The sequence below is a fragment of the Equus asinus genome, chromosome X (assembly GCF_041296235.1).
Source record: "Equus asinus isolate D_3611 breed Donkey chromosome X, EquAss-T2T_v2, whole genome shotgun sequence".
Taxonomy (NCBI): Eukaryota; Metazoa; Chordata; class Mammalia; order Perissodactyla; family Equidae; genus Equus; species Equus asinus.
Genome location: NC_091820.1, coordinates 64007848 through 64079936, shown reverse-complemented (window position 1 = coordinate 64079936; position 72089 = coordinate 64007848). Strand labels below are relative to the sequence as shown.

General features: G+C 38.5%; 1 long non-coding RNA gene across 1 annotated transcript; it reads left to right on the top strand.

The window, feature by feature from the left end:
- The first annotated feature begins 23695 nt into the window (after window positions 1-23695).
- On the top strand, window positions 23696-53782 carry LOC123282607 (uncharacterized). Its single transcript, XR_011499793.1, has 3 exons — window positions 23696-24115; window positions 45704-45826; window positions 52046-53782. It is a non-coding gene; the product is annotated as an uncharacterized lncRNA (long non-coding RNA).
- The last annotated feature ends 18307 nt before the right edge of the window (window positions 53783-72089 follow it).

The following is a 72089-nucleotide window of genomic DNA, read 5'->3' as shown; positions in this document are numbered from 1 at the left end:
GACTTAAGAAGTGATTCTTTCTGGGGAAGCTTCTCTTAAAACACACCCCATTAACAAGGCTGAAATATAGGCCTACTGGTGGCATGAGTGCAGAAGGTTCTGCACTTTGGGAACAGCAGGACCTGGGCTGGTGCTCTGCCCTTCACTTTATCTATCGTCTTAGACAAGTCACGACTGTGCTGAATCTCAGTTCCTTTATTTGAGAAACTGACATCTCTGCAGGGCTGCTGTAGAGACTGGGGGTGATGTACCCAGCACAGAGCATGGTCTCATGTAGTTGCTGAATAAATGATAGCCATGATCATGCCAACTGATAATTAATTAGTTACTATTTTAATTTACGTTGGGATTTAATTAATAATGGTGATTAATGAGTTCATTACCACTCCAAAAACAACATATTTCTAGGCTAAAAGTAATTCCTAGGAAAACCACAGTATTGACACTTCTCTATTTGCTTACTTCTTCTTGTTCCACTAATACAATGCAAGAGTCAACATTAATTGATTGCTCACTATGTGTGAAGTATTTTACAAATATTAACTTGTAATCCTCACAGCTACCTCATGAGGTAAGGACAATTATTATCCCATTATTACTGATAAGGAAATTGAGGCAGATTAAGAAACTTGACTAAAGGTACATGGCTAGTAAGTGGTAGACATATACCTTCATGCTTCACATAATGACATTTTGGTCAATGATGGACCGCATATATAACAGTGGTCCCATAAGATTAGTACCATATCGCCTAGGTGTGCAGTAAGCTATACCATCTGGGTTTGTGTAAGTACACTCTACGATGTTTACACAATGACAAAATCGCCTGATGCATTTTTCTGAACATATCCCATTTGTTAAGTGACACATGACTGTAACTATTAAGTAAGAAGAATATTGTTTTAAATGCCAGGATTTATACCTCTAAACAAAATGGCTGCATTCTGTACAAGGACTGGTGCGTGGTAGGCTTTCCCTCTGCTGTGACTTTTTCTCCTGGGAATTGTGTTCAGAATCACTTATGACTCATATTTGGATCTCTTATCTTCGTTGTCACTGGTTGATAGACCCAAAGAGTATCATACAACTTAACAACAGCATTGTTCATTGTAAATTTACACAACTTATGAATAATTTTTTCAAAAATCTAATGTAGCCACAAAGTCCAAAGATTTACTACTGTTGATTATCTAAGGGAATTACTAAAGGTCTTAGGATATCATGCTAAGTCGTATTCCAAATGCATTTTGCTTCTCAATATAAGATCTCTGGAATAAGTGCAGTTGGGATAGGACTTGCTTGGCAATGGGCCACACAGATGGATTTTAGCACAAGAACTTATTTATGTCAATGACTCCTTTTTTGTAGTCATACCACATATTTAGGAATTTGAACTTTCTCTGATTCAGTAGACTGCATTCTGCCACCTGAGGAAAATGCAAACCACTGTCATCCTTGCCTGAAAAGAGCTTCTTTCAGATCCCTAGTGCCAAGCACACCAAATACAGTATAGTGCGGGGTTTGGAGCAAAAAACTGATTTGAGATGTGGGCCTCTTTGACTTTATCTCAACAACTTGACCTTTCTACACCTCAGTTTCTTTGTCAAATGAAACATTGCTCCACCTGAGAGAGGACTTATGAGGATTCTGTGCAGTATGAGTGTCAGCAGGGGGGCTGGTACAGGGTCTGGCATATTTTAAACAAGTATGTTAACTTTTCCCCCTCTGTATCCTATTCTGTCTGTGATCCCATCAAGCAGGCACAGGTTGGTAGCTTACATTTGATGGTGCTACCCTTGCCAAGCAATTGTTCTCGATTGTCCTATCCAGTAACTGTACTTTCATTGAAGTTGTTCTTAGGATTGTCCTCCTGCACAAGTATCCCCAGCAGTCCATGTAAAAGACTTTCTCAAACAGCATGTGGGTAACAAGGCAGAGACAGCAACCCCTCAGGCATTGGTTTGCATCTCTTGTATGTAATTTTTACAACTCTTCTGGGCCTTTTCCCCTCTGTTCTCCACACCCCTTAGGAGGAAGTCACACACTGTGAAAAGTGTACATCTCACCTTGGGTACAGCTCTTGTGTTAGACTGAAAACTTGGACCGGGATGAGCAGCCTGGATACCTCACTGAGGAAGGCTGCTGCTCACAGTGTTTTCTCAGGAGCAGTTTCCTTGGAGTTGCTGTCAAATTTCATGCTATTTCAAAGAATTCACACATAGTGGTTTATTTATGGTAGCTAGGTATTGAAATGAAGACCATCTTTCTAAACTTTCACTAGAAAACAAACAAACAAACAAACAAAAAGCTCTAATGTGTGTTTGGGCAGATAAGTATAGGGTGGTTTGTAAAAGGTTTCAAAGTAATTATAAGCGGTGGATTTATAACAGGAGGTAAAATGCGAGATGATGAGTCTGGAGCCAGACCTGAATGCCAGAACTTCCCCAGACATCCTGCTCAGGCCAGAATCAGAACACATCTGATGCCTCACTCTGGTCTCAGGAGCAATATCTGTACATACCAACACAGTCAGAATACCCACATTCTGTCTCCAGTTCCCACACCATCCAGAAGCATACGATGATATCCATGGTAAGCCCTCTCTGAATCGGAACCAAGCTCATTTCTGCGTGCCCCATTGGTTCTAGTAATGTGCTCTGCTCACTTTCTGAATACTAGAATTCCACTTACATTGCCCTAGATCTTTCACTGGATAGGCATAATAGAGTAGACATTCCAAGCCTGAACTCTGCAACCAGATGCCTGCTTTGGATCCTGAACTTGACACAGTTGTGTAATTTGGAACAAGTGGGTCAACTTTCTCTGCCTCTGCTGATCCATCTGTAAAATGAGGGTAATTATCTACTTCATGATGAGGGTTACTTCATTCATGAGGGTTACTTTATGAATAATTGAGTTAATACATAGGAACTATAAGAATGCCCGGAACTTGATATTTGTTAGTAAGAGTTAGCCATCACCATTGTTCCATTGTTATGATCATCATCATCCACATCCTCATCATCAACAGCAGGAGATTACTGGGTATTTAAAGGGCAAAGCAATATTTGATGCTTTCTGGGGTATATAGTGATAGGCTAGTCATGGCTCCTTTCTTCAGGAAACTTAATCTCCATTCGGAGAAAATAATAATAATTAATAACAGAAAGCATAAAAGTCATTATTATAGAGTTCATGTAGCACAAAGTACCATAAAAACTCCAAGAACAAAGAGTATTCCTGGGGAGCAGTACTGTATAGACAGAACTTGAGCAGCCATGATAATCCTGGCATCTTGCCAGATAAAAGCTCAGATGATCAAGTAAGATTCAGAGTGAGTTCTGTGTGACCCCAAGTGTATGAGAGCATAATGAGCAAACATCAACCCACCATCTACATGTAGTGAACTGGATATTGCGCTATATGGGGGATGTTTGTGGTTGGCTCATTATTTTAACACCACGAGGACAAGGGAACCGGTGCTTCTGGACCCAAATGATTTCAGTCTTATTTGCAGATGCATGGCATGAAAACAGCTGTTTTAGAATTCAAAAATAACATTTTGTGATATATACAGCTTTGCATTTCAAAATGTTTTCCAAACATTGCTTCATTTGACCATCATGACATTCATGTTAGATAAACATGGCAAAAATTGTTTCTCTGTTTGACAAATGGGGAAGCTGAGTCACAAGAAGACACCTGATCATGGTCAGTCGAGGAGGGGAGAGTGAATCCTGTAACCCCACTGGGTCTTCTGGCTTCTGAGGCAGTTCATGGTCTACGGGAATGAGAGGTGCCTGTTGTAGGTGAGTGTCTGCTGATTTATAGACCAATGGAGTAATTGCTACTGGATTCTATCAGGACTATGAGATGATTTGCAAAACATAGGAAGTGAATGAGTTGTGCAAATTTTGACCAATTAATTGTATTTCTGAAATTAAAAACAGCTAAAGTTCCCCAAAGAATTGAAACCAGGGACTCAGATACTTGTATGCCAATGTTCATTGCAGCATTATTTACAATAGCCAAAAGGTGGAAACAACCCAAGTGTCAATCAATTGATGAGTGCATAAATAAAGCATGGTATATACATAAAGTGGGATATTACTGAGCCATAAAAAAGGAATCAATTTCTGATACAATCTACAACACGGCTAAACCTTGAAAAAATTATACTAAGTGAAATAAGCCAGACAGAAAGGAAAATATTACATGATTCCACTTATATGAAATACCTAGAATAGGCAAATTCATAGAAAGAGAAAGTAGTTAAAGGTTACCAGGGAATATGTGACTGGAAATAGGGACATATTGCTTAATGGTTATACAGTTTGTTTGGAGAGAATGAGAAAGTTTTGGATATAGATAGTAGTGATGGTTGCACAACATTATGAATGTACTCACTGAGACTGGATTATACACTTAAAATGGCAAATTATGTACATATATATGTGTGTGTGTATATATATCTCCATAATTTAAAAAAACACAGCTATGGCAACTTTCTGTGAGAAAATGTTTAAAAGTAGTGAGGAGATGGCAACATAAGGAATATTATAAATTATGAGAAGCAAGATAGGTTCTTATCTTTTCCCTGAAAGAAAGTATTGATACCACAATGCAGAGGTGATCTTAGTTTAATTTTAAGACTGGTTATTACTGCTGTGCATTTATAAAGTATATGCAGAACAATCATGTGTTTAGAATATATAAAATACAGAATCTGTAAAGAGAAAGAAAACTGATATATTTTTCATTCTGACAAAATGGTGATAAGAAAGATGAGGGGACTGCTTTCATATACTGATTTATCCTTACATTCTCAAGAACCATTTGTCATCTGTTTTTCCCTGTCATACTGAAATATACCTCTAAGAAAATATAGCTAATTCCTCAATATCATTTTTTAAAATTTCCCTTACAAAAGAGTAAATTCCACTTTTTTTTTGTTTTTTTATTGAGTTCATAAAAGTTTACATCATTGCAAAATTTCAGTTGTACATTGTCTGTCACTACATAAGTGCTCCCCTTCTCCCCCTGTGCGCACCCCCCAACCTCTTCCACTGGTAACCACTGAACTGTTTTTTTTGTCCATGTGTTTGTTTATATTCCACATAAAAGTGAAATCATCTGGTGTTTGTCTTTCTCAGTCTGGCTTATTTTGCTTAGCATAATACCCTCCAGGTCCACCCATGTTGCTGCAAATGGGATGATTTTGTCTTTTTTATGGCTGAGTAGTATTCCATTGTATATATATACACCACATCTTCTTTATCCAATCATCGGTCGATGGGCACTTGGATTGCTTCCATGTCTTGGCTATTGTGAATATTGTTGCAATGAACATAGGGGTACATATGCTACTTTGGATTGTTGATTTCAAGTTGGTTGGGTAGATACCCAGTAGTGGGATAGCTGGGTCATATCTTATTTCTATTTTCAGTTTTTTGAGGAATCTCCATGCTGTTTTCCATAGTGGCTGCACCAGTTTGCATTCCCACCAGCAGTGTATGAGGGTTTGCTTTTCTCCACGTCCTCTCCACCATTTGTTATTTTTAGTCTTAGTGATTATAGCCATTTTAGCAGGTGTAAGGTAGTATCTTAGTGTAATTTTGATTTGCATTTCCCTGATGATTAGTGATGTTGAACATCTTTTCATGTGTTTATTGGCCATCTGTCTATCCTCTTTGGAAAAATATCTGTTCGTATCCTCTGCCCATTTCTTGATTGGGCTGTTTGTTTTTTTGTTGTTCAGTTGTGTGAGTTCCTTACATATTATGGAGATTAATCCCTGGTCAGATATATGATTCGCAAATATTTTCTCTCAGTTGGTGGGTTGTCTCTTTGTTTTGATCCTAGTTTCTTTTGCCTTGCAGAAGCTCTTTAGTCTGTTGAACTCCCACTTCTTTATTTTTTCTTTTGTTTCCCTTGTCTGATAAGATATGGTATTGGAGAAGATCCTTTTAAGTTCGATGTCAAAGAGTGTACTACCTATATTATCTTCTAGTAGTTTTATGGTTTTAGGATTATCTTCAAGTCTTTGATCCATTTTGAGTTTATTTTTGTGTATGGCGTGAGATAATGGTCTACTTTTATTCTTTTGCATGTGGATGTCCAGTTTTCCGAGCACCATTTATTGAAGAGACTATCTTTTCTCCATCGTATGTTCCTGGCACCTTTGTCAAAGATTAGCTGTCTGTAGATGTGTGGTTTTATTTCTGGGCTTTAAGCTCTGTTCCATTGATCTGTGTGTCTGTTTTTGTACCAGTGCCATGCTGTTTTGATTTCTATGGCTTTGTAGTACATTTTGAAGTCAGGTATTGTGATGCCTCCAACTTTGTTCTTTTTTCTCAGGATTGCTTTAGCAATTCTGGATCTTTGGTTACCCAATACGAATTTTAGGATACTTTGTTCTATTTCTGGGAAGAATGTCATTGGGATTCTTATTGGGATTGCATTGAATCTATAGATTGCTTTGGGTAGTATGGACATTTTAACTGCATTTATTCTTCCGATCCATGTGCATGAAATCTCTTTCTGTCTCTTTTTTTTTGTGTGTGTGGAAGATTAGCACTGAGCTAACTACTGCCAATCCTCCTCTTTTTGCTGAGGAAGACTGGCCCTGAGCTAACATCCATGCCCATCTTCCTCTACTTTATATGTGGGATGCCTACCACAGCATGGCTTTTGCCAAGTGGTGCCATGTCCACACCAGAGATCTGAACTGGCGAACCCCAGGCCACCGAGAAGCGGAATGTGCAAACTTAACTGCTGCACCACGGGCTGGCCCTCTTTGTGTCTCTTTATGATATGATCTATTTCTTTCAGTAATGTCTTACTGTTTTCATTGTATAAGTCCTTCACTTCCTTGGTTAAATTTATTCCCAGATAATTTCTTCTTTTTGTTGCAATTGTAAATGGACTTGTATTCTTGAGTTCTCTTTCTTTAAGTTCATTCCTAGATTATAGAAATGCAACGATTTTTTTAAGTTGATTTTGTACCCTGAAACTTTACTGTAGTTGTTAATTATTTCTAAAAGTTTTCTGATGGATTATTTAGAGTTTTCTATGTATAAGATCATGTTGTCTGCAAACAGCAAGAGTTTCACTTCTTCACTCCATGTTTGGATTCCTTTTATTCCATTCTCTTGCCTAATTGCTCTGGTCAAAACCTCCAGTACTATGTTGAATAGCGATGGTGATAGTAGGCATACTCGTCTTGTTCCTGTTCTCAGAGGGATGGCATTCAGTTTTTCTCCATTGAGTATGATGTTTGCTGTGGATTTGTCATATACCATCTTTATTATGTTGAGGTAATTTCCTTCTATCCTCATTTTGTTAAGAGTTTTTATCATAAATGGTTCTTGGATTTTGTCATAGGCTTTCTCTGCATCTATTGAGATGATCGTGTAGTTTTTATTCCTCATTTTGTTAATGTGGTGTATCACATTGATTTGTGGTTGTTGAACCATCCCTGTGTCCCTGGTATAAATCCCACTTGATTGTGATGTATGATCTTTTTGATGTATTGCTGTATTCAGGTTGCCAATATTTTGTTGAGGATTTTTGCATCTATGTTCATCAGCAATATTAGCCTGTAGCTTTCCTTTTTTGTGTTGTCCTTTTCAGGCTTTGGTATCAGAGTGATGTTGGCCTCGTAGAATGTGCTAGGAAGCATTGTATCTTCCCTAATTTTTCGGAATAGCTTGAACAGGATAGGTATTACATCTTCTCTGAAAGTTTGGTAGAATTCTCCACGGAAGCTATGTGGTCCTGGGCTTTTATTTTTTGGGATACTTTTGATTACTGTTTCAATCTCTTTACTAGTGATTGGTCTATTCAGATTATCTATTTGTTCTTGATTTAGCTTTGGGAGGTTGTAATAATCTAAGAATTTGTCCATTTCTTCTAGATTGTCCATTTTCTTGGCATATAGCTTTTTGTAGTATTCTCTTATAATACTTTGTATTTCTGTGCTATCTGTTGTTATTTCTCCTCTTCCATTTATAATTTTATTTATCTGAGCTTTCTCTCTTTTTTTCTTTGTAAGTCTGGCTAGGGGTTTGTCAGTTTTGCTTATCTTATCAAAGAACCAGTTCTTTGTTTCATTGATCCTTTATACTGCCTTTTTTGTTTCAATTGCATTTATTTCTGCTCTGGTTTTTATTTCTCTCTCTTCTGCTGACATTGGGCTTTGTTTGTTCTTATTTTTCTAATTGAGTTAGGTGTAGTTTAAGATTGCTTATTTGTGATTTTTCTTGCTTTTTAGGGTGAGCCTGTATTGCAATGAATTTCCCTGTTGGTACTGCTTTTCCTGCATCCCATATGAGTTGGTATGTTATGCTTTCATTTTCCTTTGTCTCCAGATATTTTTGATTTCTCTTTTAATTTATTCAATGATCCATTGGTTGTTCAATAGTATGTTGTTTAGTCTCCATATCTTTGTCCCTTTCTCAGCTTTTTTCTTGTAATTAACTTCTAGCTTCATAACATTGTGATTTTAAAAGATGCTTGTTATTATTTCAATCTTCTTAAATTGATTGAGGCTTGCCTTGTTTCCCAACATATGGTCTATGCTTGAGAATGTCCCGTGCTCACTTGAGAAGAATGTGTATTCTGCTGTTTCTGGATGGAGTGTTCTATATATGTCTATTAAGTCCAACTGGTCTAGCTTTTCATTTAATTCCACTGTTTCCTTGTTGATATCCTGTCTGGATGATCTATCCATTGATGTGAGTGGAGCATTGAGGTCCCCTACTATTATTGTGTTGTTATTAATATCTCTGTTTAGGTTTGTTAATAGTTACTTTATGTACTTTGGTGCTCCTGTGTTGGGTGCATAGGTATATATAAGTATTATGTCTTCTTGGTGGAGTGTCCCTTTATCATTACATACTGCCCCTCTTTGTCTCTCTTTATCTGTCTTGTCTTGAAGTCTACTTTGTCTAAGTATTGTGACACCTGCTTTCTTTTGTTTGCCATTACCTTGAAGTAGCATTTTCCATCCCTTCACTCTGAGCCTGTGTTTGTAGTTTGAGCTGAGACATGTTTCCTGGCGGGCGAATTGTACTGGGTCATGTTCTTTAATCCATCTCACCACTCTGTGTCTTTTTATTGGAGAATTCAATCCCTTTACATTTAGCATGATTGCCAATATATGAAGGCTTAATACTGACATTTATCACTTGTTTTCTGGGTCTCCTGCTTTTCCTTTGTTTCTCATCCCATGTGTTTCGGTCTACCAATTGAGTTATGTAGTTTTTTTATGTTGTGTTTCTTTCTTTTCTCCTTATTTATCATTTGTGTCTCTGTTTTGCTGTTTTTTTTTTTTTAAGATTGGCACCTGAGCTAACAACTGTTGCCAATCTTTTTTTTTTCCTGCTTTATCTCCCCAAATACCCCCAGTACATCATTGTATATCTTAGTTGCAGGTCCTTCTAGTTGTGGCATGTGGGACGCCACCTCATTGTGCCCTGATGAGCAGTGCCATGTCCGCGCCCAGGGTCTGAACGAGCAAAACCCTGGGCCGCTGTAGTGGAGCACGCAAACTTAATTACTCTGCCACTTGGCCAGCCTTGCTGTTTTGTTTAGTTGTTACCATGAGGTTTATATTCAAAATCTCATAGATAATATAGTCCATTTTCTGATGGCCTCTTATTTCCTTAGACTAAACCAATTCAGTCCCTTTCCTCTTCCCCTCTTAAGTTCTTTTCCTCACATCTTATTCCATCTTGTGTTGTGAGTTTACAGTTAAAATGACAAGATTATCTTTGCTTTTGGTGTATTCCTTCCCTTTATCTTTAAGGTTATACTTGAGTATTTGTTAACCTGTTCTAACGTAGGTACAATTTTCTGATTTTGTCTACCTATTACCTCCTTACTCCATGCTCTGTAACCCTTCTTGTCCCCCTTTTTTTGCAGTTATGAGGGCCTTCTTGAGGATGTCTTCTAGGGGGTGTCTTGTGGCCATGAACTCCCTTAGCTTTTTTTTTTTTTTTATCTGGGATAGTTTTTACTTCTCCATCATATCTGAAGGATATTTTCACTGGATGGAGTATTCTTGGCTCAAAGTTTTTGTTCTTCAAAGATTTGAACATATCATTCCAGTCTCTCCTAGCCTGTAAGGTTTCTGCAGAGAAATCTGCTGAAAGCCTGATAGGTGTTCCTTTGTAGGTTATTTTTTTCTGCCTTTCTGCCCTTAGTATTTTTTCTTTGTCATTCACTTTTGCCAGTTTCACTACTATATGCCTTGCAGTAGGTCTTTTTACATTGATGTATTTAGGAGATCTGATAGCCTCTTCCACATGGATTTCCATCCCCTTCCTGAGGTTTGGGAAGTTCTCTGCTATTATTTCTTTGAACAAGCTTTCTGCTCCATTCTCCTTAGTAAGTTCCATGTGGTCCCAGTACAGTGCCAGAGAATAGTATGAATGAAAGGTGAAAATAAGTGACGTGTTTATAATGTTAATAATACCTTGTTCTGGCCCTTCAAGAGAATTAATTTGTGTTGCTGTAGCCAAATTTATCCAAACAAAATGGATCAGATATTAATTGGTCAATATATTCTTTCAGTTCTATTCTGATGCAAAATTTAATTTTTTTGTTTTATCCATCCCTACTATTTTACTTAAGGCAGTTCTTAGTTCTTGCTTGCACTACTCCAAAAATTTCCTAAACTTGTATCTCTGTTTCAGTTCATTTTCCACACTCCAAAAAGAGACTTTTCCAAATGGCACATCTGCTCATGACATGTTGTTGCCTAAATTTTTTCGGTTGTCTGCAGGGTAGAGTTTGTACCCTTAATGGACAAGATCCTTTGTAATCTGAGCCTTCTCTGCTCCTTGTCGCCTCATGCACACTGCACTCTGCCATGTTAAAGTCCTTACAACCCCTCAAAAGAAGTTTCTTGTGCATTAATACCCTTCATTTGTACATGATGTCCCACTTGCCAGTCTTTTCTCCACTAGTCCACCTGGCCCCCTACTATTCCAATGTGACTTCTTATAAAAGTCTTTATGGAATCACAAGTCCATGACTTTACCTCTGTACACAGTTGCCTAATGTTCATCTGGAGATATTCTTTGCCTTTATTTGTCCACCTCATCACAAGACTGGGAGTCCTTCAAAGCCAGGGACTGTGTTTTTTTGTATCTGTGTTTCCCCAGTGTCTAAATAGGACCTGATATAGAGTAGATGCTCAATAAGTGTCTGAGAATTAAATGAGAGCCAAAAAATAGGTGAGCAATCAGGCATCCAAAAATAATATTTTGTTTTTGAGTCGAGTCAAAACGCTTAGCAAGTGGAAAAATAATATTAGGCTTGGGAAGCTGAACTAATTTGCAGTCATTCCCCCCTCCACCTCCCAAAAGAAATCCTGTGTGAATTCTATCTGACCCAAAAATCAAAGGATCATTGAGGTAGAGACTAACCTTGGGATCCTTAAGTAGTAGCATATTGGGACCTTTTATTTGCTTATCACTGCCACCAAACCTTAAGTTAGAAACCAATTTGGGATTGAAAAGACCTCCAAGTTTGCATAAATTCCAAAATACAGGCCAGAGCTGATTTAGTTTGGTCCTTTCGACTACAAAAATAAAAGTTAAATTCAATTATCTCTGTGTAAAACAAAGTATTGTAGGGGTAGGGATACAACCCCTCCTCTCCAGAAATGGGAACTTGGAAGTTGTCCAGAACCAAGACCACTCCAGAGTCCAGCTACTCATCCCTCATCTCTCCCAGACATAAGGCCTTGCTTCCTTCTTTTTTCTGCCAACTATTTTCCACGTGTGTTCATACTTTTATTCTTTCTAACTCTATGTTGCACTAGCCATCCTAGCAGCTTCATTGTAGCTGCTTTGATACAGCTTGGACTCTATCTTCTGTTTTCCAGCTTCAATTTGACCACTAACTCCTAGTAGACTCTTGATTTTTCTGTGATCAAGTTCATGAAGGGAAGAATCAAATTGGCCTGACTCACCTCTTCATGTGGGATTTATGGCTATAGATTGGCTGACCTTGGGTTAGGCCACAGACCCTGGTCCAATCATGGATGACATTGTAGTCTTGCCTTATCCTAAGAGGGATACCCAAAGGGGGATTCTCATCCAAAATGAAGCTAATGATGGATGTTTAGGTATTCTCTATTAGAATATAAGCTCTCCGGAGAAGGAAAACATATATCACCCTTAACACTTCAGTATCAGTGAGTGTATTGACTCCATTCCTTTCAGAGGTACAGCAAAAATCTATATATCACAAGACTGTACTTCATCTGAAGGATGAGGAGGGTTTCTGAAACCTGATGAGGAGAGAAAAGGAAGAAGATAGTCCTGAATCTAAAAACTTATCCTGAATTTCTTCATGTCAGTCCTTCTTGTAGGGTATGTTTGTAACTGTGATTCTTTGACAGATTCTCAATACTAAGTTAATGTAAAGATATGGGTTGTCTTATGTCTTATGTCAAATATCTGTTAATAGTTTTATGAATGATACCAACCACAAAGGATAAAAACCTAATCATGATTGTGAAGTCTTGATGAAGAAGATATTTTAAAATTGAATCCTTTCAGGTCTCCTACAAATTTTACCATATTGATTGTGTTCTTTTCTGCCCATCGGATGGGTTTTGAGAATCATTCATCATTTTGTAGGTTTCAATCTTGCATCCTTTCTGAGATGTGGCCCAAACTAGGCTAATTTCCTGGTGTACTATGTCCAGCACATTCTTTGCCAGGATTCGTCTGAGTGTCTTTGTAAGAGACACAAATAATTATGAGTACTAATTCATTTCAAGTGTGCTTTTCTTCTATCACGTGAAGACTCTTTGGGTGATTTAGCATAGTGGCATATTTTGTAAATGGATATGATGAAAATAGGAAGTTACTGAGGGTTGGAGCCTAAGGCTTCTTAAGGAGTTGGATTTGGTGTTAGCTTCTGAAAGCTTCCTGGAGAAGCTAAGGGTTAAGAGCATTCTAAGAAAGGGAGAGAAATATTTTGGAATAAAAGGAAATCATAGGTCCATGGACAGGCACAATTTCTCTTTTGACTTCTTATAGAACTTAGAGCAGCAGCTTTCTAGTATTTCACAAGTGACCTCATATCACCAAAGTTTCAAAAAATAATAATACCCTTACTAAGAACTCTATCCACTTTTATTTTATATTTTATTCTATCCTCTCTCTTTTTATTATGGTTGACACAATAAGTGATAGAATAAGTTAACTTTGTAATATAAATCTTGGTTTTTAAAAATTATCTTAGGAGGGTAGTTGTGTTCATTTGGGTGTTTTGTGTTCCCACCGAGGAGTTATCTCTTCTGCTTCTTGTGAGGGCTGAGGGAGATTCTGACTTCCTCCTCAATATTTCATCTATCACTTCATATAGATTTTCCGTCTTCATTATTATTTCCTACACTGGGCTCTAATTCTTAAGGACTTTCACTTAGTTCTAATTATCAGGAAAAGAGACTCTTAAAAAAGACGTAGTATGGCACATACAACCTTTTACGCCTGTCTGATGCATTAATGATATATATCTTCCTCCTGTGTTTCATCTTTGATTTCTAAGATGTAAGAAGTTTTCTTTCCCTTAGGGGTCACTTTTCCTCCCTTTTCATCCTTCCTCCTTTGAAAGGTGGTCATCTGCAGTGAGGGACTTGATGGTTCTGATGTGTTTGAAGCTGCAGAGTCCTTTGTTCCAATGATATGCAGCTTTTGTCAAGGAGGGACAAGTGGAATTGCCCTGACTGGATGCTGAAAATAGAGGTGGGGGTGACGAAGGAGACTCAAGTTCTAGGAAAGCATCTTCTCCTAACCCTGTCATCTTGGCAACATGCAAGAGGATCCCTCTAGTACAATTTAAAAACATCTGGCTGGGTCATTCCATCCTACAGTCCCTTCTTTGGACTTTGTTCCATCTTCCAAGGGCAGTTTATATACATATTTTCTAGTTCATGTTTCCATCTCTCAGTTATTCATAAATTGTGACCATACTACCCTTGAAGGATCTGTGAGGAACTCTGTAGGTGTGATTCCATATGAATTTCTTTGCTGATAATGAGTTGCCTAAAATGAATGATCTGGTTCTGACCTCTGTTAGTGCATTATGTGAAGAGAGAGTCTTGTCCTCTTGATTTCAATCAAGGTGAGACTTAAGTTTCCAAAGTTCTCTCCCTAACAGATTCATTGTTCTGTTGGTTTTTTATGTGCTAAGCACTGGAGATACAAAGCAGAATAAGACATGCCCTTAAGAAGATCCCAATCTAGCAATGAGAAGAACCATTTATTGAGTCCCTACTGTGTGTCCATTGTTTTACAGAGTTTGTCTAATTTAATTCTGACACCATTCTACAGTCCATCTACTGTTGTGTCCATTTAACAGCTGAAACCTGGACTCAGTAGTTTACACATAGCCAGCAAGTGAATAGACCCGGGATTTGCAAATACGAAATTATTCTGTCCTTAACGACTATTCTTTTAACTGATGTGCACCACTTCATCTTGCTTAGGACCTGCCCTGGAGAAACCCAAAATGGGGCTAGGAAGCTGCATGGGAAAGTGGGCAGTGATGCTGTGATGTAACAAGGACTTCACACAAACATGGACATAAAAAGTGTGTTGGGAGAACAATGAGGCAAGGGATCAAGTCTATGGGGAGGTAGGAGGTGGTATTCACACCGGGTGTTGAAGAATGAGCTCACCAGAGAAAATACCAACTGTCTTAGATTGCCTTTGTTTATATGTATCTCTAATTTTAAGTGGCCCCTTTGAATCTCACTTGCACTTTGTTTACACTTATTCCAAAGCCAAATCAAATGTGTTTTGCAAAGTTGTATAACAGAGATTTCATTGATCCTTCTCTGAGAATTTTCTGCATGGATCTGCTTATTAATTTATTTAATATTGAAAATGAAACATGAGAACTTAAATGTTTGGGAGGACATTTTACATAAAACACATTCTCCTATGTGGGTATGAAAAGCCTTCCCAACCCCAAACACCCAGGCTCAGGCCAGAAGGAAGGGAGGTGAGCAAAGCTTCTGGGAAACCAGAGAGGATGTGAAACCTTTCTCTCTCCACACATAAATATATGTAGACACACACACACGTTGGTTCTGTTTCTCTAGAGAAGCCTGTTTATCAGCATATTCAGGTGGTCATGACTATTTCAAGGGAGACTGGGAATGTGTTCTTTATTCACAGCATTCTATTATTAGGAAGAAACAAGAGAATGGATACTGAGGGACAGCCAGCAGTTTCTATACAGAAGTTATGTGCCTGTGCCCTCACTGCACATTAATATTCTTATTTTCTCTTACAAATAAAGAAAGAATTTGAAAATGAAAGAAACCGCAAATCAATGGGGTGTGATCATCTACCCTTTTTCCATCTGTAGTTCAAGAGACTTACCAATGATGCTCTTAGCCAAAGAATAACTATTACGTCCATTGCTCTAGCAAATGGTGATTGAAGCATCGGATGTGTGAGCAGTCAGGCTAGCTGGCCTTTACGAAGCTCCATATCAGCCATTCCCTCACTATTCACACCAACCTGCAAGGCATATCTATGGTCCATGCAGCTCTTCTGATTGATACTCCCAAGAGGAAACTCTTCTGTCTCAAAGCCTGGAGGGTGGCGAGACTTTGGGCCCCATTAACTCTGCTAGCTATGATTCAAAGCGTGGGTAAAATGGACCCAGTTGTTCATCCTTGATTGTTGAGTCCTGTTCAGTTCTATGTCCTCATTTCTAAAACTCTTCACTTTTCTACCTGCCTCAACTAACTGTGGTTCTTCTTTGAGACATTATGTTAAACGAGAACTATTTCATCAAATTTAGAGTAGTGGACACAAAGAAGCAAGTTACACAAGCTGAGGCAGAGAACCGATCCAGGCTTCATAGCAATTCTGATGCCATGAGGACATCCTGCTCCCTAGGTGAGGTTCACCAGCCAATAGAGGGCTTACAGGCCATTTAGGAAACAGCTTCTTGGTGCTACCTGTTCTTCTTCCTGGACCCTTTCCTCTTTCTTCTTCCAAGACCTTCCCCCTCAAAGTGCTGCTTCTGTGTTTGGGCTGTCCATTAGTCTCATCAAGGTGTTAATTGATCACACAGACTCTTGCAGTTTCTAGGGATATCAGCACTTAAGTATGGGCTCTCAAGATAAATCCAAAACCAAAACCAAAGCTAACCAAACAACCCTCCAAAAGCAAAGGCCCTCTGTTGGAGGTTAAGACTTTTGGATAAAACATTAGAGGTGACTGTGGATATGTAGTGGTCAACATGCGGTGGAAACCTGGGCTTCAGTTCAGGAAACTTATAACGTTTTCCTTCCCCTTGGCAATTTTCAGTGTTTGTCTACATATATAATTTTTTTTTCATCTTGCTTCTTTGGATCCTGGCTTGACTCTCAAGGGAATCTTACCTTGCTACTCATCCTCATTTTTTTTTTTTTTTTAGGAAGATTAGCCCTGAGCTAACTACTGCCAGCCCTCCTCTTTTTCGCTGAGGAAGCCTGACCCTGAGCTAACATCCGTGCCCATCTTCCTCTACTTTATATGTGGGATGCCTACCACAGCATGGCTTGCCAAGCAGTGCCATGTCCACACCCGGGATCTTAACCAGTGAACCCCAGGCCAGCGAGAAGCAGAACCTGCGAACTTAACCGCTGCGCCACCAGGCTGGCCCCACCCATCCTCTTTGATTTTCAGGGAATTGTAAGTTAGAAGTAGCTTACCTTGCAGATGGTAAGTAAATGCTAGACAATTGAAAATCTTCATCGATCCTAATCTAAAGACATTTTGAGTTCTCCCTTACAGCAACAAACAAGCAAGCATGCCTGTTTCTTCTAGGTGATTTTTCTGTCCACACATAGTAGGTGCTTGATAAAGACTTTCCGATGGAGCGATTCTTGAAGCAAAGTTGTTTTAGCTGATTGGCTACTCAGGGTAAGGTGAGTGAAAATTAGAGAAATAGCATCAAGCTTCAGAGGGATCCAGGTGTGCACATCTGCAAACAAACCTAATTAGCTGAGTCTGTGCCAGCTTCCCTAGTTAGACACACCTGCAGGGGAGAGGAAAAGGTCAAGGATAAATCAGTGTGGCCACACAAACAAGCCTCTATCCAGGTGCACCTGCAAAAGACTGATTGTGCCTCAGGTACATTCAGTGAGGCTGATTGAAGGTATCTGAGAGATTTCTAATAAAACTGGGCAACATGGTGGCACAGCAGTTAAGTGCGCACGTTCCACTTTGGCGGCCCAGGGTTCGCCGGTTCAGATCCCGGGTGCAGACATGGCACTGCTTGGAAAGCCATGCTGTGGTAGGCAACCCACATATAAAGTAGAGGAAGATGGGCATGGATGTTAGCTCAGGGCCAGTCTTACTCATCAAAAAGAGAATGATTGGCAGCAGATCTTAGCTCAGGGCTAATCTTCCTCAAAAAAAAAATAATAAAATTAAAAAACTGGACAACAGTGTCAGTGGGAATGGGAAGTGAATAAAAAGGCAAGACAAGCAGCTAGTAGCATCCTTGCTGGCAAGCAGGCCTGCTCTGTGCTCTGTCAGGTTCCGGCTGCCCATGCCCCGGCCAGCAGTGAAGAGCTGTCTTGGCTGAGAATCAGGTACTGGCGTAGTCCATGCTCAGTGTGTTTCAGCTCTCTGAAAGTACTCAGCTGCAGAATGAAGGTACCTCCACTCATAGACACCTTTCTCAGCCCCCTTTTCAGGAGGAGCACTCACCTGGGAAAGGCTGAGATGCTATTTGGAAGCACCTGTGCTCCATCAAATGAGATCCTTCTGAGACACAAAAGGGAGGGTTTCCCCCTGAGTAAGACCCTAGCAAGATCCTTTTAGCTGCCAATTGTTTAGCAGAAACTGGTGTAGTCAGGAGCTTTACACTTGTTTGGAGAATTTAGGGAAGGAGCTCCTTCCTGTCCAAGCACTTGGCAAGTGTTTGAAGAGACATAGTAAGTATGTGCATGTGTGTGCTTGCATGTGTATGTATGTTTTTCCGCCCCTTGCCCAGCTTGGTGAGCAGTGTGGGTAGATTGCCGAGAGACTGAAGACAAGACCCAGAGATGGTGATGAGACATATGGTTTTATTTGGGAATTACTTACAAGGAAGGCTCAGTGGCAGCTGGCTGGACATAGATCTGCATACCGCTATCACCCCCTAAGAGAAGCTTTCTTAGGTAGGCAGAGGAACAAAGGCTGTGTGCTTGCCAAGGGGATCATCCCTGTATGACCTGCATTCTAAGGACAAGAGCCCCTCCACCTCCTGAGGGCCTCAAACTAATACAGTGTTCCCTCAGACTACAGTGGTCTTTGTGCTAACTTTCCCATGAGAAAACAGCTGGCTTAGCCAAGCCCAGGAATGTTATCATCATGAGTGCTGGTGCGTAGCCCAGACAAGGAGCCTCAAGGACACATGGTTTAAAGGGCATGTAGGCTAGTGCACCTACACAAGTGTTTGTGTGTGCATGTGTGTGGCATGTTGCAAGGGTTTTGATCAAGCAGAACTGGATCTGAACACAAACTTTGCCATTTACTACTGACTATATGACTTTGGAAGAGTTTCTTAATCATTTCAAACATCAGTTTTCTCATAAGTAAAATGGGGATTAATAATAAGTGTTATGGGCTGAATTGTGTCCCCCTCAAATTCATATGTGGAAGTCCTGAACCCCAGTACCTCAAAACATGCCTGTATTTGGAGATAGGTCATTAAAGAGGTAATTAAGGTAAAGTGAGGTCATTAGGGTGATCCTTAATCTAATCTGACTGATGTTCTTATAAGAAGATGAGGTTAGGACACAGGTGCACACAGAGGAATGACCAGGTGAGGACACAGTGAGAAGACAGTCATCTACAAGCCAGAGCTGGAGGCCTCAGAAGGAACCAATGCCATGAACTTATATTTCTAGCTTCTGAAATGGTGGAGAAACAAATTTCTGTTGTGTAAGTCACCCAGTCTATGGTACCTTGTTGTGACAGGCCTAGCAAACTAATACAATATATATCTAAGAGATTTTTTGAATTGATGTCATAATAGTTTATGATATTGTGAAAGTTCAGTCGTATATTATTATTTGTCAGTCACCATATACATGTACCCCTTTACCCCTTATGCCCACCCTCCAACCACCTTCTCCTCTGGTAACCACTAATCTGTTCTCTTTATCCATGTATTTGTTTATCTTTCATATATGCATGAAATCATAAAGTATTTGTTTTTCTCTGGCTTATCTCACTTAAAATAGTACCCTCAAGTTCCATCCATGTTGTTGCAGATGGGGAAAATTTGTCTTTGTTATGGCTGAGTAGTATTCCATTGTATATATGTACCACAGCTTCTATATCCATTCATCAGTCAATGGGCACTCAGGTTGCTTCCACATCATGGCTATTGTGAATAATATTGCAATGAACGTAGGGGTGCATAAGTCTCTTTGAATTGTTGATTTCAATTTCTTTGGACAAATACTCAGTAGTGGAATAGCTGGGTTGTATGGTGTGGTATCTGTTATAATCTGTTAAACTTCTTTCATTCCTAATTTTATTTATTTGAGCCTTCTCTCTTTTTTTCTTAGTGAGCCTGGCTAAGGGTTTATCAATTTTGCTTATCTTCTCAAAGAACAAAATGAGATTGGGTTCAATTTCAATTAAAATGAAACTGGATTCAATTTCATTTATTACTGCTCTAATTTTTGTTATTTCCCCCCTTCTGCTGACTTTGGGTTTGTTTGGTTTTTTCTAGTTCTGTTATGCTCAAAGATTGCTTATTTGAGACTTTTCACCTACCTTCACCACCTCCCTGAGGGTAGTCCATCTACCTTCAGATGTATAGCTGTGTGGGTCTCTCATATGTCCTGTTGTGCTGTGTGGGTGTCCTCCACTGACCAATGAATGTCCATTTAGTTGTAGTTTGAAGAGAGCAAGACAAAGGGAACAACTCACTCCCCCATGTTGCTGACATCACCCTCCCTAAGAGATTTTTAAGGATCAAGATAACATGTACAAAATGTCAGTATCATTCCTGTCGCACAAACCAGTTAAATAATATCAATATTCTACTATTCAGGCATTTCAAGACAGTGCAATATGGTGGTCCTGTCCCTGAAATGCTGGTTTGGCTACTTGCTCACTGAGTAACCATGGGTTTCATATTTAAATTCTCTAAATATCCATTTCTTTTTGTAAAATTATGGAAATAGCAGTGTCTGTCTCACTGAGTCGCTGAGGATTGGATATACAGCTTTTAGCACAATAACAGGTAGCCATTGTTTTTGTTATTATTATCAGGGGAAGGGAAGCATTGAATTTCTCCCTTTGCCAAGTACTAGGATATCAATTGAATATTTATTGAGTAAGGAATCGGAAAAGAATGCAGAGGGCACACTTCTGCTACACTCCTGTCCCTAATGGATTCACCCTAACTCTTCTCTGAGTTATTTTCCCTGAAGTCTATAGTTATTAAAAACCATAATGTTTATATGCTGCTTTCCAGAAATTTATCTATAAATTCTTTCTTTTTTGATCTGCACAACCGTGGGAGTACCATGTCCCACATTTGCCAGTTGTGAGCCTTTTCTCTGACCAATGAGTTTTAGATGATAGTGCTGATAACACACAGGAAAATTTAGTTCTGTCTCTCACTGGAGATGAGTCTCTACATAGCTATAGTCATATTCACACACCTTTAACTCTAAAGAGAAACTTGAGAATAGTGTTTGTTCTCTGGAGGGACACTAACTTTAAAATATGGAAAAAGGCAGTCCTTTGCTCTCTCTCTTTTACAATTTTATTGTGATGATAATGCTTAACAAGAGATCTACCCTTTTAACAGATTTTTAAGTGTACAATACAGTAGGTTATATATAGGCACAATGTTGTAAAGCAGATCTCTAGAACTTTTTCATCGTGCATAACAGAAATTTTATACAAGTTGAACAGCAACCCCAAGTTTCCCCCTCCCCCTAGCCCGTGGAAATCACCATTCTATTCTCTGCTTCTGTGAGTTTGACTATTTTAGATTCCTCATGTAAGTGGAATCATGCAGTATTCATACTTCTGTGACTGGCTTACTTCACTCAGTTTAAAGTCCTCCGGGCTCATCTGCGTTCATGTGGTCGTGTTTGGCAGGAAATTCTGCTCTTTCTCTTTTAAAAGCGAAGTCAAGTAGTATACAGAAAAGTTGGCTTCCTGGGACCTGATGCCAGAAAATCCCACGGAAACGTTCTGAATGGCACAACTTCACCTGGCCCCCAACTGGTCATTCTCAAACTTTTCCACCCAATGACTATTGAAGACAGAGTTGATGAATCATGAGTGGGTGGGGCCTGGGGACTACAGGCAAGCACCCACGTGTTCTGATAATCTGATGCCAGTGGGAGACTCCTTTAAAGTATCAGGTATAATCTGGCAAATGTGTGTGAACTTTGCATTATATCCATATTCATTTTAGATGTAAAATAGTATTTAAGGTCTTTATTGAGAAGTAAAATGGAAGCACCCACAGGGGGTTCCTGTCATTCCCAGCCACACACAGCTGAACACCGCTGGGGTACCGCCAAACTCAGACCAAGGGCCCTGGAAACAGTAATGAAGAGTCAGGTCCAGGTTCCCTTTACTTCTCCTTTTTCCTTTGCTGTTGTCCCTGTCCTTGGATACCAGTCCTGGTGGTGTTCCTGGCCTCTGTGGGTTAGTGGTGGATCCTTTCGGTGAGGTTGACAGATGGTGATTTAAATGGGTTAAAATTTAACCCACCTCAGGGGTTTTAATTAAAGAGGAAACTCTGGAGGAGAGAACAATTATGAGATGCTCAGGAATGAGACTGAAATTGTGAGAGAATATTTTGTGGCAGGGACCACTAATCTCAGCTGTCACCGAGGTCTTCCTGGGGCCACTGTGGTCCAGACCCGTGTAGAGAAACTGGCCACTCAGCTGGCTGCCCAGGCCTCCTTTCTGCGTCTTTGCTGCTGGGGCCTTGATGGTTTGCTTAGGGACTTTACACTGCCGGGACTACATCTTTCACTTATGAGCCTGTAACTGTGTGGAGTGTCCCCTGAGGGTTTGCTTGGCCTGGCACACTCCCTTCAGTTAACACTGATAATAACTTATGTTCTAGACATTCCAGTAGCTGAACCATAATAATGAGTCAGACTTGGATCCACACCACTGCTGTTCCCACCCTGTAAACTTCCTGTCCTGCAGGGAAGTCTAAACAAAAACACAAACCAATCCCTTACTGTGTGACAAAAATTTTACATGGGGTTTTCCTGCTTTGCGCACTTGGACAAACCATGCAAGCTCCAAGCTGCCTATCCTGACCCCTTGAAATGTGCACCAAGAAAATAGATAGACCACAGTTAAGGTGAGGTTGTGGGATAGGCGACCAGGCAACTCCGCCATGATCTGGACTCATCTGTCAACTCTAAAGAAGGACAAAATGCCTTGTATTTTGCTAGTGTTTGTTTTGTAAAAAAGACTGGGGGTGGGGGACACTGGGAAGGAACTGAAAGAGGAGAAGTCTACTATTAAAGACCTTTTAAATGGAAACATATCTAGTTTGCCTTTTTTTTTCTTTTGGTGAAGAAGAGTGTCCGTGAGCTAACATCTGTCTTGTATGTGGGATACTGCCACAGCATGGCTTGATAAGCAGTGTGTAGGTCTGCAACCGGAATATGAACTGTGAACTCCAGGCAGCCCAACTGGAACACAGAACTACCACTACGCCATTGGGCCAGTCCCCCAAAGGACTTTCTTATTGAGAGTATTTATTAGTGCTGTGTGTAGGGGTGGCTATGCTCTCTCAGGCCAGTGAATGCCTGTGGCCTGAAGCCCTTTGCGTAGAGGTAGAGGTTCAAGACTAAGAGGAGTTAAGAGAAGTATTAACAGAGGGCACTTCACACACAGAAAGACAGCAGGAGACCTCTGGGCACTGAGTTAACCCATGTTTCTGGAAGCCCACAAGATACTGCTACCTGAAAACTAGTGGCTAATCAAGCTCTACTTGGAGCTAATCAGCTGTACCCACACTGCATTTCTTCTCTACCAGCCAACTTGTGTCTGCCAATGGGTAGGGGCTAGGCAGGTGTAGTAACGCCCAGGGTCAGCACAAAGTAGCAAGGACATCAGGCAGGCTATCTGTGTCCTGCTTTCTCCCTGAACTCAGGACTCAGCAGGGAGCCTTGCATTCCTATAAAGTTAACCTACAGGCTTTTTTTCTTTTAACCAACAGACACCCTTGAGGTCCTGTTTAATCTTCAAAGAGAAACGGGAAACTCTTTGAGTTAAAAGATGGAACAAATAAGTTTTCTGAATTTTAAAGAAAATAAAGACCAAGATTTCCACATCTAGCATTCTGCAAGACACACAGGGCACAAAGAAAAGAAGCCATTCTTTGGTGCCCACAGGCCACCTTCCTTATCAAACGCACTGGGCACCTGGCAGAAGGAAAAACAAAAAAAAAGACCATCTCTCCTGTGGCTCCGTAGTGCTGCTTTCCACCCGAACGTGACCTGCCAGCAAGCACTGCTGCGAGGCGCAGGTACAGTCACTCTGCGAGGGCGGGGACAAATTCTCCAGGCTGTGGCCGCGCGCCCCCGCCTGGATCCCCGCCTGAGTCCCTGCACCTGGCAGCTCCTCCCCAGCCCAGCTGAGCCAAGGCCTGAGCATGCGCTGTGTGCTTTGGAAGAGAGGCCGGCGGGCGTGAGCCGCGTGTGTCACTGCAGTCCTCTTCTTGCACCACGCTGCCGGTTGCTGATTGCTAAGCAGTTAGCATTATTTCTGTGGCAATTGCAGAGGCTGTTGTTAATTGGAGAAGCCCCACTAAGCCAAAGCATCTTCCCTCTTCGGATGTGCTCTCTGCTCTTTGCCTTTAAAAAGAGATCTAGGCTGGTCTCCCCACTTTCCCTCTCCTACCCTCCCCAAAACAGCCTTGCGATTTTGGAAGTATGGACTCAATGACAGTCTTCCCAGCCGATTGGATTCTGGTGGCTCCAAACTCACCTTCAAATCGCACCTGCCCCTGTACAGGTGGGCATTCTGGACAGGAGGTCATGACTAAAGCCAAGGAACCAAATGCTCCAGGGAAATCCATGCAGTAGCAGGAACAGGTAATGCTGTTTTTTGGAGTGTGCCTGTGTGTGTGTGTGTGTGAGTGTGTGTGAGAGAGAGAGAGAGAGAGAGAGAGAGGGAGAGGAAATAGGTGTTTCTTGAATGATTTTGTATTTGTGATGCCTGTAGCCACCTGAACCACAAAGCTGGGAGGTGAAATAAAGTGCTGAGTGAGTGCAGCTGGGGTCTGCCTTTCTCTTCTCCCCCTACTTCTATTTTTAAAAGATCCCTTGGTTTATCAATAATGCATAGACATAGGGAGCGTTTGGTGAAGTAAACTTGATACGAAGGAATCTGGACAAAAGCCTCTGTCATCAGAGCTTGTACTTTACTATATGTCAGTTGTGAAGGTTTCCAAATACTATGTAATTTTTTGAGGAGGGTGGAGAAGGTGGGTAGGGCTCCCCTCAAAATCCAGCTTTTTCTGATCCTCCAACAGGGATTTTCTTTGGTTCTAACAAGTCGAAAGAAGATGTATAAGCTATGTTTAAAGGACTTTTCTGTTGATACCTATGTCCCTTTTCCTCCTTTTTTCCTTAAGTATTTCTGAAGGTATTAGCAGATTGCTGCTGCTCATCCTGGGCAGATAGAGAGTGCGGTTTCTCCCTGCTAGAAAAGATGAAGGATGCAGAGTTGAGACCATGTGGGACTGCCAGCTAAGAAGTAGCAGGTCTTACAGAACTGCCTGGCTGAGGATGGCGGGAGCATTGATGTCCCATATGGCAGTGGGCAGCCGCTGACCCTGCCCTGAAGAGGCCCACCATTTTCAGAGGCTCTGAGTCTCAAGGGGAGTAAAAGGAATAAGCAAGCTGTGTTTTACTACTTGTGTAGATATTGTAATTCCCTTCTCAGAAGATCTTGATGGTTCTTATCTTTTAATCACTGCTTAGTTTTCCTCAGGCAGATCATTAAGAGAGATCCTGGGAGACACCAGTAGATTTGCAAAGCAGTTTGCTCAAGCTTGGTAAATTAACAGCATAAGCTGATTTTCCTGGTTTATTTTAGAACTGTTGTTAGCTCTCACTTTCTAGGATTTGGTCCAAGACAGAAGACCCTTCTAGAGTTCAGGAAAGGAAAGCATCTCTTTGGGGGCATTGTGTGACAATCCCATCATCCACTATTCAGAGACCATATGAAGACAACTTTGGATCTGTATTTAGTGACAATTGCATTTTTTTGGTCATTTCCTCAAAGCCCATTTTTTAATTTAGAAAAAGAGACCATCTTATTATCATCATCATCATCATCATCACCAGAACTTAAATACAGTTTTATTTCTTCTGGGAAGAAGATTTTGTACATACAGAAATTTAAGACTTCTTATATTCAGTGGGCAAGCTCCTGTGAGGGTCAATGCTCAGTGTTACATGAACACTGAGAGGTTCACAAGAGGCAAACCAAACCCTCTTCCTTTTAAAAAATTCTGCCAAATATTTGTTCAACAGAGAAATATGTCCTCTACATTAGCATCCTGTGGCTAACTGGGCTTCCTTTTGTTACAGTTCTCTTCCCTCACTATAAAATAAATGTGCCCTGGCTTGCAGGCTCCAAGGACTCAGGCAGCATTTCTGACCATGGGGCAGAGGTAATAATTAGGAAAGAACATATTGCTATTGATAGGTGTAAACTCAAGGGCAGGCACTCAAAAGTCCAATCTATGTTATGTAAAAGAAGGCCCATGGCTCCTGTTCAATTTTGCTCTCATTTTGCCTGATACTTGCATGTGCCAAAAGTGTGGAAATAGTTAATAAGGGGTGAGTTTTAAAGGGTGTATGAGCTTTTGTTTGATTTTATATCTTTTGATCATTGGAAATCCTCGTACTTGAACCTGTTTCAATTGTGGAAGACTTCAACTGGTAAAACACTGAAGACCAGAGCTAGCTGTGGCAGAGGGAGCAGGTGGGACATCCAGAAACAGTTGGGAAAGCCCTTTTCATCCATTCTCAGAATGGCAACTTTTTGACCCTGAAAAATGCACAGAGCCCACCTTGAAGTCAAATACAGGAAGGGTCAACAGCAGGGCTAGAGCAGGAGAAGCAAAACGAGATGGAGGACAAAGATCTCACATCTAAAGTAAATATCTCTTTAATTACCACACACAAAAAAAATGAAATAGATATCCTTTTAGGGGACATTGGCTAAAATATTAAACTGTTCAAAACACAAAGAGATAAATAAAATTCTTCATAAAGACCGTTTCTCTTTCTCTATTATTATTATTTATCAATTTTTAAAAGGCATTTAAACTATTTTTCTATGTGCTTAAACTGCAGAGCTCTTAATGAGCTATCCAATCCTTTATTTCATTTTTCTTGTTGCTAATGAAATTTTGGGGATAACCCCATACCCAGGCTGATAGGAATTTATAGGAAGACCAAGACAGGGGAATATGTTCATTGTTTTTGTTTTGTTTTGTTTTAGTAGAGAGAGAGAAAAAGACAGATGCTGGTTTATGGTTTGGGTTGGTTTTTAAGTTGGGATCATTTACTTGTACTAATTTCATGACTATGTCCAAATCACCAAGACTTATTTCTTAATAGAAACTCTATGGCACTGGCACCTTACATCCTATATTGTGAGGCATTAATCTTAGGATTTGGATTTAATGTAGCCTGATGTTTATATCCAACACTCTTAAAAATTTTTGGTTATTGCCATGGACTACCACTTACTTCTTAGCAAGCTAACAGAGGCATGGTACAGGGTTTTATCTGCCGTGGTAGTTGGGAGCCAGGCATGTGGGTAGCAGCTGGAAATAACTTTTGTATGCCGAGGATTGCTGCAAATTAATGAAAAAAATTTAGGAAAAGATATAAAATCAAATAATTTTACCTATTAATTAGAGATTGCTGTTTTTTTCCCAACTTGCTTGCTAAAATATATACTAAAAGTAGATGACTATATGGAAAGAGTTTTTTGGGTTTTTTTAACATGCTTTGTGAACACATTGGAATAAACTACTATCTACAGGTAGTTGCCAATCTTCTGGGATCCAAGTCACATGATATATTAAAAGCACTCAATGAGAAAGTATCACTTAATAGACTGAATGAAAGCCCAGACAATCCCAGATTGGCTATATGCACAGCCCAAATTCAAAACAATGCAAAACAGCTGACTTTTCTTTCTGAAAAATGCTTTCTCTGTGCATCAAACAGGTTTTATTGTATTATACTGACATTACATTGAACTTAATCCTGGTCATCATTATCAATACTAGAGTTACCACAGAAAGCTTAGCTAAGAACTTCAAATGCTCAACAGAGGAAACATGGGGGAGTTTGAGGGTTAGAGAATGCCGTCCTTTAACCTTCATCAAAACATCATCAGCTCCAGTGTGCTTGTGGAAAATGTTAATATGTTAATCACTTACAGTAATGACCAGTCGCCATGTTTCTACCTCATTTGGAATTGTAGCATTATTATCTTTTATGAAAATGAGCCATGCCTATGTTTGGTATTAACTGATTTGGTTTTGCAATGGACATCTTTCACCGTGTCTCATTGAGAAAGAGGGGGCAGAAGGAATCTGTTGATGTAGACTTCCAAAAATTGAGGGAAATAATATAATTTGAGGAAGAAGCAATTCTCAATAAGCTTTTAGAGATCAATGGTTGTTTGAAGTCCTTGTTTTAAAAATGTCCAACAAGTGAAGGTTGTGTATTCTCATTTCAGACATCCTTTGGAAATCCAAAATGAACTAAAATATTTTTATTTCAAGTTTTGGGTTTGGTTACCTTATGGTCTTAAAGCAGGGGAGTAGGTAGTCATGTGAATTGGGGAGAATTTCAGCCTAAATGCAGTTTGTTGTAATTCTTCATGAGGCCGACATTCTCAGGTCCCTCCTGACTTCAGTAGCCTATGTTCCTTGATGTGAGGAAATAAATGAAAGAGGGAATGAAGAGGATTCAAGAAAAATACCCCAGGTAAAGTGATCAAATCTGGAAAGTTTATTCTGGTCCTCCTTCTCCCTCCATTTGTTATTTACTTTTCAGGACTATTTATTGCTATGTCTCACGTAGGCCTTTAATTTTTTTTATGAGCAATATTTGCTCATAGTTAACTCTTTCTATCAAAACATTCACATGTGCTATTCAACCTAGGCCTTGCTAAATGACCTAGACAAATCCAATCTCTAAAAAACATGTGTAAGGTTGGTGTAATGCATTACTCTCCTTGAGGGCATTCATAATTTTAACAATAGCTGTTGGTGATGAAACTCAATGGAATTATTAATCATTGAAATTTTGGGTACAAAGTTATGGCAGAGATGATGGAACAAAAATATGATATTTGGTCACAATCATTAATGAAAAATTAATGAGAGGTCACAGTGAAGACAATCTTGGTACCCTTAAGTCACTGAAAGATTATGTACATCTTATAAGGTCCTGTTAATTTTGCATTTATATTAGAGCTGTCTTGTATCAGGCAAGTACCAAATAGCAGATATTGTTGCTGCTTTCAGTTTCCAATTCCAGGAGGATTTTATGGTAATGGAGTTGAAATTTGCTGCAATCCCTTCTTCAGAAAAATTTCCATGAGCACACACATGGAGTCGGTGCTGTGGGCCTTCTTCAATAGTGGTGTCTGTCTATGTTTAGCAGTGGTGGCTAGGATGCCATAGGAGCCAGAATGCAGTCCTCCCTTAACAGCTTTACAAAACATATTAGTGATGTAATAAAGTCTTGATAATAGAATTTTCCATGACAATTTCTATATTATTCCCTTACTAGTATCTGATCAAGTTTTAAAGAGACTTAACTCCTCCTGCAAGAGCTCAAGAAAAACTGCTTTCCCCTATCTGAAACTTCATGAGACTCTGAGCATCTTCGCAGGCTCCTGAGTTTTTAATTTGGAATGCAGCTTCTGAAAAAGGTCTGTGTGAGCAACTGTGTGTGTGGAGATGGGATGTGGACCAAGAGGCACAAGCACAATCTGCTGATTAAAATAGGAAAAACATGGTCGGGGGGCTCTTTTGAAACAATTTTATTTTATTTTTTGAGGAAGATTAGCCCTGGGCTAACGTCTGCTGCCAATCCTCCTCTTTTTGCTGAGGAAGACTGGCCCTGAGCTAACATCCATCCCATCTTCCTCTACTTTATAAGTGGGACGCATGCCACAGCATGGCTTGGTAAGTGGCGCCATGTCTGCACCCGGGATCCAAACCAGTGAACCCTGGGCTGCTGAAGCAGAATGTGTGAACTTAACCGCTGTACCACCGAGCCGGCCCCTTGAAACAATTTTAAAAGGTCAAAGTTTATCTTCTGGCATGCTCATATGATTCCTCTTGACAATGATGGGAATTCATGCTCTTGGAAGGAAAGATTCAACCCTTCAAATAGGTTTTCTAGAGCAAGATAAACATCACAACCAAAGAATTTAAATGTATACCCACTTTTTCCTCTTTTAGAAATTAATATTCAACAGAGATGCCCTTGAGTGGTAGTTATGTACATTTTTAAATGAATGAAATAATTTTACTTCTCTATTTTGAAGAGATGATTTTTATTCTTGTTAGACTATTTGAGGTTATTACAGCATTCACTCTGGAAATTATAAAATTATGACACTAACTATGTATCTTAAATTGGAAAAAGAGAGGAAAGCAAACATATTTTTAATTTTTAATAGCCTGCCTAGGACTCCATCCAATTATTAGACAGATGTTGGATCAGAGGAAAGTTTTTATTCTGATAAATAGATGACACATTAAGAGGAGAGGAAGAATAGGAGAAAAGGAGAGCTGGATGGGACAGCTCAAGGTTGGAAGTGCAGAGAAATTCCTAGCTGTGCCATTCAAACTTAAGGGTTGGCTGAGCAGTCTGCTTTGGGAGGTAGAATGTTCTCTCGGGGCATGGTGACAGTTTGGGAAAACAGGAAACCCTTATGTGAGAGGATTTAAAAGCCATGATGACATGGAAAGTATTACAATGGAAAGAAACAAAGGTTTAGTAAAATTTTTGAAGAGTGGGAAGAAATCTGAACTTAGCATGATAGATTTCTGCTGATGAAAATAATAAGAATAATAAGTTTTCACATATTAAGGAATATGGGGAAGCCATTTGGGTTTAAATCTGATTCAGCCTAAAACTTGTTTTGCCCAGAGCAGCCTGACCTATGGTCCACCAACATGCATTGTACATCTGCTTCAACAATTTTCCCAAAGCAAAGAATGCACTCTTTAAAGATAGGGTTGTAATGTGGCTGGCCCAGTGGAGTAGTGGTTAAGTTTGCATGCTCTGCTTCAGTGGCCTGGGGTTCATGGGTTTGGATCCCAGGCACAGACCTACACACTGCCCATCAAGCCATGCTGTGGCAGTGTCGCACGTACCAAATAGAGGAAGATTGGCACAGATGTTAGCTCAACAACAATCTTTCTCAAGCAAAAAGAGGAAGATTGGCAACAGATGCTACCTCAGGGCCAATCTTCCTCACCAAAACAAATGATAGTAATAAAAAGGTAGGTTTGTAATGTCTCCTTCTCTCTGACACCAATACCACTACTTCTTTGAAGATAAATTTTTCTTCCCAGAGTTAATGTCAAGTTTACCTGCTATGTATGTGTTAAACTGCCGCAAAACATCTCCCTGTGGCTTTGGGGAGAAAAATTGTATTCCTGTCATGCTTGGTGTATGTTTTTTGTTCTGAAACTGTATATAACCATGCTGTAAACCACACTTCTCCAGAGTGCTTTCTTCCCTGTGGAAGGGAGCACTTCCAGGCCAGTCCTCACATTAATCTCAATAAGTATCATTCTATCTTTCCTATCTAGAGAATGGTTATTGATTATTTACCTCAGCATTTCTTGGCATAGTCAGTGGGATTTCGGAGAAACCCACCTGAGACCACCTGGAATTTACTTTCAACTGGCGCTTGGTACCAACATGGACCCATTGTACCTCTCCAGATTCACTGCATTCTTCAGGTGCCTTTGTGAGTTCTCCTGTTATCTGGACCTCCTTGCTTAAGTTCACAGTCCTGATATTTATTTGAGCTGTTTCAAGTCTTAAGACTAAGTGTCTTCAGGGGGTATTGGTACATATCCTAAGTAAGAGGAACTTAGGGGGACATATCCTAGGCAAAAGGAACCTAGGGGGACATATCCTAGGCAAGAAGAACCCAGGGGGACATTTCCTGAGCAAGAGGAACCTAGGGGGAAATTTGCTAGGCAAGAGGGCCTAGGGGGAACTTTGGAGTGTACTAGGTGTTGGCTACCCTTTTAATTTGGCTTTAATTGGAAAGGAATTGTGCTTATAAAGTCTGAACAAATTGCCTGATAGTAAAATGAGAGACTGAACTCCTTCAGCTCTGAAGAGAAGGGACATCAGCTCCTTCCAGCCATAAGGTGTTCTCAGGTGACTGAGAACTTAGTGGAAGTGTCTGAGGTTGACCCTTGTGATGTGCAGTGGTCCCATAGTGAATTCCACCATGACTGTTCACTTTAAATAATAAAAAGCTCATCCAGGGATGCACACATGAGGATTGCTTATCCAGTGCTCCAAGCCTCCCCAGTAGTTTTAGATTACTGGCAGGAAAAGCTGAGACACATAGAGTTTGAATGGTCTTCTAGGGAGTGGCACTCACAAGCAGCACACTTCTGACCCACTACACTATCCTCAGAAGTTGTTTGGACTTTATGATAAAACAAAACTAAAAAAAAGGGAAATTGTCCATCTAAAGCCGACCACCTCCCAGATGGGCAGCCACCCATAGGAACTCTGGCTAGCTTCATGTGCAATACATACAGAGCTGTTACTTGCAAGTACTTAACAAAATGGGAAAGTTTGACAAAAGATCACTTCAATCGAAAGTGGCCAAAATAGGGAATTAATTTACTTGCATACACAACTGGAAAAAGCTGGCTATAAAATCAAAGACCCAATGGAAAGCCTATTTTAATCGATATTTTGAGGCTTCCAAATGAAATCAGGAATCCCGTATTGCCTCTTTAAAAGAAAATAATTCCAAATTCAATGAGAGATGTGCCAAATTGGAAAACGACAGCTGCACCAGTGACCACTCTAGAGAAAATTAAACCAAATCTGCTGCTCTCTGTCCTCTCTTGCTGAGCTCTCCTACTTCAACTCCCCCAAAATCCTTGATCTAAAACTAAGCAAGTGGAAATGGGTAAACTTTTGAGATAATTCGGAGTTATAATGGCCGTTCTGGGGAACCTTTGTTTCTGATAAGTCTACCTTAAGGGTCACCCTTAAAAGAGAGGATTCAAAACCTCTCAGAAACAAGGGAATGCATTCTTTGATTGGTATGCAGAAGCTTCTAAAAGACAAGATGACTTCTAAAAGGCAAAAAGCAGCTTTAAAAAGGCTCCCTACAGCAAAAAAGAAAAGCATCTTTAGTAAAAATCTTTGGCCATATGAGCAGGTAACCCTAACTTTGTCCATCTGCAATAGACACAATTTGGATCCAACTATTCTTTTCAGTTTTGTACCTGATACATGGCTAACATTTTTTAAACATCTCTCTTTGTGTCTGCATGTCTATGTGAGTATATCTGTCTCTCTCTATATATACATTTTTCTACCTCTGGATGTATACTTTCTTATATAGCTTGTTGGTTTGATTGAAATAAACATGCTTTCAGAGTTATCACATTGGATATGATACAGACATTATCTCTGTTATAAAATTTGACAGCAAAAACAGTAACTTAGCGTAATAGTTGATTTTGTCTAATGTCTCATGAAGTTTTTGTAGGCAATCTAAATATAATTATTGGGAAAAAGTAAACTAAATAGATGTGAAAGAGATGTTTTGGGGTGAACTTTTCAACAATAATTATGTTATGGTATATGTACTTAACTTTAAAACGTTTTGATACCTTGAAATCTTAGAGTTTTGTTAAATTAAGTTAAATGATAAAAAGTTATTGAGTATCCAGTTCATTTCCACATAAGATCAAATATTAGAATTAATTACTAAAGATAGATTTATCTGCCTTTGGCTTCTTATTTCAGAGAAACTGGAAAAATACTTGGGTTTATTAATAAACATGTTCTTTGCCACACTGAGAAATTTTCCATGAGAAAGCACGTTTCTAAACAGTCTCTATGCAAGGAAAGTAAGATGTATGTTTTCAGTAAGGAAGGTATAAGGAATGGATATGTTTTTGTTTGTTTTGTTAAGAAAGATAAATTTGTCCTAAAGTAGTAGGAAGGAAAGAAAGCATGGGACAAATTCTAAATTAGAGTTTGGTTTCCTTTCTATTCAAAGTATAATTTTCTGAGATTTTAGTCTGCTCTTGATAAAGAAGTTATGAAAGATCTTTCTTCACCTTTGATTTCATCTTCAGAGTGACTCATGGCAAGGACTTTGACATTTACTCCAGAATGCAGGTTTCTGATGAACTTTCAGATCCTGACTTCGTAAAAATTACAGAATTCTAATGGAGAAACTGATGACTTCATAAAACTACTAACAAAAGTATAGTTGAAGATATTTCTAAGACTGACTGGATACTGCAAGAATTGTGTGCCTAATCTTTCACTCATTGCTCAACCTTTATATATATTACTTAAGTCTGATAGTCTGATTTGATTGAATGGACACCAGAAGGAGAAAAAGCCGTAAACATCTTAAAGTCCATCTTTGCTCAGGCCCCAGCTTTAGGTCACCCTAATTTCTACTTGCCATTTTTTCTCTTTGTACACAAAGAGAAAGAAAATGCTTTAGGTGTATTAACTCAAGAACATGGTGGTCAACACTGACCTATAGGGTATTATAGTCATCACTTAGACTCAGTAGCAAAAGCACTTCCACCGTGTATGAGGGCTATTTCAGCAACAGCTGCCTTACATAAGGCTACTAAAGAAATAGTGATGTGGTCTTTTTTAACTATTTATGTCCCACACTCAGTTGAATCTCTTCTGAATTCTCATCACACTCTGTTATTCTGTATGCCAATTAGTCTCTTATAAAGTTCTGTTGCTTTCTGTAACTAATATTGCCTTAGCCAGATGTAATAATCTAAGCCCTACAGCATTGCTGTAAGCACCACAGGAGGAAAATGACCATGCTGCATTTTAATAACAGATTACTTTCTTCCTCTTAGGAATGACTTACAAGAGACTCCCATTGATAATGCTGATCTAATTTGGTTTACAGATGGATCTTACTTAAAGCATGAGCCAGGACATTATTGGACTGGACATGCAATAACATCCCCAGTGGACATAATTGAGAGTTATTATTTACCAGAAATAAAGGTAGCACAGCAAGCTGAATTAATTACTTTAACTTAGTCTTGTCACTTGGCTAAGGCCCAGGTGGCAAATATTTATACTGTCAGCTGCTATGCTTTTGGAGTAGCACACAACTTTGGAATGCTATGGAAACCTTGGGGAGGTTTATCCTAAGGGCAACCTATAAAAATGGAATACAGGTTACAGAATTATTAAATACTATACCACTACCAAAACAATTGGAAATTATTAAAATACTGGGTTATTCCAAATCTGGCACTTTGGAAGCTAAAGGAAATCATCTTGCTGATGCATCTGCTAAGCAGGCAGCTGTAAAAACTTATCCTGTTCAGCCTCAAGAATGCCCACTGCTATCTGTTAGTCCTGCTAGCCCAGTGAAAGATTTCCTTCTACAGACTCAAGAAATCACCATGGAAGAAGAGAAACCTATATGGCAACAAAAAGGGGAATTTTTGACCCCACCACACAAATGTAGTTTGGGCCCAATAAAAAACAACCCATAGTGCCTATTGGAACACAATTGGCAGTGCTCCAGTGTATGCATCAATTAACCCATTGGGCACCTAGAAAGGTGATTTTGTGGGGAAAACAATGTTTTTGGAAACTTTCTCCCACAGTGGCTCAGAAAGCCTATGCTCATTGTACTGTATGTGCTAAGTCTAATCCCAGGAGACTACTTCATGAGTCACAATGCCACTTTCCCCTTCCTAAGGGACCCTTTGAGGTATGGCAATTGGCCTTTGTTCAAATGTCACCATCTCAAGGATATAAATAGATCTTAGTAATGATGTGTATGTTTTCACATTGGGTTGAGGCTTTCCCTCACAGAAGAGCAGTGGCTTTAACATTAGGTAAATTGCTACTAGAAAGAATAATTCCTGTTTGGGGAATTCCTGTCAAGTTACACAGTGACTGGGGAACTCATTTCACTGGACAAATAATTAAATCTATTTGTGACATTTGGCCAATAATGCAACACTTTCACTGTGCTTATCCTCCCCTGTCCTCAGAATTAATGGAAAGAACTAATGGCACTATCAAGACTCAATGGGAAAAACTTTCAGAAGTGCTTAATGTCTCATGGCCAAAAGCTCTTCTGCTAGTGCTCCTCAATCTTAGATCTACACACTTTGGTAGACATCAGCTGTCTCCTTTGGAAATGATAACAGGGCAACTTGTGCAATTAGATGATGGAATGTATGAAACAACTTTGCTCAAAGGCAGTATCTTGCATTATGGTCAAGGTCTCATTAAGACACTAAAAAAGAAGAAATGAAAAATTAATGGCAGATTCTTTTCATAGCGAGCTCCCAGAAAATAAAGACCTTGAAGATGATGGACTACAACCTGGAGATTTTGGTTATTGGAAGGGACACCAAATTAAAGACTCTTTGCAGCCTTCTTGGAAAGGACCATACCAGGTACCATAGACCAATCCATTCACTGAAAAATTAAAAGGCATAAACTCATGGATTTACATTTCTCATTTAAAAAAGGCCCCTTATCCTGAGTGGATTTCAACTCCTGTTACTGACACCCAGCTTCCACTGGCCAAGACAAGTACTACCAAACCAGGATGAGAAGAAGCTGACATGTTGTAGACAGCTGTCCTAAGATCCAAGACCAGCCTGTATTCCCAACCTTATATCTCCTTATTTAAATTCTTAAGCTGTATACCCGTTTACAAAATATTTTAATTAACTACCAGAATATAATTTAAGATTTTCCTGATACTAGGGTTGTTTATCCAATCCACGTCTGAATGGGCCTCTAATGGCAATGTCTTCTTACAATAGGCTCATTCCTTTGCTTCACATGGCAATCAGTCCAATTGTTGGATATGTGGCCAACTTCTTTCTAGTACATCTGGATTACCTTGGGTGGGGGGGGGGGGTTGTCCCTTTCAAGGTATAGATTGTAAAGCTCTAAGATAATTTATTATGATATGTCTAGTTCCAATGTTCATAATTCATCTGATATTGCTAATTATGCTCCTGAAACTTGGCCAATAGCCAGTGCTATTAATGGTATAGGACATGGTTATTCCTTTTTCTGTTACTCAAACTATTCAGTTATCCTAGAAATTTGCCACCAACAAAAGAAACTGGATTCTACACCAAGAAGTATTGGAGGTTTCACACAAATCTGGGACGGATTTGTTTGGCTCACTCCTAGTTACAGGTCTTTAAGTACGTCAGCACCTTTATTCTTTGGACAGAGAAACCATTCCAAACAAAAGTTACCTAACTGTACCTGAAAAATATTGGGTGGATACCCCCAGAGCCATGTGAAAATACTGTCATTCTTAAAGAAAATGAGTGGTTTGGTCAAGACTGGTCTCGAAGGCCAAGCATTTTTTGGGTGGCACCTAATGGAGCTCATTGGTTATGTGGAACAAATCTTCGGCCTTGGCTACTACCTGGATGGCTGGGATGCTGCACCTTGAGGTTCCCTTGGATGCAGGGAAGGATTTGTCCTAAATTAACTGTTGCTAATCTTCCATCTCCTAAAGGCCAGATGGACTCATTCAGTGTTCCATTGGTATGACCACCTAGCAGCTATATTTGTTTCCTCCATAAGATTAAAAGATGTCATGTCACACATAGAAGCCCTGGCTAAATTTACTCAACAGGCCCTAACAAAAGCCTCACAGGAATAGCTTTATTGAATACTGAGATGTCCTTAATTAGAAAGGCTGTACTTCAAAATATACCTTAGATATTCTAACTGCATCCCAAGTTGGTATGTGTGCTCTATTTCAAACTGAATGTTGTGTTTTTATACCTGGTGAATCTTCCAATGTGTCATCTCTGTTAAAACACATAAAAACACAGATGAATGCCCTAAGCGATCCCTCACCAAGTCTTGATTTATTTAGTTGGCTCACTTCAGGTATTAGTTCCCTTCTGTGATCTGGATTACAATATTTATTTTTGTTACTTCTTGGAATTCTCCTACTGATCACAATATACAAGGTAGTTACAGTTTTCTTTACTCAATGATATGCAAGCTAGAGTAATGATCATTCAACAACTTGAGAAGGTTGGTCATTCTTATAATTCTGAACTAGCCTCTTTTTCTGATAAGGATTATGCTTAAGACATTCTTCTGAACTAAACACTTTATTATCATTGCTGCTATACCTGCTCTATAGTTGTTACAAAATCTTAGTGAAGTCCATGTACAATGTTTTTGTGCAGCAATCCAAAATTATTGACCTATGGAATGCTTCCCCTATCAGCACATACATATTTGTCTGCTCACTAAGTTCAGCCATTTTTCCTCCAATGTGGATAACTGGGTAAATCAATAAAAGCCCAGCTCTGAGGACATGATGGACCCAGGGCAGGGGTCAACCACCCTGACACTGAGGGACAATAAATTGATTATCAATGCTTTCTATCAAAAGATTATTGATCAAAATAATGAAAATAATAATAATAATAATAATGTTTTCACATATTGAGATATATGAGGAAGCCATTTTGGTTTAAATCTGATTTTGCCTAAAACTTGTTTTTCCTAAAGCAGCCTGACTTATGACCCACCAGACATGCATTGCACATCTGCTTCAAACATTTTTAAAAAGCAAAGAATGCACTCTTTAAAGATGGAGATGATGTCTCCCTCTCTGATGCTGATACCAGTACCTCTTTGAAGATAAGCTTTTGTTCTCAGAGAACTACAGTCAAATTGTCCTGCTGTGTATGTGTTAAACTGTGCCAAAACATCTCCTTGTGACTTTGTGAAAAAAATTGTATTCTTGTCATGTTTGATGTATATTCTTTGTTCTGAAATGATATACAACCATGTTATAAAACACGCTCCCCAGGAGAGCTTTCTTCCCTGTGGAAGACAGTGCTTCTGGGCTAGTTCTCACATTAGGCTCAATAAACATCACTCTTTCTTATCTACAGATTGGTTATTAATTATTTGCATCCATACCGAAAAAGAACATGAATTTGGGGAATATTTGAAACTGGAAGAATGACTTGGACATAAAAATTACACTTTGTGAATGTGATAATTTTGTCTAGGCATTTCTTGATGGACTAAAAAGGGCACTGGAAGCTTCTAGTTTTCTAAGAACTAAGTGGGTTTGTGATGCCCCAAAGGAAATTCAAGTTACTTCAAAGCAACAAAGCATTATGATATACATATATTTATGTAGTATTTGTTGAAATAGCCTGAGAAATTCTTAAGAAGACTCAAGGAAATTAGAATTTCTGGCTCTGAGTTTGAGAAGCAAAATAAACACTCCATTCCCTCAATACCAAGTTGTATGGTGGTACATAGTTAAAGAATGAGATTAACCAGTAAGAGAACTTTGGCAGGTAAAAACTGTCTTATCATTAAAAATTATAAAGCCTTAATGTCTCATAGCTCTCTATTGAATTTTAATATTTTTACCTGCTCATTACAGGGGTGGTGGGGTGGTCCTTTACCTTTACTTTACCAACAGCACACTCTTGGGGAATTGATGGAACATGTGTGCTTTGGCATGGATGCCCCTGACTTCTGATCCCAGCTCTTCCACCTACTCGCTGAGGGACCTCGGGCAAATCTGGTTTTATTCTACATCTGCAGTTAATGCCTGTCACACTATTACTGTGAAGAAAACATTTGTTAAACACAGAATACATTTCTTATGTGGAGATTTCAAGCTACTGTTTAATGAGTACTGACTACATATGTTGACATGTGTATTTGAACCGATCTTTTTATTTTCAGTATTTGGCAAGGGCCTGTGTGTCCATTCTGAGAGAGACTGTTGCATAAAATCATAGAAAGTTTGACTTTTAAGGTATTTTATAGACTGTTGCCCAGTGATTTTTGGACTTTTAGTAACAGAAACCTCTTTCCCAGAGAAAACAAGCCAAGACTGACATGTGGAAGAGGTAAAGAACATCCCCAGTGACCCTAAGACATGTCAGCAGAGCCCCAGGGGAGTTTGGAGCACAGCTTACAAATGAGACATTTAATTCAGTAGTCTGATTTTAAACAGCAGGAAATAAGGCTCAGAGAGGTTGAGTAAATTACCAAAATAACATAGCTGGCAAATTGCAGATTCAGTACACAAATCCATTTTTTTCTCCAAATCAAGCAATCCCATGTGAGACATGGTAAAAATAATATACTAAGAAGGTCAATACAAAAACTAATATTAACTGGAAACTGTAAAAGAAATAAACAAATTAAGCCTTATAGATGTATTTAAAAATCCTTGTCTGGAGATCAGTTGAGAAAAAGTATATACTTAAGGCAGCAAGAGGTGTACTGCAGTTCTTTGTCTTCATGACTTATGGATAGACATAGCTATTTCCTCTTTTTATTGCACCATCCCTAGAGGCATTAGGTTTTTATAGCGACTTTTCATATTTAAGTAGTTATTTAATGAGTTGCTATTGAAACGAGGAAAAGTTAGAGTGTAATATGTTTTTCTCCCTGATTTTTAAAACTAAGCAACCATTAATAATTCTGCATGCTTTGTAAATATGTGGTAGGAATTTTCACTCTCATCTTACACTTGAATAACTTCCAAGGTAATAGTTATGCAACAAGTGTGGGAAGATAAAAGAGAGGAGTCCTGGCATATCACCTGTACAAATTGGGGATTCTTCCCAGCAGGAATTCAGATGTTGAAACATCTGGAAATTAGTTCACAAGCTTAAACTGAAGCAATGGTATGTTGATCATTACCCTTGGATTACAGATCCTTTTTGAGAATTTGATGAAAGCCATGGACCTGCTCACCGGAAAAAGTCACATAGCTTCTTGATTGTGTGAGGCTTACAGACATTGTTGTATCTGTGTGTGGACTCCACGTTGAGTGTCTCTGTTCTCTTAATGTGGTCTTCACACAGGCTGGCATAGTTTTAAGATGCATCAATAGGAATGTGCTCAGTGCTCAAACCTTACACAAATATTGACTAAGTAGCTGTCGCATCTGGTTGCTGTGGTAGATACAGTGGAGGCACTTAATTCACATAGGAGGGAAAGGGGGTGATATTGGGGGCAAGTGGTTAGGAAGAAATGTGTATGATATCCCAAAAGTGATAGATAAAGGATCTGTGAGCCATGTTGGATGATGAAAGTTTAAAGGAATGCAATTGTATGGCTAGGAGGAAATAAAGTATGTCATGATGATGTCTTTAATGAATATTTAAGGAGCAGTTAAGTATTAGAAGAAGAGATAGGATTTTGATATCTTATTCTATGGGTTGCTCTTAAAGGTAAACTAGGGATCTATGGATTTTGAACCCTAGACAGCAGCTTTAGCTGAGTGTCAGCACATACTCTTCAAGTCGTGGCTAACTTTCCAACCATCTTCTCATCCCTAGACCCACTCCAAGACAAACATGATGACCATCAGCTTGAGATGCTCACCTGTGCTTTCCCTTCAAAAGGGACAAGTTTGACTAAGGGCGCCTTATACTTGAACATCTCAAGACTTTAATATAGTACCTATTTTACCTTCCCTTGATACACAGCTATGAGCCTCTGAAGGACACAAAACATGTCTTATTCCTTATGTGTCTCCAACACCAAGCACAATGCAATCAGTGTGCAAAATGAATCAGGGAATGAGTGAATTGTAACCTCCTCACTAAACCTCCTCCAGGGAATGCTCTACAAACTTAAGTGCCTTGTGGTTTTATTCATTTATTCATTCAACAAATGGATCAAATTTTTGAAGCCCTAGAGAAAAATAAAATTCAGCCTCCTGAATAGCCAACTCACCTTGCTTTACTTGATGCTTGAAGTGTCATTGCCACTTTTCCTTTCCAAAATTCCACCCATACCTGTTCTACCTGAAACCATTTTTCCACTGCAGAAGCATCAACTACTAGCCACAGCCACAGGATGTGCATTAACATTCAGTCTTGCTATGACTCATGTTTGTAAAGTGAGTGAATATTCTCTCACTTACCAATTGGGTAGCTAAACAAGAAAATCAATTGATGAGAAAAGGAAACCTGTTGAAAAATGGGCAGTATGCATCCCCAAAGCCCCTTTTTCATTTTTGAAGCAGAAGCACCAAGTCATTTTCATCCACTGAAGTGCTTTGCTAAGATGAAAAGATCCAAATTGCACTGCCTTCTCCCAGATGCAGAGAGCATTGACTTGAAAATCTGAGTTGGTCCTCTAAAACTTAGGTGGGAGAAGTGCTTAGAGGGAAGAAAAAAGAAAGAGAGACTGAGAGAAGAAAAGAAAGAAACAAAGAAAGAGAGAGGGAGGAAGGGAGGGAGAGAGAGAGAGAAAGAGAAAGAAGAAAAGAAGGAAAGAAGGAAAAAAGAGAGAGGAAGGAAGGAGGGAGGGAGGGAAGGAGGGAAGGAAGAAAAAGCGGATCAAGATTAACAATGAAAAGGTCTGGAACATTTGCCTTAGTTGCCTTCTGCTAGGTGTGGATTGGCTAACTTTATTGAAATTTTGTATGAGGCAATATAGGTTCAAGAGTGATTTCCTGTGTGAGTAACAGGATGAAATGCTTTCTTAAGAAGAAATAAATGAAACAGTGAAACTGGTTTATAGAGCCGAGACAGTGGGAGATTGTGGTTTAAGAAAAGGAGTACTATCTCTGAATCCAGATGGATCTGAGTTTAACTTCCAGCTCTGGCACTTACCAGCTAGATAGCATGGGACTATCTGGATAACTTCAGTTTCCACATTGAGCAAATGCTTGATTAATAATAGCTCCAAATGTTGTCAGAGTGTTAGTTATGGTATTATACCTTTAAAGAAGTAGAGATGTTATAACATGATGTGACTTGGGTCAAAGTTTTTACTGTCTTCATGGCTCCCAACAGTCTGGCTGTAGGAGAGAAGTTTCCAAATAGATGCAAAAGTTTACTTCATGTAAAACGTATTTGTTGCATTGAATGAAGTAGTTTACTTTTCCTTAACTGCTGCTGTGCTTGAAATTACACAGATAATAAGCTGCTGCACTTGAAGCAATTAGTCTGCAGTTTTCTACTCTATTAAATTCACTTAAGCATATGGCTGAATAGTTATGCTGAGGCACTTGAAGCTTAGTTGTGATTTTTTTAGTTGTCAGAAAAGTATTTGCAATTTAGATGCTTATCTAACTTAGTTCAATAGTGATACTGTTATGAACCTGGAGTGGTCAAGCAGCTAATGTATGTAACTTTGCATGCAAAGTAGACGGTTTACTTTAAATTTATTAAAATTTTGCAGTGTGGCCGGATTTTATGATTACTGACCTTGGTTTCCGAAAAATTATGGTCCTTGTAATTAATGGATATAAGATTAGAATTTTTTATTAGTTTATTTCCATACTGTAATATTTTTGTTGAAAACTTCAGATTTGTATAATTGTATTGTCATTGCTTGAATAAGGAAATTATACTTAAAGTAACAGATAGTAATTAAATCCAATAAAAATGTAAAGAAAATAAAGATCACTGTGAACTGATTGTCTTGTGCCTTTGTGAAGCTCATAGTGGCTTACAGAAAATGTTCTCATCAAATGAGTACTGAAGAAAGGCAATACTAAACTTATGTGTGTTTTTCACTCAGATCTTAATTTCATGAAAGAAACTCAAAATACCTTTTAATTGTGTAGTAGCTTCTGAGCTGATTCAATGTCTTAAATTTTAGGAGTATACAGAGAATTTAGAAAAAACATCAGATTTTAAATTTTGAAAAAGAAAAATTTTATGAGGTTTCCCCTGTGGGAGAATCCTCACTTCTAGTCTCAAATCACCTGTTTGTTGGCACTGAAAATATTCATGGAGATTGTGTATTGCATAGTTTTATTTAGAAATGTGTGCGAGAGTCTTTGGTGATGTTGGATTCATTATTTATCCTTTTTATGCTCACTTTTTCCATTCTTATGAATGTCAATTGTTTTCTTACATTATCCAGTGAAGAGGTGTAATGAATTGAAAGACAATGAAAGCTATTATGGGGAAAAATTATTAAGCCATAAATCAGTTTTGTCTATATAAACCACACTCTCTCCTATACTCCTTGCCTCTCTTTCAACCCCCCACCTATTAGACCAAAAACCTAGGGATTACTTCACTGAAGGTTCTTTGAAAATTATCTGCACACTGATGAAACTTGGAAAGGTACATCTCTTGACTGATTTTTATTGAGCAGGTTGAAGATTCTCCAGTTTAGGCCTATTGTAGCATAGCTAGAAATCACTGACAGACAATAAGTTATAGCTGCAAAGTGGGGATAGTGAGATGTATTTCTGTCCCTTTGTTCATCAGGATGTATTATTTAAATTCTTCCTGGGCCCAGTAAGTTGAGTAGTAACAATCGAATATCATTTGTCCCCAGCTGTATGCATGAACATATATGTTAGAGAAAAAAGAAACAGCTTTAGTGTAGTTGACCATTTCAGAGATATGTTATCTCTTAGTTTTTTCTTGGCTGTTAGGATCATTGATGTGGAAGATGTGTGCATACACATGCACATCTATCCTTCCATCCATCCTGTCTTACCCACTGCTCTGGCTTTGAAAGATATCACTTTGCTTCCATGTGCTGATCTTCAATTGGTTCCTAAGGCTTGCTGCTAGAGAAGGAGGCTGTCATGTTAGAGGAAAGTAATAAAGTATAAACACTCAAGAATTGCCTAAATACAGACTCTTTAGAGCACTATTGAACTTGCTCGCCAGTCTTACTGATTTTTTAGAGTAAAAATTGTACCTGATGGTTATCTATTTTGTGTAAAAATGCAAAGACTGTTCTGATGTAAGGATTGAAATAAAACAATCACTTTTTTTGCCCTCAAATTTTTTTTGCTCTAAGGCAGGTGAAATTTTTATTTCCAAAGACGAGAATAAAATATAATTTTTCTCTATATAATTTTAATATCTAAAATAGAGTAGTAATACCACTGTATATTTCTATAACATTTAACACCAGTGCTAATAAAAATGTAACACAAGCTACATATACAATTTTAAATTTTTATAGCCACGTTAAAAATTAAAAAGAACTAGATGGAATTAATTTTATAATGGATTTTATTTAACCCAATATATCCAAAATCTTATCATTACAACATGAAACTAATCTCAAAAATTATTAATGAAATCTTTTGCATTTTTTCTTTGTGCATACTAAATCTTTGAAATTGGATGTGTATTTTATACCCACAGCACATCTCGATTCAGACTAGTCACATTTCAAGTGCTGAATTTTCATATGTGGCTAATGTCTAGCATTTTGGATAACAGCTCCATTCTGTACTTGGCTTCACATAAATTACCTCGTATTATCACTTCTACAGTAAAATGAATGATTCATCTCCAGGTAATACAAACTGTATCACATTATGAAGGGAAAACTTAGCCTATTGTGCTTCTATTTGAACTTACATAAGGTAGTATTGTTTACATATAAATATTTGCAAGAAGACATGGCAGGACCACACAGCCCCAGGTAGCAGCACCCCTGACACCAACTCCACCAGCAGTGGGAGCTCCATACAAGTCCCTGAGTTCACTAATTCTCTCCTCCATAAAGTCTACTCTGCTTTTTGTGTTTTTCAAATGATTTTTATCTGATTGTGTTCTTCATCTTCAGAAATTCTGAGCTTCAATCTCTTTGGTGAAGTATCTTTCTGTTCATTAATTTTATTCCTGAGCTCATTCAACTGTCTTTCAGAGTTTTCTTGTAGCTTGTTGAGTTTCTTTGACTGCTATTTTGAATTCTTTTTCAGTTAGATTGTAAGCTTCTGTGACTTCAGATTTGGTTTCTGAAGAGTTGTGATTCCCCTTCTGTTCTGCAGTGTTACTGTAGTTCTTCATGGTGTGTGATGAATTGATCTTTTGCTGCTGCTTTTGTGGTAATAATCAACTTATCTTATTTGGGTATGGCTTTGGTTACTTTGCTTCTGGTTACCTGGGTTTTGTGTTCCTCCACTGGCTTTCTGTGGGCTCAGATGTTGTTGTCCTGTGCAACACCTGTGTTGCTGTTCCCCAGTTGTCTGAGGGTGCTGGTTGCACTGCTACCAGGAATACTGGGTTCACAGGTGTTGCTGTTGCTGGTAGGGTCTATATCAGAACAAGTTAGCAAAGACTTAATTATAACAGAAATGATTATGGGAAAGAAAGCATCAAAAATAACTATAAACACTTCAATTTGGTTACAAATTCACAGCACAAATAAGAATAATTTGTGACAACAAAAACATAGAAGAGGAGATAGCGATGGAATCTGCATAGGCTAATAGAGATAAGAGGCTATCAGAAAAAAGACTATCTTATCTATGAGATCTTTTATACAAACTTCATGGTAACCACAAAACAAAAAATCACAGCAGAGGATGTCAGCAACATGGTGGAGTGATTGTTCCCTTTTTTTTTCCCTCCTTTTGAGCTGCAGCTAAATGGGCATTCATTGACCAATGGATGAAGCCCACACAGCACAATAGGATGCCTGAGAGATGCACGCAGCTATACCTCTGAGGATGGATGGATTGGCACCCCCAGGAAGTGGCGGAGATAGGTGAGCACACCCTGATTTCCCCCCAAGTAGCCCTATGCATGCACACAAATGCTTCCCAGGCATGTACAAACACTTACAGTGCAGCTGCACTCCCAAAGTGGGAACATGTCTGGGCAGCCGTGAGAATAGACATGGCAGTTTTGAACACACATGCACTTACTTTCCTGGCAGGGAGGGGGAGCCCACAAGCCCCTGTGCCATAAAGGAGCAGCCATAGCTTGGGTCCCAGCAGGGAAGCCCCATGAGACAAGCTCAGCGGCCTCGCAGAATGCAGATTGTAAATGGGGACCTCAGCATATTTCCACACTGGGGCGAACACTTCCCAGGCACACATGAGTACTCACTGTGCAGCTGCACTCCCAAAGAGGGAATGTGTCCCGGGCAGCTGTGGGAATAGGCGCAATAGTTTTGAGCCCACTGCTCATCACTTTCTGGCAGGGAGGGGGAGCTCAGAGTACCCCTGAGACACCAAAGAGTGGCCCTAGCCTAGTGAGGAAGCCCTGCCCAACAAGACCAGTCTGCACAAGTGCCTGAATGCACCCCAGGCTGGGGAAAGCACCCATAATACCTCCACAGCTTCCAGCAGACGAGGTAGAGCCAGAAACACTGCTCCTGCTCCCCTCTAGCAGGAACAAGGGAAATGTGCATCCTAAGAATACCACAAATGCCCTGACAAAAGATTAGTTCATCAAACTCAATGAGAAACTGCAGCAACAATTCAGACCAGAAGTAAAATGACAATTCTCCAGGAACTAACACTTAAGACACAGAAATATACAACCTAAATGACAGAGAATTCAAAATAGCCATCATAAGGAAACTCAACGACTTACAATAAAACATGGAAAGACAATTCAAGGACCTCAGTAATAAAATGAATCTCCTCACCACAGAGATTGAAACTACAAAAAAAGTCAAGCAGAAATTCTAGGTGCGAAAAACAAATTAATGAAATAATCTAGAATCATTAAGAAATAGAATTGATTTTATGGAGGAAAGAATTAGTCTTCTTGAGGATAAAAATGTAGAAATTCTATAGGTGAAGGATGAGACAGAACTAAGATTTTTTAAAAATGAAGGAATTCCTTGAGAAATATCCAACCCAATTAGGAAAAGCAACAGAATGATTATAGGTGTCCGAGAGGGAGAAAGGAGCAGAGAACTTGTTCAAAAAAATAATTGCTGAGAACTTCCCAAACATGAGGATGGTTTCAGATTTACAGATAAACGAAGTTAATAGAAAGCCCAATGTTATCAATGCAAAAAGACCCTCTCCAAGGCATATAATAGTGAAAATGGCAAAAGTTTGGGATAAAGAAAGAATATGAGGAGCAGCAAGGCGGAAGAAAATAGCCTACAAAGGAAACCCTACCAGGCTGTCAGTGGATTTCTCAGCAGAAACCCTACAGGCTAGGAGAGAATGGAATGATATATTCAAAATACTGAAAGACAAAAACTTTCAGCCAAGAATACTCTATCCAGCAAAACTTTCCTTCAGATACAATTGAGAAATAAAAGCTTTCTCAGATAAACAAAAGCTGAGGGATGTCGTTGCCAATAGACCTCCCCTACAAGAAATAATTAAAGATGCCCTCACACAGGCAACAAAAAAGCAAAGGTCTACAAAGCTCTGAGTAAGGAGATAAATAGACAGACATGATCAGAAACCTGCAGCTCTGTACTAGAACAGGGAGGCAAAGGCTCAATTACAACTTAAAAGAGAAAGGGAAAGAAAGCATCAAAAGTAATGATAAACACTTCAACTTAGCCACAAACTCTCAAAATTAAGAATAGAACGATAGGTAACAACAGTTACTCAGAAGGGGAGAGAAAAGGGCAGGAACCTGCTCAGGTTAATGGAGGTAAGAGGCTATAATAAAATGGACTATCTCATCTCCAATATCTTTCATAAAATCCTCACTGTAACCACTAAACAAAAAATCAGAGCAGAGCCACAATTCACAACAAGAAAGAGAACTGAGAAATCCCTCTCAGAAAACCAACAAAATGAAATAGTAGTCAGAAATAGAAAGGAAGAGAATCAGCGGAAACATAGAACAACCAGAAAACAAGAGATAAAATGCCAGCATTAGGCCCTCATATAACAATAGTCTCTAAATGTTAAGGGACTGAACTCTCCAATCAAAAGACATAGAGCAACTGGATGGATTAAAAAACAAGACCCCACAATATGCTGCCTCAAGGAAACACACCTCAACTACAAAGAGAAACATAGGCTTAGAGTGAAGGGATGGAAGACAATACTCCAAGCTAATGACCAACAAAAGAAAGCAAGTGTTGCCATACTTTTATCAGACAAAGTAGACTTCAAGGTAAAAAAGACAATGAGAGACAAAAATGGTCAGTATTTAATGATAAAAGGGACATTCCACCAAGAGGACATAACACTGAATAATATATATGCACCTAACAGAGTGGTACCAAAGTACATAAAGCAATTATTAACAGACCTACAGGGAGAAATTAACAGCAACACAATAATAGTAGGGAACCTCAACACCTCACTTACTTCATCGGACAGATCATCTAGACAAAAAGGCAACAAGTAAATAGTAGCTTTAATGACACACTTGACCAGATGGACTTAATAGACATATATAGAGCATTCCATGCAAAAACAGTGGAATATATATTCTTCTCAAATGCCCATGAAACATTCTCAAAGATAGACCATATGTTGGGTAACAAGGCAAGCCTCAATAAATTCAAGAAGTTTGAAATCATCCCAACTGTCTTTTCTGACCACAATGCTATGAACTAGAAATCAACCACAAGAACAAAACTGGGAAAGTCAGAAATATGTGGAGACTAAACAACATGTTATTGAATAGCAATTGGATCATTGAAAAAATCAAAGAGGAAATTAAAAAATACCTGGAGACAAGCTAAAATGAAAATAAAGCATACCAACTCTTATAGGATGCAGCAAAAGCAGTCATAAGATGGAAATTCATAGCAATACAGGCCCAACTCAACAAGCAAGAAAAATCTCAAATAAGTAATTTTAAAATGCACCTAACAGAGCTAGAAGAAGAAGAACAGACAAAGACTAAAATCAGCAGAAGGATGGAAATAATAAAAACCAGAGCAGAAATAAATTAAATAGAGACTAAAAAAAAACAGTAAAAAGGATCAATGAAACTAAGAGTTGGTTCTTTGAGAAGATAAAGAAATTTGAAAAACCCTTAGCCAGACTCACCAAGAAAAAAAGAGAGAAGACTGAAATAAATAAAATTAGAAATGAAAGAGGAAAAATTACAACAGATACTGCAGAAATACAAAGGATTATAAGAGAATACTATGAAAAACTTTATGACCACAAATTTGATAAACCATAAGAAATGGATGAATTCCTAGACTCATACAATCTCCCAAAACTGAATCAAGAAGAAACAGAGAATCTGAACAGACAAATCACAAGTACAGAGATGGAAACAGTAATCTAAAACCTCCCAAAAACAAAAGTCCAGGACCAGATGGCTTTTCTGGAGAATTCTACCAAACATTCAAAGAAGATTTAGTACCTATTCTTCTCAAACTATTCCAAAAAATTTAAGAAGATGGAACACTTCCTAACACAACCTATGAAGCCAACATTAACCTTACACCAAAAACAGACAAGGATGACACAAAGAAGGAAAACTACAGGCCAATATCACTGATGAACTTAGATGCAAAAATCCTCAACAAAATATTGGCAAACCAAATACAGCAATACATTAAAAGAATTGTACACCACAATCAAGTGGGATTCATTCCAGGGACACAGGGATGGTTCAATGTCCAGAAATCAATCAATGTGATACACCACATTAACAAAATGAGGAATAAAAATCATCTCAATAGATGCAGAGAAAGCATTTGACAAGATCCAACATCCATTTATGATTTTAAAAAACTCTCACTAAAGTGGGTATTGAAGTAAAATACCTCAACATAATAAAGGCCATATACGACAAACCCACAGTCAACATCATACTTAATGGTGAAAAACTGAAAGCTATCCCTCTGAGAACAGGAACAAGACAAGAGTGCCCACTCTTGACACTCGTATTCAACATAGTACTGGAGGTATTGACCAGAGCAATTAGGCAAAAAAAAGAAATAAAAGGAATTCAAATTGGAAAGGAAGAATTGAAACTTTCATTATTTGAAGATGATATGATTCTATAAATAGAAAACCCTAAAGAATCCACCACTAAACTACTAGAAATAATCAACTACAGCAAAGTTGCAGGGTACAAATTCAATTAAAAGAAATCAGTTGCATTCCTATACCCCAACAATGAACTAGCAGAAAAAGAAATCAAGAATACAATCCCATTTACAATTGCAACAAAAAGAAAAAAATACCTGGGAATAAACGTAACGAAAGAGGTGAGAGACCTGTACACTGAAAACTATAAGTCATTACTGAAAGAAATTGAAGAAGACATAAAGAAATGGAAAGATATTCTATGTTCATGGGTCAGAAGAATAAACATAGTCAAAATGTCCATACTATCTAAAGCAATCTACAGATTCAACAAAATCCCTATCAGAATCCCAATGACATTCTTTACAGAAATAGAACAAAGAATCCAAAAATTTAGATGGAACAACAAAAGACCCTGAATAACCAAAGAAATCCCGAGAAAAAAGAATAAAGCTGGAGGCATCACAATCTCTGACTTCAAAACATACTACAAAGCTATAGTAGTCAAAACAGCATGGTACTGGCACAAAAACAGACAAAAAGATCAATGGATGAGAATTGAAAGCCCAGAAATAAGACTACACATCTGTGGACAGCAAATCTTTGACAAAGCGTTCAGGAACATACAACGGATAAAAGAAAGTCTTTTCAACAAATGATGTTGGGAAAACTGGTCAGCCGTGTGCAAAAGAATGAATGTAGACCATTATCTTACACCATACACTAAAATTAACTCAAAATGGATTAAAGACTTCAATGTGAGACTTGAAATCATAAAACTCCTAGAAGAAGATAAAGGCAGTTCACTCTTTGACATCGGTCTTAGCAGCATCTTTTTGAATTTCATGTCTACTCAGGCAAGGGAAACAAAGGAAAAAATTAAAAAATGGGACTACATGAGAATAAAAAGCTTCTGCAAGGCATAGGAAACCATGAACAAAACAAAAAGACAACCCACCAACTGGGAGAAAATATTTGCAAATTATATATTTGACACAATGTTAATTTCCAAAATATATAAAGAACTCATACAACTCAACAATACTAAAAAAAAAAAATCTGATAAAAAATGGGCAGAGGATATGAACAGACATTTTTCCAAAGAAGTTATACAGATGGCCAAAAGGCACATGAAAAGATGTTCAACATCACTTATTATTAGGGAAATAAAAATCAAAACTACAATGAGGTATCACCTCACACCCATCAGAATGCCTATAATTAACAAGACAAGAAATACAATTGTTGAAGAGGGTGTAGAGAAAAGGGAACCCTCATATCCTGCTGGTGGGAATGCAAACTGGTGCAGCCACTATGAAAAACAGTATGGAGATTTCTCAAAAAATAAAAATAGAAATACCATATGATCCAGCTATTCCACTACGGGAATTTATCCAAAGAACATGAAATGAACAATTCAAAAAGATTTATGCATCTCTATGTTCATCGAAGCCTTATTCATGATAGCCAAGATATGGAAGCAACCCAAGTACCCATCAATGGACGAATGGATAAAGAAGATGTGGTATATATATACAATGGAATACTACTCAGCCATAAAAAAGACAAAAATCATGCCATTTGCAACAACATGGATGGACCTTAAGGTTATTATGCTAAGTGCAATAATCTGCACAAAGACAAACACTGTATGATTTCACTCATAGGTGAAGGTAAACCAACACATGGGTAAAGAGAACAGATTGGTGGTTACTAGAAGGTAAGGTGTTGAGGAGGGCAAAAGAGGTAAAGGGGCACGTATGTATGGTCACGGATAAAAACTAGACTATTGGTGGTGAACAAGACCAATCTATAAATCTATAGATCTATAAATCTAAGATCAGTCTATAAATAAACTGATATATATTAGTATACACCTGAAATTTACACAATGTTATTATAGGCCAATGTGACCTCAATAAAATAATTAAATTTTTAAACAAAAAAGAAATGGGAAATTTTCATATAAAGTAGGTTCAATAATTGTTCTTCCCTCCCTGCAGACATTGGCCCGTGCACTTCTGTTTTAAGCAAAAGTAAGATTTATTGGAAAGATGCTGGAGTTGATCATGGAATCGCAGAGGACTGAGAGATCAATCCTCGGACAGTGCAGCCGCAGCAGCTGTTCTCTCATAGACTCTTTTTCCTCATACAGAAAGGCTGGCTGCCAGCAGCTTCCACAACCACACCCTCTAGCTCAGTTCCTAGGAGAGAGCGCTCCCCTTCTTGCCATCTCCAGCCAGGAAAAACTCATGGATGGACTCTGCCTGGCTTAGCTTAACTCACAAGTCCATCTGCAGACCCGTTACCCGGTCTTGAGACAGAGGCACTATGATCCCACGTTGTGAATTGTAAAATGTAACCATTAGGAAGTAGACTTCAAATGCTCGTATCATATTATAATACTATGCATATTTGTGTTTATAGAAGGAAACGCATTTGAAATGTAGAGAAGCAGAACAGTGTGTTTTCTCATCAGTTCTTCTTTGGGCAAAATAAGCATAATCTGACTAAATCTGCATTTCTAACCTGCGCTGTCACCTTGCTCTTACACCTTAACAAGCAAACTATATGAGAAGAATGATCAGCAATAGAAGCAAGATGATTTTCTTTTGGTCCAAAACTTTGTACCTGGTGATATTCTGTGCCATGAAAAGAATCATGCTTAATAATTCATTTGTCAGCTGTGTTAGGCACTGTGGAAGATTCCAAACAGCATGAAATCTAACCTCTGCCTTCAGAGAGCTTAACAGTTTTCTGTGGCAGGGAAATTAGAGTACATCTGTGAAAACATATTAGTATAGGACAGAACAGAAAATTTCTTAGACTCTAACAAATGTTTTAATTCCAGGTGTACTCAGGAAGATAGTAGCATTTTTGGATGTCTACTATGAAGAGAAAAGTATGTACTGAGATGGGTTTTATAGGCAGTAAACATTACAGTCCTTGTCTTCAAGACATTTGAAGCATACAACATGCTCACATTAGCTAAATATGCTTACTTCAAATGCCTATACTTATGTCACATGACTGTGAAGTTATCAACCTGGTTTCAAAAGCCATACACAAAAATCAAATCAGGTAATGTGTGTAAAAGTTCATTGTTAACTGTAGTACCATACAAACTGAGGTGATATTACTGTGATCATATCTTCCATTTTATTGTTCATGATGGAAGCTGGCCTACTTGTGGAGAAGAATGGGCCCATTATTCCTGTTTGGGAAAATAAATGGAATAATAAAGAAGACTCAAAACCAAATGAAATGCCATTCCATACACATTTTGAAAAAGTTTATAGAGTAATTTAAGCATGAAGAGCTATTCTAAGCATAATAATAAACTGTAAAGGATATTGTTTCCTTTCCAAGATTCACTTTTCCAAGATGGCTCAAATGTGAAAGTCTCTTTTGGAGTTTATGTATAGTTCTTTAAATTGGCACATTTGGCCTAAAGCAAGAGGAAAAACTGAGTACAATGTACCATTTTGTCAATCAGGGCAGAGCCTTGAATGGAGGATTAAGTGGGTAGGGCTCCATGGAAGAAATAGGACATATTCTTTGCTATTCAGAGATATCCTATGGGTTGATGAAATTATATTTACTTTAACAAGCCTTGCTTAATACTGCACGTTCACAATTACCTTCCACTTGTACAGCATGTTGCTCAGGAAGAAATCTATTCCTATCCTTAATGTTCCAGTCTTTCTTTCCTTGTTTTAACTATGTTCTAAATAATTTATAAATACTTTGTTGCTGGTGAATTGTTTTCTTTTTCGGCCCTTCAGTATAGGCATAGCTTAATACTGGCTATATTTCCATTTGCCTTTTTTCTTTGTTTCTCATTGGTCCATATCAGACCTAAGCTTCAATTTTCTTTTCCTTCAGCCACAGATATCCTAGTGTATAATATTTCCTTCTGGGTTCTATCAAATGTAACCCTACTTAATCACACCTTCATCTTGGTCATTACCCCAGGCCACCATACTCTATATCAGTTTTATGAGTATTTTCTGGTCTGAAGGGCATTTGTTTTATTCAGGCACAGGAGATTCTGTCTTCTAAGAATGTTATGAGTTTTAACATGATGTAGAAACCGTGATGCTAACTGACATTACACAGAACTTTACAGGTTACTCAGCCTCTCACAGACAGGCGTTTACTTGGTCCTTTCAAACTCTTGGGGTGGGATTTATCATCTCCAATTTTCTCATGAGGAAATGGAAGTTCAGTGAGAGATTGTGCACAGGCCTATGGTAGCTGGTAAACGGTAGAATTGGGGCTGAGATTGGGTTTCCTCACTCCATGCCCATTGCGCTTTCCATCGTATTACAAGCCATTCTGCTTAGGAGGGATTTAGGGCTTATATAGCAAATAATATTTTTCAGGGAATCTGCTTACAACAACAAAAAATTTTTCTCTCCAAAATGTTCATGCCTGGCCTGGATAAACATGAGCTCCCACTGCCCACCATTGCCTCTAGGATTTACTTTATAGCTTTATTTCAAATACAAACTGAGTTTTCATTATTCTTCCTTACAGTTAATCTCTTTACACACTGCCCTAGGAATCACTTTTAAAATGGACAGGAGTTTAGCTGGAGTCTCTCTTCTGTGATGGGAATTCCATTCCCAAAGAACTAGAGCAATATTTCTTAATTGAATATTTACTGTAATGATCAAGAAGGAGTCAGTTGGTCCTGTTTGCTTTATTTTCATTGTAAACTAAAGATTTGGATGGTATTTCCATGATTTATTGAGAACTGCACCAAGATTCTCAGTATTCAATAAACATAGTTAAGAAGTAGAGGAAAGACATATATTTTTCATCATACACACAACTCTAAATGTTTAGGCCAAAGGCACATATTTTTAGGACCTTACAAAAGTAGATACATTTTTAATGGGTTCAAGTAACAAATATAAATTCTATCTCTCTATTACCTGAATATCTTAACTGTTTGGAGGTTTTATTATCGGAAACTGCCAAATAACATGCATATATCATTTTAGTTGAAACTTAAGCCTGGCAGTTTTATTGAGAAAAATGGATTTTAAGTTATTTTTCATACATAAAGGTTGCTAAGCCTATGCTTAATTGGTGAAGATATGGATGATCTTATCTCCATGCTTCAAGGAAAAAATAAAACCTCACTATCTTATATCCTCGAGATTTGGCAAAAGATGATCAATTAACTGTCTAAAAATCTGTAATAAAATGACTGTAGGGAGTAAAACAAACTGAATTGTGTCCAATTCAGCTCATTAAAATATGAATGACCCTGTGCCAGAGATGTCTGTGGCAATCCAGCCTTTGATTCTATTTATGGAGATGTTACCCTCGTGTGGCTCCAGTCCCTGTGCAGAAACATAATGTGGTCATATCTTTTGTGGTTCCTAATTCATGTGAGATTAGTCGTTCATATTCTTAAGTCATCTCTGAAGATAAAAGTCAGAGTTCAAAATCTATGTTTTGATGAAGCAAGGATGGAGACATAATCATGATAAAATTGAACATATTATCCTAGGATCATGATTTAAAAGATTTGAGAACTCTTCCTGACACCAGTGGGTTCATTGGTATCTCTTGTCGTCATAGGAGACTTTGTACAGATCCAGAAAGGCTCATGTTTGCTCCACGTCATATGTTTATCAAGACTGTATAATTCTGGCATTTTGTTTTATTGTTAATTCTAGCTTGCAAATGTAGAAACACTTTGTAGCATTTACAGGCTACTATAATGATCATCATGTAATTTGTGTAGCTGTTGCATAAAGATAACACCATTTTGTTTCCCATCATGACTTTTTCTAGAGAGTTAGTTGTTCAGCACTGATTCAAATCTTTTCCCAAGGTATATACAAATAAAACACTCTCCTGATTTCCCACAAGGAAGGAAAGAAGAAAGGGAGGTGACTGATCTCTGTGGTCTGTAAACGGTATCCATGAGTCCCAGGAGGGCAGGCATAACTCAGGATGCAGAAAAGCACATGTGTCCAGAGCTCCTGTTTCCAAGAAGTTCACAGTAATTTTAGCAAGATAAGAAATACATGGATCCAGGTCTCTTTGGTTCAATCTTAATATTTTACTTGGTGTCTGGTTACCACAGATTATTGTTGGGGTCTGTATGAAGATGGATGCTTCTAGGAAACAAAAAACATTTTAGGCTTCTAGGCAAGATGTGAAATTTAGAGCAGAAACTTGTGATGATGGGTATCAGGAAAAAAATAGAAGAATCAATAGGTCTTAGAATTATGAGAACAAAAAGCAGTTAATAGGTTTTTAAGAAGTACTTTATAGGTATGGTGACCATATATCCCAATTTTCTTAGGACAATCCTGGTTTATGCCAATTATCCTGGCTTGAGTTTTAATAGCATTCCCTTTTACTCGTAACAGTGTCCATGTTTGGACAATAAGTCACATGGTCAACATATGTATTGATGAAGAATTAGTATTTTAAAATAGCAACAGATTGGAAATGAAGATTTTGGTGAAATTAATTTTGATGTCCCCTTTTACTACACCACAATCTGATATCTATGTAAATTTTTTTTATTAGACGAGTAGTGTTGACTGCATTTCTTAGAAGAAAAATGAAGGCAAGAAAAATTAAAAAAAAGAACCTTTTCTCAAGCTGTTGTGAAATTTTCTTTCCACAGTAGTACCAGATTTCAGAACTCGAAAACTTCACTGCCTGTACTAACATCTACCTTATATGGTGGGGAAAATGGAAAAAGCCAAATAAATAATAAGGTATAAAATATATGCATTTCTTCCCTCTATTATGAACTTGTCCCTTAACTATCACCATTTACACTGCATATGTGATTTGCATTGCCAGAACAGTGAAGAAAATACAAAGATATTATAAGGCTTGTGATAATTCGCAAAAGAAATCACATTTGCCCAGACTATTACACTGCTGTTCTGCCTTCAATGGAAACACACATTACTATGAGTAAAACCTGACTCTCTAATGCTTTTAAAACAGGAGTGCTTTTGAGTTTGTTTCCTGGGACCCCTCTGATGGAGGTAGTTATTATTCATGTTTGCTGGAATAATCTTCATGAGGTCTGTGAGCTCAGGGAAGTCATGGTCTCAGAAACATAGAGTGCAAATTGAGACTAAAAGAAAAGGGAAAATTTTTTTCTCAGATCTCCATGTCCTTCTGTCCTCTGTAAGAGTATTACATATGATCAGGGTGAGAAAGCAATTCGTGGGAGTAGGTATTGCTTTTGGTGGATGTGAGCTCCTAGAGAAATAGTCCATGAGAGCTGATGAGTCCAAATGAGGTGATGAGAGGTGAGAACAAAGCACTAAAAGGCTTGTGAAGAACTGAGACCTGGAACAATCATGATGTCACATCCCAAAGTAGGAGAAGTAAACTCTTATGGCATTGAAGGGCATGGAAGAGATTCCTATTCACTTAGCAGAACATTCACTGAAGTGATTTTTGAAGATGAATAACATTGACGATGTAGAATGAAGGGAGAAAAAAAGGATAGGGAAACAATTAATTTGATATGGATGTGGCCTTGAAGATACTTTTTCAAGTATTTGTTCAAGTATGGTCTGCCTGGTATAATCTAAAAGAGTAGGGGAAGCCTTGGGAATTCTATTGATTTCTAGTATCAAGGAACCATAAAGTATGAAAACAGAAAGGAGGCTTAAAGATCATTAAGTTCATTCTGAAATGAGAAAAAGTCAAGCCCATAGAAATAGTTTACCTAACTTCCAAGTTTATGTGCCTATTAGTACCAGGAACCAGGTTTACACAATGCACCCACTGCCCCCCTGACATCAACCACATTTCCCTAGAGAGTAGAAGGGGATTATATAGTCACACTGTGACAGAGACACAGTATGAGCAAGACCAGATCCAAAACCTTGAGAAGGAGGGTATGTTGATTCACAGACATTGATAGTCTGGAATCACCCCTTAGGTGTTTTTCCTAATTCTTATGAATAAGTTCTTCTGACTTCCTATAATGATAGCCAGCATTATTTGGAAACACTGAAAATAAATATCTCTAAATGTGGACAGCCCTGTTAATAGGATCTTTCATCTTTCTAAGACTTATTACAATTATTTTCCTATAACAATTTTGAATGAGATGTCGAAATTGTTTTTAACCTTAGATATCTCTTAAGGAAGTAAAGATGGTAGGACACTGATGTTTTTGTTTGTTTCTGAATTTACTTAAATGTTCCCCATTAAAGATTTGGTGTGCACATTTGTTTTATTCTTGATTTCAACACATCTTTGCTGCACATCAAATACAGTATTTTCTATATCAGCATGGTCCAATGGAACTTAATGTGATGATAGAATTGTTCTGTACCTGCACTGTCCAATATGGTAGCCACTAGTGCATGTTGCTATTGACTTCTTAAAATGTTGCTAGTATGACAGAGAAAGGGAATTTTTAATTTTATTTCATTCTAATTAACGAAAATTGGAATAGTCACATGTAGATAGTGGCTTTAATATTGTACATAACAGTTCTAGACACTGGTATTGGGTAAAAAAAAAGATAAGTCATGACTTCTGACTACAAGTCACTTACAGCCAAGAGTGGTGGGGAAGCGTAGGAGATGGATAAACAAATCATTATTCTAGAGAGGGATTAGCGTTACTTTACAAGTCAGAATAAGGTCCTGTGGGGCACAGAAAATAGAGTATGACCCTTCTTTGGAGTAGGGAGCAAAAGAAGTTTTTGACAAAGAACTGATATTTGAATCTTGATGAATGAGCTGAGTCTACTCCATACGTCAGAGATGAACAAAAAGAGGAAAGAATTTTCAACAATGGAGGAAATGTGTGCAAATTCATAGTGGTGTGAAAGAGCAGATGGGGGTCCCCCCTTGTTGAAAATTCCTTCCTCTTTTTGTATATATATATAAAAATATAAATTATATTTATATATTTTTTATATAAATACATTTATATATAAAATATATAAAAATATATTTTTTCTCCCTCCCCTCATGGGGAGGTGAACTAGCAGATGGCTCAGGTAAGAAGTCACTCTAGTACTCTGCATGTTTTAGCCCTTGTTCTACCATAATATGCTGTGTGACCTCGAACCTCTACCATTTTGGACTTCAGATTTCTCTTCTGGAAATGAGGAGTTATGACTTAAAGCCTGAGGCAGGCATGGGGCAGTTTGGTGACTCCTTCCCACCTCTAGCTTCAGTAATTATTAGATTCAGTATGATTAGCCATATGTAGGTTCTGCATTCACTAGTTCCTGTGATGGCCTTCCTTCAAGATCATGAAAATATTCTTGGTGTCATCTTTGACACCGGGTAGTATGTAACTAAAGATTCCCGGAAATCCTCGAGAAGTTGAACTAATGTTTCCCCCATTGTTGATGGCTGTTTATCTCCTCTAGCTAATGTAACGGTTTCATGCTCTGAGTGTATGTATTGTAGCTGCATTATTTCCTCTTCTCTCAGGTATCTTAGATGCTAAAGAAAAATAGCTATGTATGGAGCCTGTATAAAGACTGAATGGTATTTGGAACTGGCAGACAGAGGTATGAATTTGGAAATTCATTCATTTATCATTACCTTAATTGGCAGTACTCAGTGCACATGGGCTGTCTGTGTGGCTTTTTGTGAGAAGAATAGAAGATTTATTCTTTCCATAACCTACATGCTGGCAAGGTACAAAAGGTCTCTGCCAAGCCAGCCAGGATCTCACTTGAGCTCTACTAATAGGAAGATGGATAACTAATAGACTAGAAGAGTATATATGAGAAGAACTCACTTTTGTAGATGAACTTCTCAGGCTTTTGATTTTGTGGCCCTTGAATTCTCTCTTCATCCAGGATGGTCACACTGATCTGTAGGGAAGCGAATTTTTACGAGAACTCAAACAGGAGGGAGTTACTGTTGAGAGAGGAGGATCCAGCTTTGGAAGAGATTCACGGGGGAGAATAGCTATCAATTTATCATTCTTGTGTGCTCTACGAATATACAGTACACCCAGAGCATTTTGTACCTGTCATCTCTCAAGATAGACAGTGTATCACACATGATATTATCATTAACTCAGCAGGTGTGATTTAATATAGAGATCTAGTGTGAAATTAATAGCCTACTGAATAATAGAGCCACTTTCTCAGGGTTCATAAGACATACTCTTTGAGTTTCTCAAAATAGGGTTATTAGCAAATCCAGGATTTTTAAATTATAGTGCATATCTAAATACCCACACGTGCATATATGTTTTTTTGGGAATGGGCTAAACATATTATGCCATTAATATTTTCACCTGTTTTTATGATGGGGCCTGTGGCCAAGGATCACAGAAAGTAACTGATGAAATATGTGCTAATTTAAATTATTCTGGTCATGGACATAATATCAACACCTCATTTTCAGAGAGAACTTGAAATATGCACTGAGTGAGTTTGTGTTTTGTTATTTGTTAACAAAAGGGGAGTGGAAGGGGTAGAAAAACCTTATCAAAGATTCTCTTTCGGTGATAACTTTTCCTTAACCCTAGGTATTCTGATTCCTCTTCCAAGGATGCTTGCCTCATACCATACCATCTAGAATAGAAAGTTTGGGGAGACAAGTAGTGGGATGCAAGGGTGACAAGGATAGGTGACAGTGATGCCTATAATAGCAGCAGTCAACTGTCCCTATCATTGTGATGCTGGAACAAACCAGACTGCAAGATTTTGGAGTCCCCAAGACCACCCTTCTGTCCCTTCTATCATCAATTTCAAGTTCAGGGGTCCCCCAGACCACCATCAGATTCAATAATTCAACAGAAGGACTTACAGAACTCAGAAAGCCTTAACCCCATAGTTATGGCTTATGACAGTGAGAGGACATAGGTTAAAATCAGCCAAGGGAAGAGCTGCATAGGCAGAACTCAGGAGGGTTCTAGGCATGGGGCTTTCAGTTGTCCTCTCCCAGTGGAGTTGTGGACAGCACTAACTTCTCCCAGCAACAATATACACAGAGTGTTGCCAAGCAGAGAAGCTCACAGAAGCCTTGGTATCCAGGGTTTTTATTGGGATGTGAGCACGTAGACATGGTTGAGCACCCACATGGCTAATCTCAGTCTACAACCCCTCCAGAGGTCAAGCTGATACCACTTGACCCAAAGGCCCACCCTAAGTTGAATTGTCAACATAGACTATCCAGTGTGGCCCAAGATCCCCAGGTAAACTAAGACATTCTTATTAAGCAGGAAATTCCAAGGGTTTAGAGGTTTTATCCCAGGAGCCAAGGGCAAATGCCAGACCTCTCTTTGGGCAAGGTTAATCCTTAACTGCACACAAAAGAACCAGTAGGGAACCCAGCAGGTGGTAAGTGAGGTGGGGGCATTGTTGCTAAGTTAAAGAAGTAGAACCAATTAGAGCTTAGAATAGATTCTTTCATCACGGATATGAGGAAAATGCGGCCCACCATGTTTAACTTGATGTGTAATTTTAGACAAGTCCTTAGAAGCGGATCTGGATTAAAGCTGAATGGAAAATGGTGAAATACCTTTTAAAATCATTCACAAATTATTCAGAGTACCATCAAAATAACCCCATATGAAATCAAGATACTATGTTATTTAACAACAAAGACTGTAACTATGTTATTGTACTTTGTCTTTTCACTCATAATTTGGAAGTCAGAAAAATGTTGAATGATTGTTTTGTCTTTGATAAAGGCTTTCATTCTGAGTTTTATTTTCAGGGACTTCATAATTTCATTTCTGCAGTTGCTAACTAGCTAACAAATGACTTTCAACTTATCTTCTTTAAGCCTAGAGTAAAATATTACTAAACTGGGGAGTCTTTTCTGCATTGTCATCACAGCATATTCTTCTGTGATATTAATTACAAAATATTCTATATCTTCAAAATAAATCTAATAAAATCAATCCAGAACCCAGCTATGCACAAGTAGACTTCTTATTGAGCAGGTTCAGATTAAGATTCCATTGACCAGAAATTCCATTTCTGATTATTTAAGCTTAGGAAATAATCATACATGTGCCAAAACTTTATACGTAAGCAAGAGTAGTCATCACTGCATCATTTATATGCATAAATAATCTGAAGAAAGGGCAACATTTTACCTCATCTTTGAGAGACGTGAGCATCCATGGTGAATGTAGCCTAAATGTTTAAGAATTAGATATGATCAAAATAGAGGGTAGCATGTTCTATGTAACCATGGAAAATTATGTCCAAAAAAAAGTACTTAGGGATATATGGGAATCCTTCTACTATATTAAGAAAGTATTACAAACAAAATATAAATAATGTATTATTCCGATTGTGTGTGGGTGTGCATGTGTGTATATGTAATGGCTGAAAGTAATAATAAAAATTAAAATAATTGTTCCTATTTCTGCTTGGGTTAGGTTTGTAGGGTGAAGCTGAGAAGGGAATACGGTGGGAACTTTTATCACTTCCAAATTCCTTTATTGCTGCCTCCCACTTACAGGTAGGAGAACTTCTGAGCCAATTTCCCTGTGCTAGCAAGAGGTAATTCCCAAAGAACGGAGATGCAAGTGTGAGCCTGGAGCCCAGTAGGTTTGAGAGCTAAACTTCTCTCAATGATAAGGTGAGGTGAATTGAGTTTCTTAGAGTATCCAAAAGGACGAGTCCAAAAATTAGAGGTGCAGGGAGACATGACTAAATTATTAAGTGAATGAGGGGACAGAAAAATAGTGAGGAAAAGTAGAGAGAGGAAAAATTCCCGGTAAGCGGGTAGCCAAGTACTTTTAAGCAGAGGGGTGACTGATGTTAAATTTTAAGTTTGTCTTCAGAATAAACCTCTCTAAGTGTTGAGCCTTTAATGAAGTCTGCTGTCTCCCCATGAGCCTTGTGTGAGTGATTTTGGGGGAAGTCATGAAAGGACAACATTCTACTTCAAGTTTGAGGAAAGTGAACATGCATGGTCAATGGGATTGTGGTGATATGGAGGACCGAGCCAGAAGTGACCATGACAAACTGATGAAATACCAATAAGTGTGTCAGACTTCCCACATATGTAGGCCCAGGTGGAGAACTCCAGCTTTACTTTTAACTTAAAACGGAGAGTGACCTCAATTAATATTTAAGTAACTCAATTAACATAATGTATACACAGAGCACCTAGAAAAATAACTGGAGAGATATGTCCATTTTTATGTTTTTTATACTAAGTGTTAAAATAAGTGGTGTTTAATTTTTTTTGTTTGTGCTTTCCTCTCCTTTCCAAATGCTTTACATTGACTCATATTATTTTTGAAATGGGGAAGGAGGCAATTAAATGCTATTTCACAAACTTGCAGAGACTTTACTAGATGCTTCCCCTTTTTTCCTGTGGCTTACTGTTGTTTCTGTGTTTATAAACTTGAGTAGGACATCTGCAGATAGGATTTTACAAACTTACAAAGCCTTGGTTTACACTTGCCAACATACGCTATGTCCCACAGCATCCTCAGACCAAGATTGCCTTTCTATCACAATTTAGTGGACACTTGGAGCAATGGAAAACAGAAAAGAGGAGCAGAGGTTGTATTGGATGTTCCTGGGATTTTCTTCCTGGATTCTTATTGGAGCCTGGGATCAAGGACACATGCTGCGTTTTATAGCTGCTATCAAATGAAGATAGAATTGCTCTTTGTAATTTAGAGGAGGGATAGCATAACTCCAATACCATTTTGTAAACCCCAGACCAAAGCAGATATTTTCCTCATTTTAAAGACTGAAGTTCTAAGGAAATAGGTTGACATCTTGAAGAATAAAAAGAATTAGCTACTGGTCAGTGTCTAGGTAGAAGACATCATCCGTCAGAATCAATCACAAACATTTGTTCAATGTATGTCTGAACAAGATGCTCATGAACCGTTCCAAAAGGCATTATTCCTTTCACATGTAGCTCTGGGAGTGTGCACTTTTAAATTGCTCTGTGTTCTCACAGTTCCCGGGCTTCCTGAATCATCACACACATCACTGTCTGTTATTATCTCTTGTTTACTCAGCTCTCTTCTCTACTGGACTGGAAGTGATGTGAGGGAAGGAACCCTGCCACTCTGTATTTCACAGCGCCTCACACAATAATGCTTTGTAGAAGAAAGTCAATCAGTCTGTGTTGAAGGGCTAATGAATGAAGCTAAATAAGTTAAATAGCTACCTAAAGAGCATTTTATTTTAATGTTTACCTGAGAAACACCTGTATATTATGGGGCGAGGGAGAGAGGAGGATATTAATTGGGAAAGAAGCTACAGGTAATTCTCTACCCCTTTACTTATAAAATATTTGGGGGAGGCAAGATTTAGGAGCTTATGTTAAGGTCTTGTGGATAGGGAAGTACCTCTTTTGCAGCTTTTTGGAGGGTGGATGTTTTAGTCAACAATACTAATCCACAGACAGAAATCTTGTATCTGTTGTCTGAAATATAGTACTTTCAGCAAAGTATATAATGGAAAGATTGTTGACTTTAGATTCTGACCATGATTCAAATCCTAGCTCAGATGCTCACTGGCTGAGTGGAAAAGCCGAGAGGTCTGGAGTGCAGCAGCTGCTCAATAAACAAAGGTGATGAAAATAAGAAGATAATTTAATGCACTGGCTACATAATATCGCCACATGAATTGCATTAGTAAGAAGCAATGTGTATTAATAATAACACATGTTATGGCTTATGCCAGTGAATGCAGGATAGAGGACACGTGTTTCCCTTATCTCCTACATTGTTGATTTAGCATATCAAGTGAGAGTATTTCTTAAAAAAAATCTTCCAACGCTGCACACCTGAATTGTGAGTACTTATCATTTCACCTTAAAAATATCAATACTTTGCCACTTATGGGTTGTGTGAATGACAATTAAGATGATTTGTTGGACACAGCACTCAATATTAACATACAAACAATGTGCAGATACAGGCGGTAAACTCAGAATCCAAGCAGTGTCCTTGGTGGGAAATGTTCCACATCTTAATAAACAATTACTTAAGTAGATTAAGAATACACGATTAATCCAAGAGGCTAATAAATTGGAATTAGATACCATAATCCGAGTACAGTGTACTAGTATTGCAACAATCTGAGTGTTACTTTCCACACTACATTTTAAAGATTGCAAGCTATCCTGGAATACAGCCTTCCTGAAAATGGTTTATGTTTTGTATTCTAAATTGAAAATCTACAGGTATTTGTGAAAAAGTACCAATCAGTATGCTAGTAAAATGTATATAGTTTACAGTGTAGATGGCTGTTAGGTGCTCTGTGGGATGTAATAAAACGTGACATATGTTCTTTTGTCTCAAATGGCTTAGGTGGAGAGCCCAAACCTGTATGCTCTTATAAAGGAGAGCTAACATTATAAAACTCTCTAGCATAAGCCCAGGATCTGAAGGAACTCAAAATAGTCTGCAACCCAGCCCCTTACTTGACAGAAGTTGGAATTGCATCTAAAAGATGTGAAGTGTCTTGTCTAAGATCACAACATGGCAGAGCTGGAACCATATGCTTTTTCAGTTTTGCCTGAAGGGCTCTTATCCATAAAGCTTCAGCAACAAGTGTGGGATGAGTGGGAAGGCAAGTGCCACAGCCATCCAGAGGCAGGAGAGAGCAGTTGAGGATGCTGCTACTACAGCTGCTGCTCTTAGCTGAGGGGACGGTTGGAAACTGTTTGACCCTGACTATCTGGGCTTTTCAAGGTGATCCAGATACTCTTTCAAGCTCAGTGTTGGAGTCATATTGCATACCATAACACAGGCCTGGGTGACTGACAAGGATCTCTGAGAGATGTTGAACATAACATCCACTCCACGGTTTGGACTACAATTCAAGATAGAGTGTATAGTTAATTCCAAAATATATGCAACTCAAACTAAATGCTAAGATCATCAGACTTGTGGGAAAAAAAAAAAAAAAACACAACGCATTGTGGGCCAGATGAGTCAGGGAAGTATGGAATCCGAGAGCCCAGATTGCACTACTGTCAGGCAGAACTGAAAAAGCACACAGTTCCAGCTCTGCCATTTTGTAATCTTAGACAAGACACTTCACATCTTTTGGACGCAATTCCAAGTTCTGTCAAGTAAAGGGGCTGGGCTGTAGATCATTTTGAGTTCCTTCTAGGTCCCTAAGTATGTACACCAGAGAGTGTAGGATTTTGATATATGGAAGGGAGGTGGGGAGAACCAAGACTAAAGATGCAGAAAGCAGTGGGAGGAAAGGAGGGTGTATACACAAAGCCTGGGCCACCCCATGGAGGGCTGGATGTGCTCTGCCCAATTAAACTGACAGGCACTAAAGAAGGTGCCATTGTGGCTTCCTCTGCTAGGGAAGTGACCAGCTGGAAGTGGTATCTGAAGGCTGGGAGGAACAGTCATTTAGTTCCTAGTGGGTATCCAGTGGTGTTAACTGGGGAGTGGGGGCCAGAGTAGCTGGGGTAGAAAAGGAGAAGCATTTAAATATTATAGTGCCTCAAATCTCTGTTCAAAATATCTCCATATAGAAAGATAGATCATTCCTGATATTTGATTCATCAATTCTCCTCATTTCAAAGTTGAAGCTGAGCTAACTCTTGTAGGGGGAAGAAGAAGGAAAATTGGCTTTAAGAGATGTCAAATTGTGCAGCTGAGTTACTGGTTATACTGCCTCTCATTAAAAGGTTCCCAGTTTGTATAGATTGCCCAAGCCAGGATGGTATTTACACACATCTGCGTATTACTTCCTTGATCCTCTCCCAAAGTATTTCTATTCTTTTTTGCAAACATAAAGTTAAAGTAAACCCAGGTAGAAGTTTTAGTTGCAAACCATTGGGTAGTTTTCAATATTTTAACAAGGGAAATGTGCCGATTCTTTAATGACTGTGGCATAAGCCCAGGATCTGAACTTTTAGAAAACATCTCCTAAAATTTAGACTTGTTGGCAGGGTGCTATCCACACAGTAAATACATCCCTGCCATGCTCTTTGGCTAATTATGAAATTGATTCATGTCCGGCTCAGCATTCCTGAGGCCTGATAGTGCTCAGGGGCACCTTCTATATATCTCCTCACCCAGGACCCTCCAGATTTCTTCCCATGCATGTCTAATCAAATCCTGTGCTCAGGAAAGGATCCCGTGAAACCACTCCACAAGGAGTAAAAGATGAGGAAGTCACCCCTTTTAGCAGTGTTTGCATTTCTATGAGGACAAAGGCCAATGCACAGGGAGGAAGCAGGTGGGGTAGAATTTCAAGCACCAGCTGTAAGGTGGGGTTTTTTTTGGTGCCCTCCAAAAGATTTGTTGTTTGGGAACTCCTGTCTGGTGCCCCTGAGATTGTGCCATATTGAATACAAACCTGTCCTGTTCTTGACCCAGTGTGTCAGGCTGGTCATTGTAGGTGAGTCTGGATGGCTCCTCTGTTAACTGCGTGTCTTATTAAGCAGATATTTGTCTTGCCTTCTGGCAGATATGTCCCATATGACATTTTGCTTATTTTATCCTGGATTCAAGTTGTTTCCTTCAGAAGATGAGATTCTTTGCCAAGATGTCACAGAGAAACGTGGATGAATAAGTTAGGAGTTGCTTAATTTTTTCGAAGTGCTCTAGAAGCATAGTTTTATTCTGATGGAACTGTCATTCCAAACTTGACTCTCCACCTGGTCTGAGAAGCCTTTTTCTAAGAATCTTGATGTCCCAGAGCCCCTCTGATATATTATCCGAAAGGCCTTTTTCAAACGTGTGAGGAACGCTACGGTCTGAGAGACTTCTCTATTATGAAGGCAAATATCTGTAGGATGATAAAACATAAATCATCAAGAAAAAAGAAACGATCTCAGAAAAACCTAAAAGTAACTCATGACTCAGAGTAATTGAACATTCAAATGTACACAATGAAGTAAAAATGGTAGATACTAGTTGTATCTAAATGATTCAAGCCAAAAGAAAAAAAGAAAAGGGGCTAAGAAAAACCAATATTTACCGTAAGAGTCTGGATATTTAACTCAGGGCTGATGCTAATGTTTGTACCGGTCTTGAAGGATATCCTTTTGAATGAGTGTGGTTAGATTAGTCTTGTTATTTCTTTCTTTAGCATCAAAAAGTGGGACTGTAGTACTCCTGCACGATCAGCCTCTTTACAAATGTGGGGGCCCTTTAAGGAACAGAACGCTCATTGAATCTAGCAGAATGCCCATGTTATACACACAATATCATCCTTCACACTTATTCAGTAATGTTGCACCTCTCCCTCTCTCACACTTGCCTTTTTTTCCCCTCTGAGCATGATCTGAATGCAAATGTTTAGGGACTCTTGCTGTAGTAGCACAGCCCTGCCCTTAGCCATTTCAGCATCCATCCATTTCTCTTCTTACCCAGCCTGGCCTCACTGTTCTAGCAAAGGATTAGTGCTATAACTTGTCTCCTCAAGGTTATTAAGCATCCAAAGTTGTATTTAAACTCCATATTTCTAAACTTGCACCAGACTGGATGTGAACAGGCAAGATTATTTGTTTCCTTTTAAATAAAGTGTTTGATTGTTGGGCTGTGTGTGGTTGGTCCTTTGTGGTCGCTGCCCACAAAATAAACATGCATAGGCTGTATGAAAATGTGATTTAATAAAACTTTATGCTGCTTTTTCTTCTTTGAGATGTACGCAGCAGCATGTGTTATGCATTGAAAATGCTACTAATTCAGAATTTACAGAGAAAGGAGGAAAAACAGCAGAACACAGATGACAGGAACAGGGCAATAGAGCAGGAATTCAGGCTGATTCATTTTTAATGCAGTAGTTTGGTTGGTGGGAATGTGGAGTGGGGAAGAGGCAATGACTGGCTATTTGTCCTAATGGGGAGGGGGTTTTACAGCTCTCTCTGTGGAATTGATATTTACTAAGTGACCTTTATGAAAGTGGCCTTCTCTATGAAAGAACCTGCAGGATAGAAAAACCTCACTTCCCAAGAGCTCCCAAGAAGCTTCTTACATCAAAGGGCATGTTCTGCATAACAATCCATTTGAATTCAGCAATATTTTGCTGAGCAATTAATATAAATAGATCATATAAAATTCAATCCCTATCCAATCAATGGTTGCTTTGACATACAAGTCAACTTTTGTTCACTGAAGTAGAGTAAGAACTTTGTATCTGGTAAGTTAAAATAGAAGTAGTCAGTCTTTTGTGCAAAAGAGGTATGTTTTAAATTGCTTTGGATGCACCTGTAATGATTGTCTTACTGTTATGGTCAGCAATTTAATGTGGTTAACATTATAAGCACAACATCAAATTTTCTTTCCAGTCATTTTAGTTGATCAATACCGGTATGCAAAGATCAAATGCAAGGTTTAGCACTTATAAGGGGACATCCTATAGATTTTAATTAATCTGTTTTAGGTAGAGAGTGGTAAAAAGTCAGTGCCTTAATGGGACCAAAATCGATACTCTATAATCACTAATATTATTTATATTCTGTGAACAAGTACAATGAATGAGCAGTTTAACAATGAAATAAATCGAGAGTCCCAAAACACATCCCAGTCAGCTCAGCCCACAAATGCCTATTGGGTCTCTTCAGTTCTCTTCTTTTCCCAGCTTTTGCCATGCTGTCACAGAGCCAGTTTACAGAAATGTCCTCAATTCTCTTGACTTTCATTCTGGTTTCCTGGTTGACTGGGTATGGTGAAAAATTTATCCCTCTGACTTTAATGCAGTATATTTTCTTCTGTTTTTAAAGATTGGAAACGCAAAGTGTTTTTCATGTGATCTCTTTGTCTAAAACTGTGTTTAAAAAATGTTTCCCTTAATTGTCTGGGTATTGAATAGAAAAGTATTGGTGACAGCAACAACGGCTGGCATGTATTTATCAAATAGCTGGTGCTAATTAGTTCAAAAAATGTTTTACATACATTATGTCCATACAGAGATCATCTTTGTCACTATTATTATACCCACTTTACCATTGAGAAAAGTGATGCTTAGGCAGTTTACATTTCTTTCTTGAGGCTTCATAGGGAGAAAGTGACAGATGTGGGCCTGAAATCTGACTATAAAGCCCATGACCACTGCAGAGAGGTGGTTCTGCTCTTGGTAGCTAAGGATGTGTGTTTATAACTTTTCAAGGAACACTTTCCTTGAGACCTCCTTTCTTTATAATATTTGGACTTCTTTCAATTTCTTGTTATTATAAACATATAGGTTACATTCTCTAATGAATGAGTTCATGGCTGTTAGCATAGACACTAGTTTTTTAAGCTATGTTATTACTAGTAATAAAGCACGCAAATATCATTCAATCTAAATTGTAATAAATTATTCCATCTTCCTTTTAGCATTTAGAAAACACAAAAACTGTATTTATAAAATATGTCAAATCATTTTTAAATAATGGGATTAAATAGTGAAGGTATTATAAGGTAAAGATGAGTCTTTACATACCTTTCCTTTTGCATCAAGATATCAACATCAATTCAGGAGGATGTTTTCTGGCTCTGTCCTTCTTACCTTGTTTAGTGACTGTAGTCCAGATGGAGGAGGTAGTTATATAGGACTCAGGGAAATGAATCATTTTAAGTATTCCATTCATTCAGGTTTTATAAATGAAATACACAATTGTAGGTGCCTTTCTAACACTCTCTTAAAAGATGTAATGAAAAAAGCCAGAGGCAGGTAGAATAGAGAGAAGCCACTCACCCCAGAGTCAGGATTCACTTCTTGCCTTCTCACATCCTACCAAAAAAGTACAGATGTGAGATCTTTATTCTTTCCTGGAAGCAGTGTTACCACTTTAAAGTAGCAAAACGTCTTGTTTATTATTCAATTTGTTGTCCCTTATGTTTAGTTTTGAGGTGTTTATGTTTAACTTTTTGCCTTCAATTACATTTAATTACATTAATTTCCATATTCCAGGCATCATAGATCTGCAAAAGTGACTGGCTACTCCTCAGTTGCCTTCTCCTATAATATAAATACATCAGAACAATTTTTGAATTAAAAAGGCAATAACTTTAGAATCAATTAAAGGGAACATTTCAGTGCAGAGTGTTGCACTTCCCAGAGTTACTGGGATCAGAAATTGTTGCACTGGAAATGGATAGCCATTGACCTACATTAAAAAGTATGAACTTTAGGTAATGCTTGGATCCTTTTGGGTTGGAATCATCTCAGAACCTGAATCCTCAGTAGTTCTGTTCTTGTTATCAAAGGGAGAAAATGTTGCCACATGTTCCATGTAGAAAAATATAGTTAATAATTGGTTAATCATTAAATCTGATGAAGAAAAGACATTACAGCTGGGATGATTGGAAATGGGATTCTTCAGATTAAGAATGTCAAGGCTGTCAAGCATAAGGGTCTAATGATTAGTTGGCAGAGTCTGATAGGCAAGTTAGAGTCAGCAACCACAGATGATCTGAAAGGACTTGGATGGTATAAAGAGAAGGTATGGAGAGGAAAGCAGTCTGAGTCAACGACCATGCAAGCACTCTGATGCAGAAGAGGGAGGCCATGCACAAGGGTTTGAGGCAGGGGATAGGTTGTGGCTGGACAAAGAGGCAGAACTGAGGCCTTCACACACCAGGAGGATCTAGGAAGGAGGATGTTGAGTGTGTGTATTCTTTCTAGTCTGGCTGTACAATACTATGTATTTTGGCAAGGTAACCAGGTTGCAGAAGCAACATCAGAGTGTCCTCCCAAAGCTTTACCTTGTCTCCACTGAGGAGGGGATGAAGTAGGCTCTGACCCTTGGTTGATTCCTCACTGAGGAGGGACTTTGGGTATAGCTGAAAGATTCATCATTTTAAGGACTGTTTTTCTGGAGGCAAACCAATAGATCTGGGCATTGACAGAATAGTCGATGTTTCTTATCCAGAAATTGATGTGAACACCTGACGGCTTCTGTATCTTTCAATCAAGAACCGCATGGTGAGAATTTTGATTGTCGTGTTTTTACTTGGAGCATGCTGTTCAAAACTCACCTTTCTACTAACTGAGACACAACTGGATTGTTCAACTTTGCTGAAAATGACTTAAGGTATTTTTGCATTGGGGCAAGGAAAATATAAATTGCTAAAATGAAACAAATTTGAATTCCCTGAAAAGAAGAAAGGAAC